This window comes from Tursiops truncatus, chromosome 15 (assembly GCF_011762595.2).
Source record: "Tursiops truncatus isolate mTurTru1 chromosome 15, mTurTru1.mat.Y, whole genome shotgun sequence".
Classification (NCBI taxonomy): Eukaryota; Metazoa; Chordata; class Mammalia; order Artiodactyla; family Delphinidae; genus Tursiops; species Tursiops truncatus.
The window spans coordinates 57,699,956-57,772,044 of NC_047048.1; the positions used below are offsets into that span (position 1 = coordinate 57,699,956).

The following is a 72,089-nucleotide window of genomic DNA, read 5'->3' on the forward strand; positions in this document are numbered from 1 at the left end:
TCCCCCCGGCCTGAGTGAGCCAGAGCCCCCGAATCAGCTCCTTTAACCCCATCCTGTCTGAGTGAAGAACAGACGTCCTCAGGTGACCTACACGCAGAGGCGGGGCCAAATCCAAAGCTGAACCCCAGGAGCTGTGCGAGCAAAGAAGAGAAAGAGAAATTTCTCCCAGCAGCCTCAGGAGCAGTGGATTAAATCTCCACAATCAACTTGATGTACCCTCCATCTGTGGAATACCTGAATAGACAACGAATCATCCTAAAATTCAGGTGGTGGACTTTGGGAGCAACTACAGACTTGGGGTTTGCTTTCTGCATCTAATTTGTTCCTGGCTTTATGTTTATCTTAGTTTAGTATTTAGTTTATTATCATTGGTAGATTTGTTTATTGATTTGGTTGCTCTCTTCCTTTTTTTAAAAAAAAATATATTTTTTTCCTCTTTTGTGAGTGTGTACGTGTATGCTTCTTTGTGTGATTTTGTCTATATAGCTTTGCTTTTACCAGTTGTCCTAGGGTTTTGTCTGTCCATTTTTTGGGTATAGTTTTTAGCACTTGTTATCATTGGTGGATTTGTTTTTTGGTTTGGTTACTCTCTTCTTTTTGTTTTTTACTTTTTTAAAAATTACTTTTTAATGTTTTTTAATTTTAATAACTATTTTTCACTTTAATAACTTTCTCTCTCTTTTTTTTTTGCAGTATGCAGGCCTCTCACTGCTGTGGCCTCTCCCGCTGTGGAGCACAGGCTCCGGACGTGCAGGCTCAGCAGCTGTGGCTCGTGGGCCTAGCTGCTCCACGGCACGTGGGATCTTCCTGGACTGGGGCACGAACCTGTGTCCCCTGCATTGGCAGGCGGACTCTCAACAACTGCACCACCAGGGAAGCCCCCTCTCTTTCTTTCTTTCTTCCTTCCTTTCTTTCTTTCTTTCTTTCTTTCTTTCTTTCTTTCTTTCTTTCTTCCTTCCTTCCTTCCTTCCTTCCTTCCTTCCTTTCCTTCCTTCCTTCCTTCCTTCCTTCCTTCCTTCCTTCCTTCCTTCCTTCCTTCCTTCCTTCCTCCTTCCTTCCTCCCTCCCTCCCTCCCTCCTTTCTTTCTTTCTTTCTTCCTTCCTTTCTTTCTTTCTTTCTTTCTTTTCTCCCTTTTCTTCTGAGCTGTGTGGCCTGACAGGGTCTTGGTGCTCCAGCCAGGTGCCAGGTCTGTGCCTCTGAAGTGGGAGAGCTGAGCTCAGGACACTGGTCCACCAGAGACCTCCCAGCTCCATGTAATATCAAATGGTGAAAGCTCTCCCAGATATCTCCATCTCAACGTTAAGACACAGCTCCACTCAATGACCAGCAAGCTACAGTGCGGTACTCCCTATGCCAAACAACAAGCAAGACAGGAACACAACCTCACCCATTAGCAGAGAGTCTGCCTAAAATCATAATGAGGTCACAAAAACCCCAAAACACACCACTGGACACGGTCTTATCCCACCAAAAGGACAAGATCCAGCCTCATCCACCAGAACACAGGTACTAGTCTCCTCCACCAGGAAGCCTACATAAACCTGAACCAACTTTAGCCACTGGGGGCAGACACCAGAAACAACGGGAACTATGAACCTGCAACCTGTGAAAAGGAGACCCCAAACACAGTAAGTGAAGCAAAATGAGAAGACAGGGAAACACACAGCAGATGAATGAGCAAGGTAAAACCCCACCAGACCAAACAAATGAAGAGAAAATAGGCAGTCCACTGGAAAAATAATTCAGAATAATGATAGGAAAGATGATCCAGAATCTTGTAAACAGAATGGAGAAAATACAAGAAACGTTTAACAAGGACCTAGAAGAACTAAACAGCAAACAAACAATGATGAGCAACACAATAAATGAAATTAAAAATTCTCTAGAAGGAATCAATAGCAGAATAACTGAGGCAGAAGAATGGATAAGTGACCTGGAAGATGAAATAGTGGAAATAATTACCACAGAGAAGAATAAAGACAAAAGAATGAAAGAAGGGAAGAAAGTCTCAAAGACCTCTGGGACAACATAAAATGCACCAACATTCGAATTACAGGAGTCCTGGAAGAAGAAGACAAAAAGAAAGGGACTGAGAAAATATTTGAAGAGATTATAGTTGAAAACTTCCCTAATATGGGAAAGGAAATAGTCAATAAAGTCCAGGAAATGCAGAGAGTCCCATACAGGATAAATCCAAGGAGAAGCATGCCAAGACACATATCAATTAAACTATCAAAAATTAAACACAAAGAAAAAATATTAAAAGCAGCAAGGGAAAAACAACAAATAACATACAAGGGAATCCCCATAAGGTTAACAGCTGATCTTTCAGCAGAAACTCTGCAAGCCAGAAGAGAGTGACAGGACATATTTAAAGTGATGAAAGGGAAAAACCTACAACCAAGATTACTCTACCCAGCAAGGATCTCATTCAGAGATCCTTGACGGAGAAATTAAAACCTTAACAGACAAGCAAAAGCTAAGAGAATTCAGCACCACCAAACCAGCTTTACAACAAATGCCAAAGGAACTTCTCTAGGCAGGAAACACAAGAGAAGGAAAAGACCTAAAATAACAAACCCAAAGCTATTAAGAAAACGGCAATAGGAACATACATATTGATAATTACCTTAAATGTAACTAGATTAAATGCTCCAGCCAAAAGACATAGACTGGCTGAATGGATACAAAAACAAAACACGTATATATGCTGCCTACAAGGCACCCACTTCAGACCTAGGGACACATACAGAATGAAAGTAAGGGAATGGAAAAAGATATTCTATGCAAAGGGAAATCAAAAGAAAGCTGGAGTAGCAATTCTCATATCAGACAAAATAGACTTTAAAATAAAGACTATTACAAGAGACAAAGAAGGACACTACATAATTATCAAGGGATTGATCCAAGAAGAAGATATAACAATTGTAAATATTTATGCACCCAAAATAGGAGCACCTCAATACATAAGGCAAATACTAACAGCCATAAAAGGGGAAATCGACAGTAACACATTCATAGTAAGGGACTTAAACACCCTACTTCCACCCATGGACAGATCATCCAAAATGAAAATAAATAAGGAAACACAAATGATAATGATAAATGATACACTAAACAAGATGGACTTAATTGATATTGATAGGACATTCCATCCAAAAACAACAAAATACACTTTCTTCTCAAGTGCTCATGGAACATTCTCCAGGATAGATCATATCTTGGGTCACAAATCAAGTCTTGGTAAATTTAAGAAAATTGAAATTGTATCAAGTATCTTTTCTAACCGCAATGCTATGAGACTAGATATCAATTACAGGAAAACATCTGTAAAAACCACAAACACATGGAGGCTAAACAATACACTACTTAATAACCAAGAAATCACTAAAGAAATCAAAGAGGAAATAAAAAAATACCTAGAAACAAATGACAATGAAAACAAAACAACCAAAAACCTATGGGATGCAGCAAAAGCAGTTCTAAGGGGGAAGTTTATAGCAATACAATCCTACCTCAAGAAACAAGAAACATCTCAAGTAAACAACCTAAACTTACACCTAAAGCAATTACAGAAAGAAGAACAGACAAACAAAAAAAACCCAAAGTAAGCAGGAGGAAAGAAATCATAAAGATTAGATCAGAAATAAATGAAAAAGAAATAAGGAAACAATAGCAAAGATAAATAAAACTAAAAGCTGGTTCTTTGAGAAGATAAACAAAATTGATAAACCATTAGCCAGACTCATCAAGAAAAAAAGGGAGAAGACTCAAATCAATAGAACTAGAAATGAAAAAGGAGAAGTAACAACTGACACTGCAGAAATACAAAGGAACATGAGAGATTGCTACAAGCAACTGTATGCCAATAAAATGGGCAACCTGAAAGAAATGGACAAATTCTTAGAAAAGCACAACACTCCAAGATTGAACCAGGAAGAAATAGAAAATATAAACAGACCAATCAGAAGTAATGAAATTGAAACTGTGATTAAAAATCTTCCAACAAACAAAAGCCCAGGACCAGATGGCTTCACAGGTGAATCCTATCAAACATTTAGAGAAGAGCTAACACCTATCCTTCTCAAACTCTTCCAAAATATAGCAGAGGGAGGAACACTCCCAAACTCATTCTACGAGACCACCATCACCCTGATACCAAAACCAGACAAAGATGTCACAAAGAAAGAAAACTACAGGATAATATCACTGATGAACATAGATGCAAAAATCCTCAACAAAATATTGCAAACGGAATCCAACAGTACACTGAAAGGATCTTACACCATGATCAAGTGGGGTTTTTCCCAAGAATGCAAGGATTCTTCAATATATGCAAATCAATCAATGTGATAAACCATATTAACAGATTGAAGAAGAAAAACCATATGATCTTCTCAATAGAGGCAGAAAAATCTTTTGACAAAATTCAACACCCATTTATGATAAAAATCCTCCAGAAAGTAGGCATAGAGGGAACTTACCTCAACATGATAAAGGCCATATATGACAAACCTACAGCCAACATCGTTCTCAAAGGTGGAAAACTGAAACCTTTTCCACTAAGATCAGGAACAGGACAAGGTTGTCCACTCTCACGACTGTTATTCAACATTGTTTTGCAAGTTTTAGTCGCAGCAATCAGAGATGAAAAAGAAATAAAAGGAATGCAAATCGGAAAAGAAGTAAAACTGTCACTGTTTGCAGATGACATGACACTATACATAGAGAATCCTAAAGATGCCACCAGAAAGCTACTAGAGCTAATCAATGAATTTGGTAAAGTAGCAGGATACAAAATTAATGCACAGAAATCTCTTGCATTCCTATACACTAAAGATGAAAACTCTGAAAGAGAAATTAAGGAAACACTCCCATTTACCATTGCAACAAAAAGAATATAATACCTAGGAATAAACCTACCGAGGGAGACAAAAGACCTATATGCAGAAAACTATAAGACACTGATGAAAGAAATTAAAGATGATACCAACAGACGGAGAGATATACAATGTTCTTGGATTGGAAGAATCAACATTGTGAAAATGACTCTGCTACCCAAAGCAATCTACAGATTCAATGCAATCCCTATCAAACTACCAATGGCATTTTTCACAAAATAGAACAAAAAATTTTACAATTTGTATGGAAACACAAAAGACCCCAAATAGCCAAAGCAATCTTGAGAAAGAAAAAAGGAGCTGGAGGAATCAGGCTCCCAGACCTCAGACTATACTACAAAGCTATAATAATCTAGACAGTATGGTACTGGCACAAAAACTGAATTATAGATCAACAGAACAGGATAGAATGGCCAGAGTTAAACCCATGCACATATGGTCACCTTATTTTTGATAAAGGAGGCAAGAATATACAATGGAGAAAAGACAGCCTCTTTAATAAGTGGTGCTGGGAAAACTGGACAGCTACATGTAAAAGAATGAAGTTAGAACACTCCCTAACACCATACACAGAAATAAACTCAAAATGGATTAAAAACCTAAAGGTAAGGCCAGACACTATAAAACTCTTAGAGGAAAACAGGCAGGACACTCTATGACATAATTCACAGCAAGATCCTTTTTGAACCACCTCCTAGAGAAAAGGAAATTAAAAAAATAAGCAAAAGGGACATAATGAAACTTAAAAGCTTTTGCACACCTAAGGAAACCATAAACAAGACAAAAGACAACCCTCACAGTGGGAGAAAATACTTGCAAATGAAGTAGCTGACAAAGGACTAACCTCCAAAATTTACAAGCAGTTCATGCAACTCCGTATCAAAAAAAACAAATATTCCAATCCAGAAATGGGCAGAAGACCTAAATAGACATTTCTCCAAAGAAGATATACAGATTGCCAACAAACACATGAAAGAATGCTCAACATCACTAATCATTAGAGAAATGCAAATCAAAACTACAATGAGGTATCACCTCACATGAGTAAGAATGGCCATCATCAAAAAAATCTACAAAACAATAAATGCTGGAGAGGGTGTGGAGAAAAGGGAACCCTCTTGCACTGTTGGTGGGAATGTAAATTGATACAACCACTATGGAGAACAGTATGGAGGTTCCTTTAAAAACTAAAAATAGAACTACTATATGACCCAGCAATCCCACTACTGAGCATATACCCTGAGGAAACCATAATTCAAGAAGAGTCATGTACCAAAATGTTCATTGCAGCTCTATTTACAATAGCCAGGACATGGAAGCAACTTAAGTGTCCATTGACAGATGAGTGGATAAAGAAGATGTGGCACATATATACAATGGAATATTACTCAGCCATAAAAAGAAATGAAATTGAGTTATTTGTAGTGAGATGGATGCACCTAAAGTCTGTCATACAGAGTGAAGTAAGTCAGAAAGAGAAAAACAAATACCGTATGCTAACACATATATATGGAATCTGAAAACAACAACAACAAAATTTCTGAAGAACCTAGGGGCAGGACAGGAATAAAGACGCAGACGTAGAGAATGTCCTCAAGGACAAAGGGAAGGGTAAGGGTAAGCTGGGACAAAGTGAGAGAGTGGCATGGACTTATAAATACTACCAAATGTAAAATAGATAGCTAGTGGGAAGCAGCCACATAGCACAGGGAGATTAGCTCGCTGCTTTGTGACCACCTAGAGGGATGGGATGCGGGGGGCGGGGTGGCGGGGAGAGATGCAGAGTGGGGAGATGTGGGTATTTATGTGTGTGTATGGTTGAATCACTTTGTTGTAGAGCAGAAACTGTCACACCATTATGGAGCAATTGTACTCTGAAAAAGATGTTAAAAAAAAATCTGTGCAACTCAAAAAAAAAAAAAAAGAAATCAATTACTGTAACCAATTACATCAATAGGCTAAAGAAGAAAATCACATGTCACATCAATAGATGCAGAAAAGACATTTGCCAAAATGCAACACTCATTTCAAACCTTCAGTAAACGAGGAATAGGGGGGATTTTTTCAATTTGATAAAGAACATCTACAAAATACCTAGCATCATACTAGAAGGTTTCTCACTAAGAGCAGGAACAAGGCAAGGATGTCTCCTCTCACCACTTTTTTTCAATATTGGATGTTCTAGCTAATACAATAAGAAAAGGAAATGAAAGGTGTACAGATTGTGAAGGAAGAAATAAAGCTATCTTTGTTCATAAATGACATTATTATTTTTGCAGAAAATCTGAAAGAATCAGCCACAACAGCAGCAAACTCCTGGGACTAAGAACCTATTATAGCAAGATTGCAGGATTTAAGGCTAATATAAAAAAAATCAATCATTTTCCTATATACCAACAATGAAAAGTGGAATTTGAAATTTAAAAAACCATACTATTATTTAATTTAACACCCTCCAAAATAAAACAGATAAAATGCTAAGAAAATACATACAAGATCTATACAAGTAAAACTACAAAACTCTAATGAAGAAATCAAAGTACTAAATATAGGACAGATATTCCATGTTTATGGATAAGAAGACTTAATATTGACAAGATGTCAGTTCTTCCTAACTTGATCTGTAGATTCAAAGCAATCCCAATTAAAATCTCATTGAGTCATTTTATGGATATCAACAAAATGATTCTAAAGTTTATATGGAGAGGCAAAAGACCCAGAATAGCCAGCACAGCATTGAAGGAGAAGAACAACATCAAAGGACTGACACTACTCAACTTCAAGATTTGCTATAAAGCTACAGTTATCAACACAATGCGGTATTGGTGAAAGAATAGACAAATAGATCAGTGGAATGGAATAGAGAGCCCAGAAATAGAGCCACATAAATATAGTCAACTGATCTTTGGTGAAGGAGCAAAGACAATACAATGGAGAAAAGATAATCTTTTCAACAAAGGATTCTGAAACAACTGGACATCTACATGCAAAAAAAATGAATCTAGACACAGACTTTATACCATTCACAAAAATTAACTCAAAATGAATCACAGACCTAAATGTAAGATGCAAAACTCTAAAACTCCTAGAAGATAACATAAGGGAAAATCTAGATGACCCTGGGTTTGGCAATGACTTTATTTATTTTTACTTAAAAAAAATTTTTTTTGGCTGCACTGAGCAAGATGCAGGATCTTAGTTTCCCCACCAGAGATTGAACCCAGGCCCCCTGCAGTGCAGCAGTGGAAGCACGGAGTCCTAACCACTGGACCACCAGGGAAGTCCATGGCAATGACTTTTTAAATACAACACCAAAGGCATGATTCATGAAAGAATTAATAAGCTGGACTTCATCAAAATTAATAATTTCTCACCTACCAAAGACACTGTCAAGAGAATGAGAAGACAGCCACAGACTAGTAGAAAATATTTGCAAATGACATATCTAATAAAGGACTGTTATCCAAAATATACAAAGAACTCTTGAAGCTCAACAATAAGAAAACAAATAACCTGATTAAAATAAAGGCTAAATACATTTAGCAGACACCTCACTAGAGAAGATATATAGATGACAAATATGCATATGAAAAGATACTGGACTTCATATGTCATCAGGGAAATGCAAATTAAAACAATGAGATACCATTACATATCTATCAGAATGGCCAAAATCCAGAACACTACCAATACCAAATGCTGATGTGGGTGTGGAGCAATAGGAACTCTCGTTCATTGCTGGTGGAAATGCATAATGCTACTTTGGAAGAGAATTTGGCAGTCTCTTATAAAACTAAGTATACTGTTATTGCATGATCCAGCAATTGGGCTCCTTGATATTTGCTCAAAGGAGTTGAAAACTTATGTCCACACAAAACTCTGCCCATGGATGTTTATAGAAACTCTACTGATAATTGCCATAATTTGGAAGCATCCAAGGTGTCCTTCAGTGGATGAATGGATAAACAAACTGTGGCACATCTAGACAAAGGAACATTACTCAGAAATAAACTATCAAGTCATGAAAAGACTTAGAGGAAACTTAAATGCATATTACTAAGTGAAAGAAGTCTGGCTGACAAAACTACTTACTGTATGATTTCAACTATGTGGCATTCTGGAAGAGGCAAAACTATGGAGACAGGAAGAGGATCAGTGGTTGTCAGGTGTTAGAGGAGAAGGAGGGTACTATAATGGTGGATACATGTTATTATAAAGTTATCCAAACCCATAGAATGTACAACACCAAGAGTGAACCCTAATGTAAAACTATGAACTTTGGGTGATAATGATGTGTCAATATAGGCTCATCAATTGTAACAAATGTACTATAGGCTCATCAATTGTAACAAGTATACTATTCTAGTAGGGATATTGATAATGGGGGAGGCTATGCGTACGTGGGGACAGGGGATATATGAGAAATATCTGTGCCTTCTGTTCAATTTTGCCACGAATCTAAAACTACTCTAAAAAATAAAGTCCATTTATAAAGAAAGTTAAAAGGACAAAAATAAGAATAACAATGATTGCCACTCAAGAATGCTATATAGGATTCAGTAAGATAATGGACATGAAACATTGAGCACGATATCTGGCACATAGTAGGCACTCAATAAATTTTTAAAAATCCTTAGAACAGTGACTTACAGATTTTACACTCTCAACGAATGTTAGATATTATAATTTTTTAGTACTTCCAATTAGTCACTTCATTCATTCATTTGTTTGTTCAACTACAATCTCATTCACCTCTTTGGTCTTTAATGAATATCTATGGGTACTTAATCTACACCAGACACTGCTAAGTGTGGAGGGCTAAGGGAAACCTGGTTCTTGCCCATGACAAGTACATAGTCTAAGATGGGGAGAGGGATGTACAAAGGCCCAGATGACTTTAAGCCAAAGTGGTCTAAAAAGACATGTGCACAGTGAAGGGAATTTTAGATGAAGGAGGGGCCAACTGTGTATGGGTGCAGCAAGGGGAGGAGGGATACGGAGAAGGTTTCTCAGAAGAGGGGACATTTCACTGGAAAGGGCAAGGATGTATGCATGGATATGGAGAAAAATGGTTCCTTTGCTGTATAACAAACCACAGGAAAACATAGTGACAAAACAACCAGCCACTCTGTGGCTTGTTTGGCTTCTGGACAGTTTCTGCTGGTTTTCACTCCAAACTCAATTTCTTTAACAGATATGGGGAATATCTACTTTTCTTGAATGAATTTTGATAGTCTGTGTCTTTCAAGGAATTCATTTTATCTAAGTTGTCTGATTTATTGGCATAACATTGTTCATAATATTCCTTTACTCCCTTTAAATAGCTGCAGGTGCATTCATTCCTGATATTTGTAATTTGTGTATTTTTTATTTTTTCCCAATCAGTTTGGCTAGAGATATATCAGTGTTATTCATTTCAAACAACCCACTTTTAGAGTCATTGGCCAATGGGATGTTTGCAGAAGTGAAATGCATAATTTCAACTTTTGACTTTCAGATTGGGAAGGAGGGTGCCCATCTATTCCCCTTTTCTTTCTTCCTGCTGGATGGCCTGTGGGCTTTTGCCTTGAGCTGGAAGAACCACCTGGAATCGATAGGTGGAAGCTATGTGTGGAGGATGACAGCATTGTAAGACAAGGAAGCCTGTGTCCCTGAGATGCTTCCCTTGGCTCTTATATGAGAGAAATTAATGCCCATTCTGTTTAGGACCCTGGCAGTTTGGGTTTCCCTGCTATGGCTACTGAGCATATATCCTAACAAATAGAGTAAGGTCACCTAATTCTGGGGTTCAGCCAGCAGGCCGACTGCATCTCACACTTTGCTACAACCTCTAACTTCTCTTCTACCAGAAATAAATATGGCGCTGTGGCTTCTGCCTGCTATTTCTTTGTTTTATTGCTAAAATCCTTCAGAACCCAAGTGGGGGGGAGGGGTGTATAGACATAGCTCTAAGACACACGTACTTGGGGTTGGTTACAAACTCCCCATGGATTTTTAATGACACACCTTAGGAGACTCCCTTGAGGATGGAAACCCAAAGGCAGGGATCATGCTCTTGTTGGTTTTTAATCTCTCTGGACAGAGCCTGGCAGAAAGCAGGCACTCGGGAGACGCTTGCTGACAGGGCTGAAGCTTGAAGGATTTAAAGTCTGGGGCAGGCCTCATGTGGATGGGAGGAAATGGAAACCTCTGGATTTCCTTTTTTCTAATAGAAACCAGGGCAGAAGTCTGACTATTTCACCCTGCCCCTGCTCACTGGGGACTGGTGTCTCTCTCCAGGCCAAATCAAGGGGCATTTGAGAGAGTGGCAAGGCTCCAAGAGGAGAGACAAGCTTCCCCCTCCGCAGCTGGGGGCCTGGTGTCCTGCAGAGACTGGGAGGCCCAGCTGCGTTCAGACACCAGAACTGGGCCCTGGTGAGAGCTCCTTGACACCAGGAGCAAGTATGGACACACGTTCTGGTGCTGACTGCCCACCTGGGGCACTTGGAGGTGGGAAGCTGACGCTGGACCAGCTTGAGATGCAGAAGCGGGAGAGGAGGTGGCTGTGGCAGGGCAGTGGAGCCCATGAAAGGGAACTGGGCTCAAACCATCACAATAGGACCACTACTTCCAGAGCAGTTAGCGGTAGGGGAGAACCTCCAGAGGCTGAGTCTGAGGGGCATGTTGGCCACACTGGAGACATGCAACGCAGAAAGCCTGCACTTACATGCCAGCCACGCGGCGGGCTCCTGTGGCCAGGCTGCATCAACACCAGTGAAATAGAACTTTGTCATTTTTCTCCTAATTTCCTCTCTCCCTTCTCCAACTCTGATGGATCAGGCAACAAGGGGGGAAGGAGGAAGGAAGAGGGGGCATGCACAGTGCCTCCTTCTGCAAGCCCAGGTCAGGCCTGAGCTGAGCATAGGGCAGAAGCTTTGAACTGGTTGTGAGGCTGAAGCTTCTGTGTAGGTTGGACTGGTCCCTTATATCCAAACAGGGAGGCATGATTGCCAAAATGGGGTTAGTCAGCACCAGTGACGGAAAGCTCTGGGATCTGCTTCGGGTATTTCAAGGGGCAAAGACTGAGGAACCCTGAGAGCATGTGTGAAAGCAGAGAAGGTTCTGGTGGAGTTAGCAGGGCTCTGGCTGCAAGAGGAGGAGTGTGGCACAAGTTGGGGCGAGTGCAGTGTGAGCAGAGGTTGGGCCACCACCCACACCTGCTCTGTGAAAGGGTTCCAGTGAAGATTTTGAAGTCCCTTCTCACCCTGACGCCTGTAGAGACCCTGGAAGAGTTTGCCTGGCTACACAGAGAGTGCCCGAAGCCTGCCTGGACAAGGCGCTCCCTCCAAGGCGCTCCCTGCCTGCTCCAAGGCAGCCAATCACTTTTTGGACATCATCTTAGAGAGGTTTCCTAAACTGATTTGAAACATCTCCCTAGTTTTGCACTTGGAGCCATACAGAACAAGCCCACTCTTCTTGGACACTGGAACATAGAGAGCACGGCCTCCCCAAGGCCATCTGTTCTCCAGAAGGACATGGCCCCAGCCCCCCTCTCTCCTTCTCCACCACCTGAGTTGAAGCAGCAGTCCTGTAAAGTGAGTGCTGTGTGATCGCGCTCTTTTTAACATTTATTTTGAGGGTGCGGTTGTGAGTGTTACAACAGATGGCTAACCATCATCCCCCCACCTCCATAGTGGCCTAAGAGAGGAGCAGGAATGTGCCAACTGCAGGCTGGGGATCAGCAAACAGTCCAGACCATCTTCTCCTCCTGTATCCATTTGGAGAGCCGCTGGGTCAGGTGTCGCTCCATGCCCACAGCACTGAGGGTATAAGGGCTGAGCAGGGTCATGGAGCTCACAGAGTGGGCGGTGTTGAGGAGAAGCTTGGGGAACGTGCAAAAGTGATCAAGCTGCGGGCCAGGGTGAAACCAGCCCAGCCTGGGAGCAAGGGAGGGGTGTGTGCTGGAGCCTGGAGGTCCGAGTCCAGGCCACCTTGGGGGACGGAGTGAGTTTCCCAGGCTGGACAGTGTGGGTGGGCAGGGGGCTCACTCCACAGGTGAGCCCTGCCTGCTCCCTGTTCCCCAGTTTTTATGGGGCCACCTGGGCCCTTCACTCGACCACTTTGATGGGCAGCATGCCCTTGATCGCGGAGAACTTGTTGCAGGAGAGGTTGACGAGGAGCTGCTTGGTGCCACTCCGGGTGGGCAGGATCTCAAAATCCACTTGGGACTGCTCCCTGGGGCTCAGGTTTGGCATGCTGATGGGGAAAGGCAGGAGTCAGCGTGAGGCCTCAAGTTCTGCTCTGGTCAAGGTCACTGCTCCTTCAGCTCCCTCTAGCTGCCACCCTGGGTCATCAAACCCCTTCAGCTCTGGGACCCCTCAGCAGGGGAAGGGGCAGTGGGTGGATCCCATGATCTCCCAAATATGAGGACCAGCTCCAAGCTCTGGTGACGTGGACTTCCCTTGAGTTCAAGTTTGGTGAACCCCCAAACCAAATGCAAACGTGTATCCCTATGTGCAGATTCCCAGGTTCAGAGGCTAGAGGAGTTCTGTCTGCCCTGCCCCGGGCTCTGGGGAGGGCCCCTCTGCCCCCGCTCCCACCATCCCACACTGGACCCTCAGCCTGGGACTCACTCGATCTCGAGGGTGCCCTGCAGCAGGCCGCTCCCCTCCGCTATCAGCTTGCAGTCCTTCACCAGCTCATCCAGCGGGTTGGAGAAGAGAATCTGCACAGTCACAGGCTTTTGCACGCGGGCCTGGTCCAGCACCTGTGGGGAGAGGGGTTGACAGAGTCAGGGCTGGGCTGTTCATTTCATCTGCCCTTGATGAGAGCCGATGGGGCTGCGCCGGAGGCTTGGTGATGGGGAGGATGTTGCTGAGGACAAAGGTAGGGAGGATAACGATCCTTAGGAGGTTTATTCCTCCTAAGTTCCAGTGACATCCATGCAGGGGGTTCCTAGGAAATTGCTGTCATCCCCAGGATACAGACAGGACACCCAGGCGTGGAAGAGAAGCAGCACATCGCAGTGGCTGAGAGGGCTTGAATTCCCAGCCAGGTTCACGGGCCCTTTCTTAGTTCATCTCAGGAAGGGCAGCCGCCACTTCCGAGGACGTGCCACATGTGGTCTGCACAGGGTCCTTGATCACGGGCTGGAGAAACCTAGGTTTCTGGTCAGAGGAGCACCCTGGACTATTTGCTCCCAAAGATGAAACCTTGTGCTCCTGCTGATAAGCCGCCGAGCCTGGGCAGATACGTCGTCTCCCTGGGCCTTGACTCTCACGCTGATAAAGAGGGCTGATCCCTCCCCTCCTCCCTCCCTGGGCTACAAGGGACCAAATGAGATCATGGATGCAGAAGAAGGCGTTTTGGAAACAGAAACAGAAACTGGGTGACTGGTGGATTTCTTTTCTCTGTTAGAGGCCGCTACTTTTTGTTCATTTGGTTTTTTTTTTTTTTCTTGCCAACAATTCTCACTGCAATCATTTTACAGTGATAAATCTGCAGTTCAGGTTGATTCAATAACCGAGGCCTTTCTGGTTCCAGAGCCATTTGCTCTTCTTGCTAGACCCTGCAATGCCTGCTAATAATTTGTGCATAATTGAAACATTTTAGAGACCATGATCTATACTGTAATTTCTCCCATGGAACTCATTTAAGTGTATGACACGATTTGAAGAGTGAAGCATAATTTTATGCCATTGGGACACAAGGGTACATAAACGATGCCATATCCTTCACGCTGATATTCAATTTGAGATTTTCGTGTATTTGTTTTCTTTTCTTTATTGCTGCTTACCACCCCGTCCTATTGACCTAAATCTCTGCATGCACCCAAAGAAGAGGATAAGAGCCACCAGAAGACTGTGTCTGATTGTCAGTAGGTCATGGGCCAACGTGAAGGACATCACCCTTTGGAACAAAGTTCAGATTGTATGGTCTGGTTCTAAAGTCTTCAATACCTACTCCCGATCAGCGTCAAGTAAGATAATAGGATTTTACCCAAATTATTCTCTTTTCATACAGATCACCCACGTGCCCTGCTCTGAGTGAGCTATGCATTGATTCATTCAATCAAGATGAGATTGTCTTGATTCTCTGAAGGCTGAAGTAAGGAGAGGTTGAGATAAGAGCAAATTCACACCAAGATGCCCCAAAGAAGAAAGAGCAGATGCCCTTTAAAAAGATTAAATAAGAAAGTTTTTGATGGAATATTTCCAGGCTGTGTGTATTCTGATTTCCTTTGAAAAGATGTTACACTCTCTTGAAAGACAAAGCTGATTTGATATGGAAGTCTAAAAGATGTAGAGTAAAAGTACTGCATACAAGAGAAAGCGATAAGCAGGTTTGAGGATATTGGATAAGGGAATATAATGGGGGAAAAACTAACTTCATTTAAACACTGATAATTTTTATGCAGAATGTTTCATTTCGCAGCCTGAGGAGTGGGAAACAACACTTGCTGCCTGTCATTCTACAGGGACGGGGTGCATTTCTTGGAAATGTCCTGGGAAGCAGGAGAAGCTTCTACACTCAGGGGACAATCATGAATTGAGGATGAAAACTCGGCGGGCAGGAAAGAAGGTGAGCCTGGAGCCCAGAAGCTCTGTTCTAGTCCTGCCCAATGTGGGGGGCTGTTTCTGTTTCACAACCAGTGTGATGGGCCCACAACAGGGGTGGCCCTCCCTCCCTGGCCCTGGAGGTGATGGACAACCCCCCTCCCCCCATTCTGAAGAACAGTCTAGACTAACCAGGACAATGAAAGAGCTCTATTGCAGGCTAGCTGCATGGAGCAGGTGCCCTGGGTCCCCCTGCCCTCTGTCTGACATTAGGAACCTCTGAAGCTGGGGTGTAGCTTAGGGAGGGTGGGGCTAGGGCAGCCACAAGTACTCTAGAAATCTGGGGCTAGGGAGGCTAGTGGCACTGCGATGGAAAATAAAAGGCAATCTCTGTCTAGACCGCTGGTGCAGATGGTACAGCAGACTCGGGAGGAGCCTCGGAAGGACCCCTGAAGCTCTCTGTGGGAGCCCACGGGAAGACCCCATCTTCCTGACCCATTCGTCTGCCTGTCCTTCCCTGCCAGGCTCTCACCCCTCAGATGTGTGCTGTCTGGCTCTGGCAGCCTCCACACTGGGCTGGGGTTGGCGTGGTCAGGGACAGGCTTGGAGTCAGCCAAATACTTCCAGCCCCAGTGCTGAGGAAGGAACAGAATGGCCCCAAGTGCCTCACGCCAACCTGCAAGCCCCCAGATGCCTGGGCTCCTGAGAGGGAGCCTGGGAGCAGAGCCTGCAGCCAAAAACTGAGGCATCCTCATTCTCAACCACTGGGAAGATGCTGTTGCTGGCTGTGGGTGTGCTGGGTGCCCTGGAAAGGGCCTGAGGTCTAGCCCTGGCTCTGGCAGTAATTGGAAATTCCCTTCTCCTCTCTGGGCCTCAGTTTACTGATATGTGAAATGGCAGGACATGGGAGCTTGAGACTAGTTCTCCAAGAGTCCACAATTCTGTACCTCTGGGGTCTAGAGTTGGGAGATGCACATGAGTTTTGACCATTGCGGATTTGCTCTACAAGTGTGTCCAGGGGCTGGGCTGTGGGTTTCTTGCAGTCAGGACCCACCCCTTGTGGCCCCCTGTGATTCCCAAGCCTGGCACAGCCCAGGACACAGCAGATGTCCAGAGCAAGTGAGCTGAAGAGCCCCTCTGGCCATCCTCAGCTGGCATCCCCAGTGGGTCTAGAGCTGCAACCAAAGAAGCCACAGGGCAACGTGCCTGTGGAGATTGTCAGACAGGGAGCAAGGAGGCTACTTTTTTTTTTGCCTCATCCCACAGCTTGCAGGATCTTAGTTCCCTGACCAGGGATTGAACCCGTGCCCCCTGCAGTAAAAGCTCTGAGTCCTAACCACTGGACCGCTAGGGAAGTCCCAAGGGCGCTACTCTGATTGGAACTCTTGACTGATCCATTTGGCAGAGGCTGGAGCTGAGCTGGGCCCATCAGCAGGGGAGGGCCTTCTCTGTAGTCTGGGAGGGCTGGGCTGGCTGGAGAGGCACCCCTTCAGCACCCCTTTACCTCCAGGGTCAGGGTGGGGTTTTCCAGGATGATGTCCCTCTCCACCACCACCTCCGTCTCGTCGCTGATCTCGCACACGGCTGTGGCCCGGATCATGTTGTCTGCCTTCAGGTACTTCTCGTACAGTGCATATGCGATCTTTACAGGATGCTGTATTTCTGGAAGGAGAAGCCAGGGAGCAGAGTGAGAGGGAGTGGGGTCGAAACCTTAAAAGCTGATGCCAAGCCAAGTCGATGCGAGCTGGCTGGGATCATCTGCAGCCCAGGCTTGCCTGAGCCCTCCCTGCCAGGCCCTGTGGGAAACATCTGTCTGCTCCATGCAGGCTGCAGAGCAGGGGCCAGGGGTAGCCCAGGACTCTGGCTGGATGGGCTCATAGGGGCTGAAGCCTCCTCCCTGTCCTGGAAAATATCGAAGGGCAAGTTTCCTTCTAAGGGGCAGGGGAAGAATACGAGTACTAACTCATTGCCCAGTGACGAAAACAGTAATGATGACAACACAGTAATAACTAGCAAGGGAAGCCAGGGCTAAATAAGCGCTTGGGTCCTCCCGGTCATCCAGTAGCCTGGGATTCTGTGGCAACAGCATCTGGACCACCTCCCCGCTTCTGGTCTCCCCTGCTTCCAAGACACTCACACACACCGGAAGATAGGCTTTAGAAGCACTTCCACCCCCACCCCCAAATCATGTCACTCTTCTTCCACGTCACTTCAAAAATCTTCCACGGCCCCTCGCTGCCTCAAGAATAAAGTTCAGACCCCTCAGTACGGCCCTTCGTGACTCTCCCCCTCAAAAGAACGTTCCCTCCCATGCTTCTCATTGTCCTTTTGACAAAATAGGTACCTTATCACCTCCAAGCTTTGACTCACAAGGTCCCCTCAGATGGAAAGGCCTTCCCCAGCTTTCCTCCCTTTATCTGGCTCCTCCCTAAGCTTCAAGGCCCCTCTCTGACTCACAGGGCAGGCAGCGAGGGTCCTCCCCTTCCAGCGGGTGCAGGGCACTCCCCCCTCCCTTATGCAGTCATGTTGGGTGGTCTGGGGGGGGCCCCCGCATCCACAGGGTCATACACCCCTTGAGGAAAGTCTGTGAGGAAGGAGCTGTCTCTGCTTTTAGCACTGGAGGGACTTACCTAGCCTGCCCCAAATGTGGAGACGCAGGCCCTTGCATCAGCTGGTCCTGCCCTCTTGGACAGTGAACGCTGAGGCTCAGCAAAAGAGGGGGACTTAACAGTGTCGCCCAGAAAGTAGGTGATGATGTCAGGCCTCCAGAACCACTTCACTTGCCTCCTTCCTCTCCTTCCCATTTCACTCTGCTGCCTCTGGCAGAAGTATGGATTTTTAGAAAGCATTACCTCACGTAAATTATTTTTGCTCTACAGAAATAGCTCTTCCCTTGAGCTTTGAAGGTAAATAAGAGCCAGGCAGTTGCTCTTGGTATGGGGAAGATTTCTGCTACATTCTGCCAGAAGAGAGGTTGCTAGGGATGCTGCCTTCTGACAGGTGTAATACAGAGGTATTGCAGTTTCTCTGCAGACAGAATTCCTTCAAGATGGGCTGTGTAATTAATCAGTTTTTATTAGTTCCTTATGTGAAGCAAATAGCCACCCCACCCTTGTCAATCTGCTTTGTATAAGTCCAGACTTTTCATAACAGCTTGAAGGATTTTGCCACTGTGGGCACACCTGCATTCTAATCCTTCCACAGCCCCAGACTCTCTCTCCTCTACTTTGGTCCCCTCCTGTCTATGCTACCCAGGAGTACAAAGTCATGGTCCCTCCCAGAGGCTCAGACCTCCGAGAAAACCTATCACTGTCGCTGGGAATCAAGAAATTCCACGCACCCATTGGCAACTGTGGGGGAACATTGGAGAGGGTTCAAGACCTTGTGGTATATTGCAACCCTTCTAGGGTCAAACTCAGAAAGTGATTCATTGCGTGGTGGGGAGGGGTGGGGTAGGGTGGCAGCTGGTATGGGAGAGGGGTGGCAGCAATAAAACCTAGGAAATGGGTGGTGGCACTGGATTTAGCATTAGGAAATCTAGGACCAAGACTTGGCATTGCCACCTGCTAGCTATGACACAATCTCTTAAGCGAGTCACAATCTCTCCAAGCCTCAGTTTCCACCTCTGTAAAAGGGAATACTGAAATCTGTCCTTTTAGAAGGTCAAATGTGATAGTACCTACGAATATATAAGGAAGTACTCTGCCCACTGGGCAATGTGGTATGTACCTGTAAGGGGTATTTGCAGTGTGTCTATTAACTGCCAAAGCCTCCCGCCTTCTTCCCCCAGGGCATAAAAGGATTCGGGTTAGCACCACACTGACTTGCACTATTCACCATAATAGCAGCCTCCAAAACTTCAAAACCCCAGGCTTGACCACAGAGGTCACGTGCTGTTCCTTCCTTAATCAATTGACTCGGTTCCAACACGAACTCTCCAATCCCAAGAGAATACCAGCTACCTTGGGTGCATGGTACCCCAGCAACCTACAGGATGAGTTACCTTCATTGGGACCCAGAGACAGGGTGACGGACTCCTTCCACACCTTGTGTACAAGTGTGCCATTGTAGACGATGGTCCAGGCTGTCATGTTCACCGTCACTGTCTTCGAATCACCCGTTAGGTTCCTGAGCACCAGGGCCATGTTGACTTCTTTGCCCACTGTCAGTATGTCAGTGATCTTGAACTTCCCGGAGATGCTGGGCTCCCGTTCCTCTCTACTAAAGACTCTTGCAGATGTTGCGTGAAGTGACATGGAGGGTTGAAGTTTCCCCAAAGCCTTTTCAAACACTTGCCTTTCCTGGCTGGAACCTGTGTGGTGGGAAAAGAGAGAAGCACCTCAGGGATGCGGTGGCAACCTGGACAAAGGACAGCGTCCTGCTTGGAAGGGTGGCCTGGAACTAACACTGGTTCTGCTGCTTGCCCAACGATTCTGATTCAAGCAAGTGTCTGACCTCTGCAGGTCTCCATTTCATCCTCCTTAATACGAGGCTCACATCCCAGCTGTTCCAATCAGCTCTAAATTTCCATGGAGATGTAGGGAAAGGTGCATAAAATTACTCTATGGCTTGATATTTTGCTTAGGCTAATTAGGCTAGATCGCCCCCTTCCTTCTTTCCTCTCTTCCTCTCTTCCTTCCTTCTTTCTTTTGATAAATGGTCCTTTGTGAGACAAAGAAAAAACAGATAATTTAAAAATAACAAAAACTGAGCTAAAAAAGATTACAATAAGTTCATAAGTGAAAAAATGGTTATGATTTAGAGTTAACTTCATTGAAAAAAATTTCAAACCAGTTTACCATGTTATTCTGCTTTGTTTCTAAAGATGCTTTGAGAATTGAAGAGTGGAACTTTTGTCCATGTCAGTTGACGAGAACTTCCCACAGTTGTTGTGGTTCCAGGTTATGACTAGTTTAAATTGTCGCGAGAGTTCAGGTTTCATAAACACAAAGGCTGAACCACAGGTTGGGTTTCTGGTTCTGACCTGGGTCATGGGTGCTGCTGAATGTGATGCTATAAACAGTCCCTGGAGAATGGCCAAGATCATGGCCTAAAAATCACGGCTCCTGGGATGCTAAGAGCCAACTCCAAGTCTCTGAGCCCAGGTAGACCACACAGTGCACATAAGGCTCCCTGCCTGACCTGAAGATAGACCCACTATCAAGGAGAAGGTATTGTCCTTCCAGGAACACAGACAAAGATACACAAAGAATGACCATACTTTTGCCCCCGCCCCCTAACTTCCCCAACCAACCTGTGAAATTTTAAGGCATCAGATGACTTACTTAGAAGCGCTTTACAACCAACCTGTGAAATTTTAAGGCGTCAGATGACTTATTAGAAGCACTTTACAATTTAGTGAGGTCTTTCCCATAAGTTACATGTAACAACTGGCAGAGACCCCAGAGGCCAACTGTTAGAGTTAAGGCCCTAAGAGGAGGAGCGACTGGTCCAAGGGACTGGTAATCTGGGAATTAGGGGCAGAAAGAAGGCCAGTCCCCAGAAATCGAGACCTGAGTCTAGTAGTTCCTCCTGCACAGCTTACTGAAAAGAAGACAGACAGCCCAGTTACCCAGGCTGATGGCTCCTGGTGGGCTGGGTTCCTTTTGGTGCATTCCCATTCTCTAGCTGAGCTGTAAGTCCACACCCAGGTCTGATGGCTGTGCAGGGAGCTGAGCCTCTGTGCCCAGAACCTTGAAGCAGGTGTGTTATGCACAATGAGGCTCAGAGCCTACATAGCTACATAGGTCACCTGCCAGGCTTACCCAAGACCAAGCTTCCTGCTACTGTTTTCTCCCTTGGTGTTGCTGTTGCGCCAATGCTTAGCAGCCCATTTTATGAGCTTTTCCTCCCTGGGGCCATCAGACACAAGCTGGAATCATTAGGTAAGGAGGACTGATCAACAGCAGGCGGTGTGATCAGCCCTGCTGTCACACAGGGGCTAGGTCATCACCAGGGCTCCTGCAGGGATCCCACAACCTGGCCGTGGCCCCTTCCCATTTCTCAGGAGGTTTGGCTGGGACAGCCAGAGCCCCCAAGAAGCAGAATCAAGGTGTGACAGTCAGGTAAGGAACCCCACAGAATCACACAACCGTGTAAACAGTGCACTTCAGAAGTCCCTCTGGGAGGTCATTCCAATGAGGTTGCAGATGTTCAAGTTGACAAAAATCATCACTATTTATTAAGCCCTCACTATGTGCCGGGCACTGCCCTTGGCACTTTCTGTACACTAGCTCATTTAAATCCCACTGAAGATAGGCCTCGCTTTTCTCATTTTACAGGTGAGAAAACGAGGGATCAGAGAGGCTAAGCATCCTGCTTGAGGTTGCACGGTTATGAGGGGTAGGATGGAGTTCACCTCCTGCCCGGGGTTATCTTTTCCTTGGCCCCTACTCTTGTTTCTACATCATGACACTGTTGAGAATTCTTGTCACACACCTGCCTGTCCCCCTGGCCTGTGAGCTCTGCAGGGGCAGGGGCTCATCTGCGGAATGCTTCCTGGCCTCCCAGAGCCAAGCGTGGGTGGGCACTTGGGGAGGTCTCAGTACATGTTTACTGACTGAGAGAAAGGCCATCTGACCCCAGCTGGGGGGAATGGCCTACATAGGTGGACTGGGGTCCAACTTAGGGCACCAATCTCATCACCCTAGAGTCGTGCCTCAAAATGGCCACAAATACCACACCCAGAGGTTCAGCCACCTGGGCTTGGAGCCCACTCCCCTGCTCAGCTTTCCTCTTCTGTAAATGGCACCCAACAACAGCAGTCAGCAGGGTATGGAGCTGTGGGGTTCACGTTGGGGGCACGTGGGCACCTTCATGAGAGCACTTTTCTTGACACCTCAGAACCAACAGTGAGGATCAGCTGAAAGAACTATTTCAAAGTATTTTAGAAAGAGTGACATGTTGACCCCATTAAGGAGTGATTGGCCTGCTAGAGCAAGCATTAATTCACTTTTGCCTCTTTCTAAAAATGAACATCACCTTCAAATGTACAACTTTGGTCACTATTGAGACTCCTCAAAGAGATAAGTCTCTGACTCTGAAAGCAACTTCCTAAATAGAGCAACAAATGTAATTTGTGTTAAAGGTGGCCTCGTAGCAATTAGGCTTCTAGGTGACTTTAGGGAGACCAGCACTCATGTGGATGCTGAAGATTTCAGGGACTCGGACATTGTCCTCATGGTGTAAGCCCACCTCATCTGGCTTTTGGGGAGGCCTCTGAAGCAGACGAAGCAGTGCCCACATCTTGGGGGACTGTCCATTTCTTTTTTCAGAGAATGTTTCCTGCCTGTGTTTCTTAGAGGCTAGGGGAGTGGGCTGACTGAGAGGTCCTCGGGGGGTCTCTCGTGGGGGCCATGTTTCTCCCTGTGATGTTCAATCGTGGGGCTGTCATCCCAGTCGTGTAATTGGCAAAGGGACACAGCTGGAGATGAGCTGGACTGGCAGCTGCCTGAGTCCTATGGCCAATTCCCAGTGGTACAGTGTCTTTTCATGACGGTTCTGTTCCCACGGGAAACAGTCTGGGGAGCTGGGCATTAGATGCCAGGGAGCAGTCCTACCATTCAGGCAGAATTGGCTGACAATGCGGAAGGAGTATGAGCAATTTTTCCTTCTCCACCTCAGAGCTGTCTTCCCACCGTTAAGCCCTGGGTGGCACAGCCCATCCACACCCCCTCCTACCTTCTGGGTACTTGTACTTTTCAGTGACATCCATGCGAGAGTTGCTGCCCACCGCCTTGGTACTGATATTTTTGCCGATGGTGTGAGTGTTTGAGAAATTCTTCTTCAGGGCGCCGGTCCAGGCATCGTAGATCCATGTGATGCGGTCGGCATTAACCTCAGCAAAGATGAAGGGCATGTCGTAGTCCCAGTCCACATTACCCTCTCGGAGAGCGACGACTGAAGCAGGGCCGCACTGGAACACCCCTGGGGGCCAGGGTGCAGAGGTTGGATACATGCCAAACCCAGGCCCATCTGCAACAGTACACCCCATGGCCTGCTCCTCTGGGGGCCACCCATGACCACCCAACTCCCCTGCCTCTACCCCGCCAAACTCCTTCAACCCCAACAGTCTGCCCCCTTCTTGGGGCACTCAGCAGGACACTCCGGGGCTATTGTTATCTTCTGCAATAGCACTCTGGTGAGACTCCACCTCCACAGAAGACGGCCCAATCCTGTATTCTGTGGGTGCATAATTTGTGCTGACCCACTGCCCTCAGTCTGTTTACTAAAGGGGAAAGTCTTGCTGTCTTGTGCTCAGGGCTGCCTCTTTTCTACTCTGCAAATCATTCATCATGGCACATATATGACCCTGAAACAAAAATTCCACAGGACAATTCTTAGTCTTAATGTCCAATGCACCCTGATATTTTCTTTTCCTTTCCTTTTCCCCACCCCTTTCCATGATATTCTATTTCATTTCTTAAAATGATGGTCACAACACATTAACTTGATTTTATAGCTGCTAATGGGTTGCAGTGAAAAGGTTGAATAGTGGCCTAGAAAATATCTGGAAGGTCACCCTCCTCACACCCAAGTTCCCCAAATCTAACGTTCCTTGCTTCTGGTAGAGACGCTGCAGTTGGGGAAGGGAGTAAGACTTCATTTTCATTGTAAGTCCTTTTAGAATGATTTGAATTTTTTTTAAGCCATGTGCCTATATGACATTTATGATTTTTTTTAAGTTTGAAAGAAACAACTGAAAATGAGGGTAACGGACAGGAATGCTCTGGAGGTCAGGGGAGGGAAGGGGAAAGGTTCCTGGAGAGCCTGAGACCCAAGCTCTGATGGGAGAGTGGCCAGAGGTGGGAGCACAGGGATGGGGCCGGGCCAGCCTGCGTGGAGAGCTCGGTCTGGCAGGGGACACGTGTGAAGGTGAGAGAGGTGATGGGGGCCGTGATCACGGAGGTCTGGAGCTGAGCCAGGGAATTTGGGTTAAGTCCCAAGGCAATGGGGACCTGGAAGCTTTCTGTGCTGGGAGGGATGGGCTACCAGAGGTGGTGCAGGAGAATCATGGCTGGCAGGGGACGGCTCCTTTCCCTTGCTGCAGGGCATGTGCCAGGGCCTCTGCAGCAGCCATGTGAGTGCAGGTATGGCAGTCATTTTAATAGCAGCCTGAACCAAGAAAGTTAGGAGGGAAATCTACTTTCCAAATAGTTTTGTTTTAATCCCTCCTTTCCCTCTGGAGGTAGAGAGGATTTGGGTGACCTTGCTGTGCCGCTGTCCACCACTATAAAGAATCGAGAGGTCATGACTTAGAGCCAAACCCAGAGAAGGGGGCCATCAGAGGGTTGGTTACCTTGGCTCCTTTCCTGGGGGGTGGCGTCCAGAACCTGCCATCCACTGTATGATGGGCTTAGGTCAGTCCGTGCAAACCAGCCTTCATTCCAGACGTGGAAATTCCTGCAGACAGAACCACAGACTACAGAGTTTGGCCAAGGCCACACAGCAGAGGAGTGGCAAAACACCACATCTCTGATCTGACAGTGCAGCACCCTGATACTCATCAAGCGAGTTTACTCTGTGCCAGATATTGTGCTAGACCTTGGCAAGCATTGTCGCACTTAAATTCTCACAGCACTGTTAAATGGGACTATTTTTATGCACATCTCTTAAAAGAGGAAACTGAGGCTCAGAGAAGTTAAGCAGCTAACAATGCCAGAGTCAAAGTTTGGACCCAGGTATGCCTAACTCCAAAACCTAGGTCCTTGACCACCATGTTCTACTGCCTTTCTGAGGAGCAGAACAGATCTAGGTTAGAGCCAGAATCCAGCAAGCAAACCCACACAGCTTTCTCCTATGCATCCTGTTGGGGGACACTACTGTATTTCGTGTGGGATGAAAATGAATGGGGCTGCAGCAAGAGTGCCAGGTCTGGCTAAGAGCCACAAAGCCCTTGGGCTGAGGTCCGGATTGAAGAATGACATATACCAGTCTTAAAATGTTCTTCATCCATGGCAGCCCCTTGTCTCCCAATCTATATGTCTCAGTCATTTGTCTTCTCCCTCAGCAGGTATAACCAGTTAACCAAAGCTTTATGCATTCTTGATTCTGCCCTCTACTCTCCCCTTCTCCAATCTCACAGCAACTACATAAACATTGGCTTGGCAGTTTTGAGTCCAACTTAGAAGAAAATGTAAGTAAGTCTGACATAAATTCAAGTTCTATCCAACTTGAAAAAAAATTTTGTTATACTCATGAGTTGGAGAAGATAGTTTTAAGCAGAGAACCAACTTCTGAATGATAAATGTGACTAGGTAAAAATATTAAACTCGCATATACCAAAAAAACAAAGAAACAAACTATAGTTCTGTTTCCAGCATGGGAATAAGCTCATAATAGACAGTCCTTTCTGTAGAAAACAATAAACTGGGGGAAAAAATACAAAAGACAGCTGAGAGTAAAGAAAGCAGGAGGATTTTGAGAGGGTGCCAAAACTTTTAGGAAGGGGCCAGCATGGAGCAAGTTGTACTTTGGCGCCCTAAGGACAGGTTGCAGTTGAGGTAAAGTGCAGGGCAGTAAAAACTCCAACAGACAGCCTACATCTTTCTGACCTGGGGAGATAAGAAACTGAGCCTGGGTTAACCAGGGTTGCTAGAGAGTGAAGGGGAAGTCTTAGAAAGGAAAGAATCAGAAAGGGGGACCCAGATTTGTATATAAACTCTGCCTAAGCTTCTGGGTGACCTCTGAGCTAGGCGTATATGAAGCAAACTATAAGTAGTCCAGCTAAAAATTCAAAAAATGAACTGAAATTTGGGCTGCTGCCCACCATAGGTGAGATAGAATTTGCAGTTTGAGTCTACCTCAGGTAGACTGCTAAGACAAAATGTAGAATCAAGAAGAAGCCAATGTCCAGGAGACAATCCAAATTTACTCAACATACAAAGAACCAGAAAAGTGTAGCTTGTCCTCAAGGTAAAAGACAATCAACAGGGACTAACCCTTAGATAATCCAGGTGTTGGCATTATTGGATAAAGACTTTAAAGCTGTTATGATAACTATTCTCAGTGTAATAAAGGAAAATATGATCATAACAAATGAAAAGAGGGGGCCTCTTAGCAGCAAAATAGAAAATATGAAAAAATGAACCAAATGGAAAATTTTAACTGGGAAAAAGACCAATATCTGGAATTAAATAATTCAATGGATGGCTTACTAGCAGAATAGAGAAAACAGAGGGAAGAGTCAGCAAACTTGAAGACAGATCAGTAGAAATTATCCAATTTGAAGAAGAGAGAAAAAAGCGTTGAAAAAAATCCATTAAGCAGGGAAAATATATGCAACATGTATACTAGACAGAGATTTACTATAATGAATATTATAAAGTACTTACAAATCAATAAGACACAAAAGATCACCTAGAGGGGTGGGATAGGGAGGGTGGGAGGGAGACACAAGAGGGAGGAGATATGGGGATATATGTCCATGTATAGTTGATTCACTTTGTTATAAAGCAGAAACTAAGACACCATTGTAAAGCAGTTATACTCCAATAAAGAGGTTAAAGAAAAAGACAAAAAAGAGGAAGTCAAACATGTCAATAATTGACAATGAGCAGGCAATTTTCATAAGCAACACAAATGATCACTGAACATATGGAAATAGTTTTAACTTCACCACCATTAAAAGAAAATTAAAACGACAAAGAAATACCATTACACTTATTAGACTGACAAAGATGAAAGCATAGGATGATACACATTGTTGTGTGATACTCATCATTGTGTGGGAAAACAAGCAGTGTTATACACTGCTGGTGGGAGTTTAAATTGGTATGACATTTGTCAAGGGCAATTTGGCAATGAGTTTGAAATACCCTTAAAAACCTATATACTCACTGAGCTAGTAGTTCCACTTCTAGGAATTTCTCCTATAAAAACCCTCACATTAGTGCACATAGATGTACATGGAAAGATGTTCACTGAAGCATTGTTTGTAATAGCAAAAATAATGGAGGAAAAATTTATCAATAAGGAATTGGTCAGATAAATTGTGGCACAGCCATGCAGGAGAATATCGTGCAGTTGTCCAAAAGAATGAGGAAAATTAATCTAGCACTGACATGGAAGATGTCTAACTTATATGACCAAGTAAGAAAAAAAATTACAAAATAGTGTGTATATGTAGAAGCTTATAAAAAACATAATAAGATGAAACTATTTCGATTTAGAAAATTATACATTAAAAAAAGCAGTGAAAGTTAGTCCCCCATAATTCTATTATCTTAGATAACCACAGTTTAAATAATGGTTTGGTGTATATATTGTGCACATGGACAGATTTTGGTGCATATGAACTAAGTTGCACATTATTTATTTCTGTAATGTTTTCATATTCTATAATGAAAATTACTTATTACTTCTGTAATTCTATATTTACAAAATAAATAGATATTTAAAAATATGTATATTATATAAACACTAATAGCTAATACAGTTGTGTCAACACAGAATATTATTAAGTTTTCTGTCTTATATAGTAGCTCATTTAATCTTCACAATGCTCATATAAGATAGGAATAATTATTATCTCCTTTTGACAGTTCTAGAAACTGAGGCACAGAGAAGAAGTTAAGTGACTTGTTCAAGGTCTCAAAGTGAGTAAATAGGCAGAGTGGGATTTTAACCCAGGCAGAGGGCTGCAGGGTCCATGCTTTTAACTACTAAACTATACTGTCCTTCTAAATTTTAATTTATTGACAAGAAAGATATTAAAAATTATGAAATAGACTAGTTAACTTGGTCTCATTTGGGTAATTAACACTCAATGCACAAAAACAGAATGAAATGTCTGGAAGGATCTACCTCAAAATGTTGTTAGTGTTTTTCTTTGGGTAGCTATATTACTATTACTCTCACTAATTTATTTTTTTAGTGTTTTATAATCAGGAAAAGATTGTTTTTGTTTTGCATGCTGTAAAATGAAACCTGCAAGGCTTCCTACGGGGACCAGATTGGGAGTTCTACACTATACAGTTGTCAGGAGTTAGAAGTGCTCCCTAAGTACTGATCAGGTGCACTGTGACCCTGCTACATCCTTCAGAGAACAAGGGGAGAGTTACAAAGTCAGCTCCAAAACAAGACAGAAGGAATAAGACCATAAGAGGTAAACAAACAGACAATGATAAATAATACCAACCAATGATATGAGTAGGAAGAGCACATACTGTCAGTACTGTAAAGAAACACAGGTCAAACTCCCTCTTGCCAGAACACCAGAATCACAACTAGCTGCTGGACAATCATTGACAGGAAGACACTGGAACTCACCAAAAAACACACCCCACATCCAAAGACAAAGGAGAAGCCACAATGAAATGGTAGGAGGGTCACAATCAATCACAGTAAAATCAAATCCCATAACTGGTGGGTGGGTGACTCATAGACTGGTGAACACTTATAGCACAGAAGTCCACCCACTGAAGTGAAGGTTCTGAGCCCCACGTCAGGCTTCCCAACCTGGGGGTCCGGCAACGGGAGGAGGAATTCCTAGAGAATCAGACTTTGAAGCCGAGTGGGAATTGATTGCAGGACTTCAACAGGACTGGGGGAAACAGAGACTCCACTCTTGGAGGGCACACACAAAGTAGTGTGCATATCGGGACCCAGGGGAAGGAGCAGTGACCCCGGTGGAGACTGACCCAGACCTACCTGCTAGTGTTGGAGAGTCCCCTGCAGAGGCAGGGGGTGGCTCTGTTTCACCATGGGGACAAGGACACTGGCAGCAGAAATTCTGGGAAGTACTCCTCGGCGTGAGCCCTCTCAGAGTCTGTCATTAGCCCCATCAAAGAGCCCAGGTAGGCTCCAGTGTTGGGTGGCCTCAGGCCAAACAACCAACAGGGAGGGAACCCAGCCCCACCCATCAACAGTCAAGTGGATTAAAGTTTTACTGAGCTCTGCCCACCAGAGCAACAGTCAGCTCTACCCATCACCAGTCCCTCCCATCAAGCCTCTTGATAGCCTCATCCACCATAGGGCAGACAGCAGAAGCAAGAAGAACCACAGTCCTGCAGCCTGTGGAACAAAAACCCCATTCACAGAGAGATAGACAAGATGAAAAAGCAGAGGGCTATATACCAGGTGAAGGAACAAGATAAAACCCCAGAAAAACAACTAAATGAAGTGGAGATAGGCAACCTTCAAGAAAAAGAATTCAGAATAATGATAATGAAGATGATCCAGGACCTTGGAAAAAGAATGGAAGCAAAGATCGAGAAGATGCAAGAAACTGCACAACAAAGATCTAGAAGAATTAAACAACAAACAAACAGAGAGGAACAATACAATAACTGAAATGAAAACTACACTAGAAGGAATCAATAGCAGAATAACTGAGGCAGAAGAACGGATAGGTGACCTGGAAGACAGAATGGTGGAATTCACTGCTGTGGAACAGACTAAAGAAAAAAGAATGAAAAGAAATGAAGACAGCCTAAGAGACCTCTGAGACAATATTAAATGCAGCAACATTCGCATTATAGGAGTCCCAGAAGGAGAAGAGAGAGAGAAAGGACCAGAGAAAATATTTGAAGAGATTATAGTCGAAAACTTCCCTAACATGGGAAAGGAAATAGCCACCCAAGTCAAGGAAGCTCAGCGAGTCCCGTACAGGATAAACCCAAGGAGAAACACACCGAGACACATAGTAATCAAACTGGCAAAAATTAAAGACAAAGAAAAATTATTGAAAGCAACAAGGGAAAAATGACAAATAACATACAAGGGAACTCCCATAAGGTTAACAACTGATTTCTCAGCAGGAACTCTACAAGCCAGAAGGGAGTGGCATGATATACTTAAAGTGATGAAAGGGAAGAACCTACAACCAAGATTACTCCACTGGGCAAGGATCTCATTCAGATTCCATGGAGAAATCAAAAGCTTTACAGACAAGCAAAAGCTAAGAGAATTCAGCACCACCAAACCAGCTCTACAACAAATGCTAAAGGAACTTCTCTAAGTGGGAAACACAAGAGAAGAAAAGGACGTACAAAAACAAACCCAAAACATTAAGAACATGGTCATAGGAACACACATATCGATAATCCCCTTAAATGTGAATGGATTAAATGCTCCAACCAAAAGACACAGGCTTGCTGATTGGATACAAAAACAAGAGATCAAGATAAAAAAAATGAATTACATGGGACTGAGTGAACTGATGAGGATGATTATAATTTTTGTGACTTTCTGTTTGAATAAAAAAAAAATCTCACAAGGACTCAGAGGCAAAAAATGTACAAATCAATTATCACAGCAAAGTAAAGGAGCTGTTACAGTGGAGGATTACTGGACTGAATGTCAATATTATGACATAGTATGAGTGTGTTTCGTGTTTGGTAATTGCAATCATTGTTGCTTTTGTTGTGGTCATCCATTTACAATGCTTGGTGTCAGTTTATTTATCTCTTATAAAAATAAAATACAGTGTGTGTGTGTGAAAAAAAAAGAATGTTTAGTGCATCTTTAGCAGGGCGTGGGGTGGGGGGGATGAATTGGGAGATTGAGATTGACATATATACACTAACATGTATAAAATAGATAACTAATAAGAACTTGCTGTATAAAAAATAAAATAAAATAAAATTCAAAAAAAAAAAAAAAGAAACATAGGTCATTACAAAATTTCTGGAAGGCTACAGCACTAGATGATTTTAAAATGTCCGTTCCCTTTAACCCAGCATATACCATTACTAGGAATCTTTCTTATGGGACTAATCACAGACATGCTCAAGATTTACATATAACAATGCTCGTTACTGTGTTATTTACAGTAGGAAAAAATGGGGATAGGTAACATAGGGAATAGGAGATAGTTTAAAGCAGGAAAAGAGATAATGGTTTAACCATTCAATGGAATATGATACTTTTAAAATCTTATTTTTTGAAGATTATTTAATGACATTGTGAAAATGTTCATAATACCATGTTTAGTCAAAAGCACACGATTTAAAACTATGAAGTGGTTGGTTTCTAGGTGTGGAGAAAAGTGGGATGTGTCTATCATATGCTCCGTCTTTTACCCATGCCTTTGTAAAATGTATGATCCCAATTCTATAAAAACAACAACTAATAAAGAAAAGATTGGATAGAAAACTACTTTACATACTTCCGAGATTTCCTATGACTGTGAAAAAAAAGTCATCATAAAAATTATCTCCAGGCAGCCCCACAAAATGCCTTTTTGATTGGGTCCTTAAGATCAGTTAGAATTCACCCAGGAAAGTAGGAGGAGTGTGGGAAGATGACCCTAGAAGGGTGAAAGGAGAAAGAGAGGATGAGGAAACAGGGAGAACACCACGTTTCACTTTCATCTCATTCCTGGCAGAGAGCCCCAGAGAAGGGCGGGTTGGTTAAGATAGATTGGTAAGTAGCTATGTTTGAATACTTATTTGCAAGGCAGGAATTTAAGACAAAGCAGATAACAAGTTCATCCTGGTCCCTCCATCATTTGAAAGCCAGCACTTTGCTCACAGCTACTTGGGATGTATGTGCCTTTCAAATGCACCATCGGGTTTGTTTCTGCTTGTGTGCCACATACTTTCCCACCTCCCAACCTTGGGCTCTGCTCCTGTCTTGAGTGTTTCAGGAGTAGGAGTTTAGGAAAAGGAGAGACTGAGGCATTTATTTAAAAAGATGCAGATTTCCTGCCCTCCCAGCTCCCTCCACTCAAATCAGTTCTAATGCGACCTTTGAAGTTTATAAACCACCGCCCCTAGAGACAGCAACTGAGTTATGCTAACCTTTGAATTCATGGGGTCAGGAGACCCTCTCTAGAAAGTGACCCAAATCCCTACCCATTCTGCCTATTTGTCCTTCCAAATGCAGTCCAGATACCACCTCCTTCAGAAAATCTTTTCCTAACATACTCAGAGGGTGCCAACCTTACCTCTGTGCTATCTCTGCATCTTGCATGATTCAGTTATTTGACTTCTGCTCAGTAATCACCCAGCTTCTCATGCAGCTAGGAACTCCTCTAGCGAGATTCCTGTATCTCACTCCTCTTGGTGCCCTGTGCCCAGTGCAGGGTCTGGCATGCAGTACGTACACCATGCTCACTGAATTGAATTGTTGTGGAACCTGGACACTCTTGCAGCCTTGGTTTCCTTGCTGTGGGTCTGAGCAAGCTACTCCAGGTACGTTGGGGACTAGCTAAGTATTAGTGGAGGCTGGTGGCCATGGAGAGACACATTAGGAGCCAGGGCTCGAGTGGGGGGTATGGGTTCTGACAGCTCTTCTCCAGAACTGACCGACGCCACCTCCCTGACCACAGGGCCGGGAAATCTCCATCTGCCTTCCACCCCGGAGCTCTATAAAAGGCTACAAATAGAGTCAAGTCTGTGACTCGAGAAACTGGGGAATCAAGTTGAATGAAATAAGAAAATGAGCCAGAAATGCCAAGGTAAAGATAACCTTGGCCGAACTGTTCCAAATCATTTGGTTGCAGGTCTCAGAAACCTCCTTTATAGTGGTGTAGAAGGGAACCATATTAAAGAAGCTTCCCCCAGAGTGTCCTGACTCCGAAGAAGTGAAAACTCCAGAGCCTTGTGCCTTTTAAGCCCAACCACTGTCATGAGCAGAATGGCTTAGAAGAAAATGGACCCCACTGGATCCTGTAATGTGATTCAAAGAAGGATCTAGAAGAAATTTTTTTTTTTTTTTTTTTTTTTGCGGTACACAGGCCTCTCACTGTTGTGGCCTCTCCCGTTGCGGAACACAACGCGCAGGCTCAGCAGTCATGGCTCACGGGCCCAGCCGCTCCGCGGCATGTGGGATCTTCCCGGACCGGGGCACGAACCCGCATCCCCTGCATCGGCAGGCGGACTCTCAACCACTGCGCCACCAGGGAAGCCCAAGAAGAAATTTTTGAGGTCCCCGACCTAGCCCTTCATTTTACAGATGGGAAACAAAGGTACAGAAAAGTTAAGGAATTTATGTAAAGTTAGGCATTTACTTAGAGCGTCCGAATGTCTCCAGCTGTTTACCGGTGCTTCCCCCTGGGCCTCTGTTTTCTCCTTTATGAAATGAGTAGGTCTCTCTCTAAGATCCCTTCCAGCTCTAATGTTCTTTGACTGGGGAGAGTCATGTTGACAGACACCTAGGTCCACCTCCAACTTGGATGCTATTTCAGTTTGACTTTGGGCAAATTGTTTCTCCCCACCGAGCTGCTGAGACAGCATCTAGTATCATAGAAAAGTTGCGTTTGCTGCCTAAGTGTGAACCTAAGAACCCAGCTTTTCCACCTGGTTGGTGTCCAGCCACTCCTTTTCTGGAAAATCTCAAAGTAAGCGGTCTGAATTCTCAAACATCAGTCAGGAGTAGTGATAACATTCTTTGGCATCTCTCTGGTGCTTCGTAGTTTACAAAGCCGCCTGGGTTCAAATCCCAGCTCCACCATTTTCTAGTTACCTGCCCTTGGGTGAATGACTCTGTGTCTCAGGTTCCTCAACTGTAAAATGGGGTGTTCATAATAGTGCCTACTTCATTGTTTCTGAAGAGTACATGCAAGCACTCAGAACATTACCTGGAACACAATCGCTCAGCAAATTATTAGTTGCTGCTGGTATTATTATTAAGCACTTTCAGATGCTTAACCTCACTTGATCCTTACATTCTATTACTTTAAGCAAATCTGGACAAGGTTCTAAAAATTTTTAACATTTACAACATACAAAGATTCAGTTGGAAGGATTTCTGTTCAAACCCAAACTGTCCTTTTAATAATAGGTTAGGAATCCCACTCTATGCAGAAAATGACTCGTGGGATAGCTCCCCCACTACCCCCTGGTGGGAACCATGTTGAAGGGATGCAATAGCTCCCTTGGGAGGGGTAGCTCTTACATAAAAAGTGGGGCAAACTGAAGCTGCAGAGAATAAAATAATTAAAAAGACTTAAGTGAACATCTAGTTTCAGGCCAACCTTTATATTTCACTGCTGGGGAAACTGGGGACCAGAAACATGAAGTGGCTTTCACAAGTTCTAGAGCCAGATGGTAGTGGGGCTGGAACTAGGGCTCAGGATTCCCTGTCTGCACACCACCCAGTGCAGCTTCCCCACCCACAGCTGGTAGGGAGGAGGGTGGGGAGGGACTCACAGCTCTCACTGCTTTCTGAGGACGGTTCTGATGAGGGGGGATGAGACTCCCAGGAAAAATCACAGCTTTAGGGCCCAATACCCTGCAATGAGGCCAAGAGAAATGACAGTGGAGACACCCTGGAATGTCTCCACAGGCCCAGACTTGCCCCAAGGTGATTATATTTGGAATGAATTATGAAGCTAATGTGGAGTGGTAGCATGAACCAGGAACCAAGAGATCTCAGGACTAATTACAAATTCAGCTTAAAGACCCCACCTTCCTGTTCCCAGGAAGTCTTCCTTGATGGCTCCCTCCCTGAGTTCCCACAGTGCTTACAGTCTGAATCACGCACCTGGCATACCCCACACCATCCCACATTGCTAAATAGCTTCTACTAATGGCCTCCCCACTCCTTATCTCCTAGCAGCACCAGATATGCTCTCAGTGGAGGGACTGAGCCTTAAGCATTCTGGTCTCTCTGCAGTTGCTAGTGTGCAGGATGATCACAGAAGGGTTACGCCAAAGGGGACCTCCCCTTCCCCAAATCAGTCATTTGTTGAACCAAGCATCTCCTTTTGTGAAGGAAGCCAAAGTCAGGACTGTCATTGCCCCAAGGATCAGAACAGGTTACAATGGGATTTTGGACACAGTAACAAAAGAAAAAAACAGGCAGAAGAAAAGACCTTCATTTATGAGAAGCTGGGAAAAAAACCTCTCTGTAAGTAGCCGTGCCACTAGAGAGAAACGTTGTGTACGAGCAGGTTAAGAAAGAACCTCTGAAATAAGCTTTCTCTGCCCCATTAAACCCTAGAATCCATGTGACCTTGAGTGAATTCATACTCCTCCCTCCCTTCAGAGGGGAGGGGCTGCTTACACTACCCAGTGCCATTATTGGTGTGGGGTGTTGTTTATTTGTTTTAAAAGCTTTTTCTGTACATTTTACTATTGCTTTGACTTTATTAGTTACCCTGAGTACATTTCAGTAAAGTTGGATCTACTTATTCTGGGAATAATAAGTAATAAAGAATTTTTTTATAGACCATTTCAAAGTTGAACATCTGGAAATAAGATGGCATCTGTTATCAGGTTATCTAGACAAGTATATGCATGTGAGGGATTATGTGTGTGTATAGCCTTTGAAATGGATTCAAACAATGGATTATTGACATATGCATGTAGTACTTTATATACATAGACACCTAGATATCTATGTGTATATACAGATATAGACATAATTATTTTCAGTTGCCATCTGGTAATAACTTGGCATATGGTTTAATCTTAAATAGCTGTAACAATATCTATTTTATGTATATATGCAGCTATACAAAGTTATGAATATATGTCTATAAGTTTTAGATAACTTACTTCCAGTTGGCATTTATTATATATTACATACATATGTGTGTGGATAGATTCGTGTGCACATAGCATATTTATGGTTAGAAATATATATGCCCAGTTACATAGAAAGCTTCTTTTTGTTCAGTTGGAATCCAGAATAAGCTAACATGTTATTCTATCAACCATGATACACAGCAAGTATATATGCATAAGAGAAAATGTGTCGCTTTTCTCTAAGAAAACCCAGAAGTCATATGGGTTGCCTGAAGTGACATAAGTCTATATTTATTACTAGAAAATCAATAGTTTCAGTGTTTATCTTCTAAAGTAGCATAGGGTCTAGTGGGAGCTACAAATTCAGGGAAGAGCCCAGGAATCATATCTTGCACTGGTATAACAGCCTTCATCTGGCGGCGAGATAAAGTAGACCATCAGATTTTGCAGAACTCTGAGAAGAGCTGTTTCGGGTCTTGCTAGATTCTTGCTAGATTCAGCATTTTCATTTTACACTTGATCTTAGCCAAAAGGTCAAGAAGTGATAGCATTTCCACTCTAAACCATATGTTGACATGGTACTTGCCTCCTAACTCCTGTTTGGAGCTGGGTCCCAGGAGGTGGGGAGAGCTGGGGAGAAGCTGCTCAGATGTGGTACTCAGAAAGGGTCAGACACTCACCATACGCTGTCACTGCCTTTGTCCATGGGCCATCCTCTGGGGTCATAGTACACATCCACGCTGAGGTTTTTGTCTGTGTCATGAGCTGAGTTGAAGTTGGTGATAACTCGGGAGGGAATCCCCAAACACCGCAGCGCTGCAAGTCAAGGGCAGTCTGAGGACTTGGGGTGCAGTGGAGATGGTATCTTGGGGTACCCCACTGCTGCCCACCCAGGAAAGGCACATCACACCCAGAGTACCTGTGTTGAGGGTCCCAGCGAAGACCCAGCACTGGCCGTATCGGACTGGCCTGAAGCCAGAACTTTGCCACTGCTTGAGGATCTCCACGCTGCCATTCCAGTTCCTCGGGTCCTGGCCACCTGCGTAGTTACCACTCCAGTTCCCAGAAATCACACCATAGTCATCATTGGCATTGATCTGGGCAGGAAAAAAACCCCAAAGAAATCAGCACAGAGAGTGACGTGCAGAGTTCAGGGGACAAGATAAGGAGACACGGAAGGAAGCCAGGGAGCCTCCTTCAAGAGGATTTTCTGTCTTTCTGGGTGATTTGGATGATAATTGTGACAATGATCCCCCTAGGGGTATCAAGCGGTATATGAATTTAACAGTGCTTTCCTTAACAGGCCATGTTTGCCCCTAATTCACATAGCATCCCCAGCTCACAGGGAAAACTGAGGCTCCGGGGCTTGTCAGTGGTGAGGGACGGGCAAAAAATCAGCCTGCAGGCAATTTCTGGCCAGAACTCATGGGCAGCTGCTGCTGCCTGACTCGAGAGTCCACGGTTTGAAGCTCTCTTTTGGTGTCCTGGTCTTCTAAACAGATCCCCTTAGAACTTCAGCAACTAACTTCTTCTTGGAAAGAATAAAGATGGACTCTTGCTTTTCATTCATTCATTCATTTATTCATTCCCTCAACTTAAGGCATGATTCTTGTATAAGTAACACAACCACGATGCAGTATGAAAAGAGCACTGGACTAGCGATCAAAAGATCTGAGTTTCTTAGTCTTAGTCTTTTATAGACTCATATTGAAATATTTAGGGATGAAATGATATAATGTCTGGGATTTATCAAACAATCTGTGGAGGAAGGGACACAGATGAAACAAGAATGGCCTTGAGTGGGTAATGGCTGAAGCCGGTGATGGGTACGTAAGAGTTCGTTTTACTTTTTCCTCTACTTTAGTGAAAGTCTGAACTGTTCCATGACAAAAAGTTAAAAGAGAATGAAAAAAGGAGAAGCCTGAGAGAAAAACAAATATCGTATATTATCGCTTATATGTGCAATCTAGAAAAATGGTACAGATGAACGTATTTGCAAAGCAGAACTAGACACACAGATGTACAGAACGAATATATGGTTACCAAGGGGGGAAAGGGGGTGGTGGGATGAATTGGGAGATTGGGATTGATATACACACACTACTATGTATAAAACAGATCACTAATAAGAACCCGCTGTATCGCACAGGGTACTCCACTTTGCTGTACAGTAGAAACTAACACAACACTGTAAAACAACTATACCCCAATTTAAAAAAATTTTTTAAATAAAGTAAAATAATAGATAACTAATGAGAACCTACTGTATAGCACAGGGAGATCTACTCAATGCTCTGTGGTGACCTAAATGGGAAGGAAATCTAAAAAAGAGAGGATAGATGTATACGTCTAACTGATTCACTTTGCTTACAGCAGAAACTAACATAACATTGTAAAGCAACCCTACTCCAATAAAAAATAAAAAAAAAAGAAGAAGAAGAAACCCGAGTTGCAAGCCCAGCCTGGCTGCTTGTCAGCTGGGTGACTGCTTGCGCAGGAGTCGATTCCCCTCTCTGGGCCTTCATTCTTCACCTTCCAACACAGGGAACTTTAGAAACAAGTACTTCCTCAGCTGTCTTCCAGCAGCCACGTTTTCAGAGTTTATGAAACTTTGACTAGCATTTATCCCAACCTTACAGTGAGAACGGCTCCCTCTCTCAGTGGGGGCCACAAGGGCAAGGCCTATGAGGACGAACAGTCTGGAAATGGAAGGATCCTTGCCCAGGACAGGCTGACCCAGCCTTCCGCGGTCCCTCCGTGTGGTGGGTGAGCTCCACAGCCCCTCCAGGATGGTCTGGGCTGGAATAGCAGGATGGGGCCAGATGGGGCTCCTTCAAGATGGAAGATTGCATGGCCCATCCCCATCTCCTGAGTCACAGGTGCATCAGCCTCCAAAGTGGTAATCAGCAGGGTCATCTCTGACTGAAAGCTGAGGTTTCAAAGCCCCACACAGGCCATAATTCGCTCGTGGCCCAGCCCAACCAGGAGGGCTGGAGAGAGAGTGGGGAGGTTCCGCTGAGGCACCCAGCTCTGAGATCAAGTGGTTTGTCTGGAGGGCAGGGGTGAGTCAGCAGCTACTGGAGCCAGCTGCCTCCCCTCCCCTCTCCTGAGCTGAGGAGGCTCAACTTCCTAAAGTTGAAACTTCCAGCTTCCCTCGACCTTGGCGTTGGCTTTAATCCACCCCCTCCTGGGCCACTTGGTTTTCCAGGTTGGGCCCAGGCCCCACTCCCTCTCTGCACTCTTCCCGGCTGCCTTGGTCCCCACCATTTCCTCAGCACCTCCACATTGCCTGGGCCTCCCCACAGCTGTCCTGTGAAGTTTGGGTTAAGAAGTGCTGTCTGATGACCCCCGATATCTATCATGCAGTCAGAAGGTCATTCAAATTTCTAACCATGTAACTAGCTTGTTAGCTTGGATATTCTCCCAACTCAAAAGAGACTTGAAATGCCTAGTCCATTAATCAAAAAAAAAAAAAAAAAAAAAAAGGTAAAGACACTCCTGAGTAATCATTTAGTTTCAGAGGGTTAAAGTTCAAGAACTCTCTGACTTTTAGCTTTTTACTTTGTAACTTTTGAGCAGGCTATCCCTTGTTTGGATAATTTCTGATGGAGGTGCTCTCTGCACACTGACTACAGAGCAGTGCATTCCTCCAGCACCCAGCTTATGTGTGCCTCTGAGTGCACGTGCACATGTGTCTGGGCAAGTGGGGACAGGTTTCTCACGTGGAGGGACTGGACAAGTGAAGGAGGCCCTGGGCGGGCAGCTGGAGGCCTTGTTCTGGCCAGACTCACAGGCTGAGGCTGTGAGTGAGTCACTTCAGCCCCCTGGCATCAGTTTCCGCATCTAGACAATGACTGTGTTGGCCTCTGCCCTCCCCACTGGCACTGGAGCCCTCTGTGCTGAGGATGGGATGAGTCAGAGCAAAGGAGGTTAACGCTTCAGGCTCACTCAGGAGCTTACCCCCTTTCCCAGGAGCCCCAGGGATGGAGCAAATTCTCAGCTTTGCCTCCTTCTGGTCCTGGCAGACACCCAAAGACCGAATCCTTCGTCACTGGAGGAAGGCCTCGCAATACAGTGGAAAGGGCTTTGGAGCCAGGCAGCCTGGGTCCAGTTCTGCCTTTGCCACCCACTCGCTGTGTGTCTCAGGAATGTTCTTTAATGTAGGGGCTCCACGCGTGCGAAATGGGATGGTAACAGCCACAACTACATTTTGTGAGATGTCAACCAATGCTATAAGTGGTTGTGCCTAACCCATAGCTGGGTTTGATATACAGGAATAACTAGTTATTATGGTTTTCTCATCACTCACCATTGCACTCAGCACCCGGCCAATATACTGGGGATCGTCTCTGCGGGCCACATCAGTAGCAGGGTCACGGCGAAAATTCAGACTATTATCCAGCAGTGAGAGGCAAATGTTCAGAATGCCTTCTTCAAACTGTTCAAAATGGGACCATATGTTACGATGAAAGAAATGACAAATAGTATCAGCTTATTGAAGGCACGGGGGCTACCCTGGTAAGAACCATGGGCTCTGCCCAGATCCTTCTACTCCACAGCCTCCAGAGCTGAGAGAATCTGAGGAACAACCACCCAACTTGGGCTTTAACCCTGCAAACTCATCCAGAGCTCTCGCTATACACAAGGCCTTGAACTGAGGCCCCTAAAGTTAATGGCACTCCCTCACTGTTATGAACTTGAGAGCAATCACTTGGCCTGTCTGGGCCTCAATTTGTCCATCTTTATAACAGGGGATCAGACTGAGCTCATCTCAAAGTTTCCATCTAGATCTGACATTGATCTTGAGCATATTACTCAGACTTTGGGGGAACTGATTAAAAAGATAAAATGTCTCATTAAATTGGAATTTGAAGCCATTTTCACAAAATAAGACTTATTTTTGTCATTGCTTCTCAAATGGAGAAGGCCAAGCTCTTTCTTGCCTTAGGGTCTTTGCATGTGCAGTTCCTTCGACCTCCAGTGCTCTTCCCCAAGAGATCTATCTGGCTCCTTTGCCTCCTTCAGGTTTCTGATCAAAAGTCCTTTTCTAAGAGAGGCTTACCCAGATCTCGCCCTTCAAAAATATCTTCCCTTCCATCCCCGGGTGCACCTTATGCCCTTACCCACCCCATCCCACTTTCTTTTTGAATGAAATTTAACACAGAACCCAACATATAAAACTCAACATATAAAATATACGGCAGATGTGCTCTGGTTGACTACAGAATGGGGTCTGGACATGGCAGAGAATGCACCTGTCCACCCCCTGCTGGACATGCAAGGTACCCCACCCAAGGCACTTCCTTGTAATGTCTTCATTTGTCTACTGGAGAAAAGAAAAGGTGGAGGGAATCCCTGGATGTTTTTCAGGCTGAGCAAACCTGGGAACTCTGTGGACTCAGATGTCATACTAATGAAGGACCTTTGAAAGGTCAAATGCACACGCCAAGGAAGCTTCCTCACATTCTTACCTAGAATGAATAACAGAAACTACATTATTGTCCCAAGTGTCTCTACTGGGCCTTATCCTCATTTGTGCATCATGGTACCAATAACACTTCATTGCATCAATTTAGTTACGTGTCTGTTTTGCCCACTAGATTGTGACCTCCTCAAAGACAGGAAATCTGTCTTATCCATCTCCTGTATCCATAGTGTGCAGCTTGGGGCCTGGCACATAGTAGGTCATCAGTAAATGCCTTCTGAATGGATGAATGAAGAGAAGGCAGGCGAATGGACAGATTTGGGAACTTCCACCTATCTGTGGGGCCAGCGGCTGAGCTTCTTGGGTATAATAGGGACATTACCACCAGGCTTTATGATCTTTTTACCTGTCCATAGTTCCAGCCAATCTTGCTAATGTAACTTGTTCTTCCCACGAAGATGACGCCAGCATCTTCCTGAACATACTCCTCTCTCTCATCATGGTTACTCATAAAGACACTATCGGCTGTTTGACACAAAAAGCAGATATTAGGGGTTATAGAGAGGACTATAGAGACCAGTCGTCCTCTCAGTCCTGAGTATCCTCCTGGGGGCTGGAGCAAGCCCCACCTGCAACCCTTCACCCAACCTCCACTGAGGAGTGAAGCCTTGGGCTATAATGCTTCCACCTCATATTATGGGAACTATGAGCTTGAAAAAGAAGCTGGGATGACCTGAGAATCTGAAAATGAGACCCTTGGGAATGAAACACTTGCTTCTTCAGGCACAAGCTATCTCCACACTGCAGAATTGCGCTGTGGTCATTACACCGTACTATACAGTTTTCAAAAGCCCATGAGATCCCTGCAATAGCTCCAGAAATAGCAGGATGTCCATTTAATGGTGAGGAATTTGATGCTTGGAAGGGTAGAGTGACTGTCAGACACACAAAGCTGGTTAAGTGGCAGAGCTGGACTCAAACCCCTGGCTTCTGACTTCTAGCTTCTCTGCGGTTTCCATATTCCAGAAACTTTCCCTAATCAAACCTGAGCCCATGAAAATCATTCCCCCCGTCTTCTTTCCATGGGCATCGCTTGGCTGATGGCTGGGAGTGTGGGTGGCTAGGTGCCTACCTTGCAACCAGGGGTTAAAGAGCAGTATGAATGTTCCAACTTCCGTAGTGGAGTCATTGCCCTCATAGGAGATCTCAATGCTCAGCGTGTATCTTCCTATGGGTGCATCGGCAGGACTGAGGATGGAGATGCTCAGAACATTGTTCTTGTTGTTCAGAAGTTGTGCACCCCAGCCAGTGCCACTTATCCTGTTGGAGAGTGGAAACACAGCCTTTGTCTTGGCCGACTCTGAGGGGTAAGGCCCTGTAAAAGAAGACATAGGACAATGGAAACCAAGTAGTGTTGGCCAGACTGTGGGGAGAAACCAGATTCCAATATAACTGCCGGGTCCCTTTGGGAGACATCATACAATGAAGCATTGTGTTATGGCGCTGGAAGCAGCTGGAGAGACCACGTGGGCCAAATCCCTCTTGATATGAAGACCGTGACCCTCAGACTCAGAGACAGGCCGAAACTTGCTCAAGGTCACACCAAGTCAATGGTAGAGCTGGGCTAAAGCCCGGGGCCACCACCACCACCATCCCTCGGATGCACAGCCCCAAGGTCTACTCAGATGTGTGTTGGCTGGGAGAGCAGGGAGCAGGTACCTGTGGAAGCTGTGAATGTCGCACTTCTGTTACAGCCGAGACATCGGTATACGGTCAATGACATGTAGAAGAGTTGGCCTCTCCGCACGACAAGCTCCTGGCTGGAGAACTTGTCTGTGTGATGCGCCTGCTCATTGAGGCTTATCTGCCAGTCGACACTCTGGAGTCCTAAAGCCGTGAGACAGAAAAGAAGACTTGAGATCCTCAGAGGCAAGGGGTGGTGGTGTGGGGGAAAAAGTGTAAGTTACCAAAGAGCCTGCTTTTGGACAGGGCTCGCTGGGGAAGAATATTCTAGGAAGAATCACATGAAAATGCAAGCATAGCAAGCACTTTACAACCTATTCCCATCTGCCTTTTCAGGCTGCTGAAGCTCTGCACACACTAGTCCCACTTCCCCCTCCACCTGGCCAACTGTCACTCAGCTCTCAAAGAAGTAGCTTCACCCAACTGGCCAGGAGAACTGAGTACCCAATTCTGTCCACTTTATCCTCCTTCCTTTGTGGATGCGGGCTCACGTAGAACTGGGAGGAGGCTACTTCTCTCGAATCCACCACCCTGGTTTGGCTTCCTTGCTTTTTCCTTTGTGTCCTCCCAGATACCAGGTGTCTTCTATCACTCCAACACCCAGCAAACATTTAGCTGTGTCATCTGTACTTTATATGTGCAACACCTCGGTGTTGGCCTGAGCATCGGATGCTGAGGAGGACTGTGTAACCCTGACAGCATTTCGAGGCTGGACACTGGGCAATCACTGGCCTGGAAGGTCTTTCAAATGCTCACTGGCAAGAGTGGCCTAAGGCCGTGAGACTCCTGGATAAGACCCTGAGGACTAACACCTCAAAATCCACCCCCAAACTTCTCAGGTGATTGTGGAGGTGAGGGAGCTAAGCTGAGAAGGGTTTCAGAGAAGAAAGATTCCAGGAGATATGAGGAGTTTAGCCAATTTAAACCTTTTGAGATACTTAATTCCTTTGAGCTACATTTGAGATGTTCACCACCCATTCTTCTGCAAATGAAAGTGGTCTCTGTCTTTACGATGTGGCCATGGCTATGATGGGAGTGGAGTAGCCCATCCCAGCACCAGGCACAGCTCTTGTTTATACGTCTGTCTGTGTTCATCAGAATGTGCCTTCTTGAACTTTATCTTCTGATGCCTAGCACATTGCTTGACTGTATTAGGACAGTTAGACAAACAACTGAGGGAATAAATGAGCAAACAAACATAAAACTAATGTCATGCAATGACTATCATGACTAGAGCTCTAAATTTAGTCTATAAGGAAAGGTGTATATGGGGTATTTGTTCAATAAACATATAGAGAATACGTATTATTTATAGAACACTACGTAAAGCACAATGTTGGGGGTGTGAAAATGTATGAAAAGTAGTTTGAATCCTCAAAGAGCTTCAGGAGTGCATAAGACGACATGTCAGAATGAATGGTGGAATGAGGTAAATCCAATCTCCCCCAGAAAAGGTGTCTAGGAGATGTAGGTAAGAATCACTTTCAGTTATAGGGATCAGAAAAAATTCATTGAAAATGCTGGGCCTTGAAGGAAGAGAGAATTTTGTCAGGTGCGTTCCAGGCAACAGGCAGAGAGGCCCAAGGCCCAGGAGAGCAGGTGTCTCATTCAGCTAGAGCAGAGGCTTTGCACAGAGGAGAAAGGGGAGGCAGGGAGGGCGTGGCTCCAGGGCGGGCCTGGGGCTGGGGGCTCCCATCCAAGCAACTCCGGAGATGGGCAGAGGCTCGTAAGAGACACTCTCTTGAGTGGGACACAGACTCGGGTGATGAGCCAAAGGCTGCTGCTGAAGCAGGGCTCAGGAGGTGATCTCACCTCCACTTGGAGTACTAAAGATTCATTCATTCAAATGCCCACTTGTTCATTCATTCATTGAACAAATGGTTATTGAAAGAATAAATTAAGTTTTTTTTACTCAGGGAAACTAAAACATTCATGCAATCAAAAATATCTATTGAATGAAGGGCAAGGCAAATGGAGAGAAGGTGGGACAGAAGTGGATGAACGCTCCTGAATGCAGACATTGAATGGCGACAGCTCAGATCTCAGGCACCCTCTGGCAAACATCAAGCTCTACGTGACTTGCAGAGAGCTGGTTTGCTAAAAGCTAGGACTCTTTAGGGCAACGTCCCCACCTTTTAAACCCCTGCCTCTTACGAACTGTGCTCACTGCCTTCTGTGCATGGGATCCGGTAGAGCTTCACTCACTGTCTCGTTTTAGAAAAAAAGAAGAGCTCTTAGAAATGTGTGGTCTGAGGTCACACAAGCCCCCCTGGAGATTCTTCCCCGCTCCCAAACCCTAAAGGATATGCGCCTTCTCCCCAGGAGAAGCTTATTATTCTTGACCATGGACTCTTGGAGAGCAGCAATTATGTCCCCAGACAGCCCTCAGTCAAGCACAGGGGTGAGGAAAGAGGGGTGGCAGCGACTCCCATCTATAGCCAACTTCTGCCTTCCCTCCAACAGGCCCACCTCCTTCTTTGCTGTGCCGAGGGTTATGCACTGTTTGCTATATGAAAAAAAGATGAATCAACATGCAAAAGTACACACAGCCAGTGTACCTAGGTTTGCTTAAGTCCTGAAAAATAAAACAAGTCTAACTATCAGAAAAATAGTAGCGATGTCTCCCTTTCACGCCAGAACGCAGTGGCTTGTCTGCAGGGAAAATGATGAAGAAGACTGAGCTCCAGGGTGCCTTGGCTGCAGAGACACCGAAAGGAGATGAAGGGCACTTTGCGCAGACTAGGTGAAGTCCTGGGGTGACTGAGATGGTCATCTCTGCCTCTCCCAGCATAAGCCCTGGCATGAAGGAGTCTTGCTCCTTCATGGGGTGCTCGTGGGACATGCAGAGCTTCTCTGAGATGGAGGGTGAGGAAGAGCATGACACATTTGTCATCAGTCTCCTATGTGTCAACTGCTCTTAACAGTACACAGAGCACCCCTTCGGGTGCGGGGAGGAGGGGCACCTGAGCCCTTACTGCCGGAAGGGCATCGTGTGTAACCTTTGTGGCAAACGAGGACACGCCTTTGCCCAGCGTCCCAAAGCGGTTCACAATTCCGTGGCAGCTCAGCTAACCGGCGTGGCCGGGCACTGAACACCCGCCTGCCTGCCAGGGTGAACACACAGCCAGCTTACCCCTCTTAAGTGCCAAACCTTTTTTTTTTAACCATTTTTTATCGTTTTTGAAGATCAATGTTTGTTGAATTGAGAACATTGTTGACCCTGGCTTCTGTCAGGGTGTCTATCTTTTGAAGCTCATCCCATCCCCTTTTAATTTGCTGCTTCTAATCTCCGTGGTCTGAGAATTTGTGAAACCAGTGTTGTTAGAAGTGTATGTAACCTGAGTCAATAGGCTCTGAATGGTGGCCAAGGGCCTCTCTTATGGCATTAAAATGCATGGACTTTGTGACAGCGCTTTCAGTGGCTCAGAAGCCATTCTTCACAGAATCATGGAATCGAATCTGGAATTTTCCTTCTGGAAAGGACCTAAAAATTGGTCTAGACCAATCCACTGGTTTTCCAACAGACGAAACAGGACCAGAGAGGTTAAATGACTGGGTCAAAACTCACATAGCTGTCTGGTGCCAGAGCTAGCCTAGAGTAGAGTTCCCTGACCCCAAGCCTGGTGCTCATTCCACTACCTCTCACACCTCACAACATTTTCCTCAACACTTGAGGGCCCAGAAAGTCTGCTCTTTCCAGAATAATGAGCCCAGGGGAATGCTAAGAAATCATCTGGGGAAGGAAGCAGAAGATTTGGCAGGAGCTTCAGAATACTTGGGAGATACGGAAGGGACAAAGGACCATAATCCAGGGTGTACTCATTGCCCCCTTGGGTACCATATCTGGATTAAAGTGGCCCCACTTCTTTGTGGCCTTCCCCTTCCCCGTTCATTGCCATCAGTGAGAAATAGAGGTGCTCCTGAGTAAAGGTTTGCATTTGCATCTTAGCCTCAATAGCTAGTGTCCCCAGAGAAGCAGCCGACTGGAGCTCATCTGCAACCTCCAGACTCTCAGGAGAAAGATGGAATTCCAAGGGAGCTGTTAACTCTGAAATGTACTTGGGAAATAGGCCAAGCTAGAGGGCATTGGGTCTACTAAGTGTTATCAAGTTCAAGTAGAAAAGACAGTACACTGTTTTTCTTTTAGTTTTTGTCTTTCCTTTATGTTTCGCGATTTCCTCGTGGCTTAGAATGTAAAATCGATTGTTTAAAGTTTTGTTCTGAATAAATATTTACCTTTTGTATTGCTAAAAAAAAAAACCCAAAACAGTACACAGAGCACCTTACACCTGTCATCGATGAAATCTTACAGAAACTGCAAACTGAGGGGGGGATTAGCAGATACACACTACTATATATAAAATAGATAAACAACAAGGTCCTACTGTATAGCACAGGGAACTATATTCAATATCTTGTAATAATCCTATAATGGAAAAGAATATATATATATGTATAACTGAATCACTGTGCTGTATGCCTGAAACTAACAGAACATCGTAGATCAAGTATACTTCAACTAAAAAAAAAAAAAAAAAAGAAAGAAACTGATACCTTATTCGAGGTCATATACCTAATGATTGGCAGAGCCAGGATTCTGAACCCAGGTCTTACTGACCCTCCCTGTTCTCCACCTGGGAGGGGGACCCAGGTGGTGAGAAGCCCTCACTGTGCATTGTCCTCCCTTCTGGCATTTGCATCCTGACACGGAGGAGAGAGTGAGCACCTGGAAGGGGAAATGTGTTCCAAAGGGCATTCTACTGGGAGGTGAGTAGAAGAGGAGCATCCCTGAATCCCGAGGGGGACGGCATGCTGAGTGCACGCTCCCAAAGTCCCCAGGTGGTTCCTGCCTCCCTCGGTCACCGCCCCACATGTGAGCCCTAGGATCGTTTCTGCCAGCCCCAAATCAAGGATCTGATGATCCTGTCTGTGGATTATCCAGGGCCTTTGTTCTCCCACCCACCACCCCTTGGCATAGCACTAATCACAGCCAGAGTGTTCTAGAAAGGGTAGGGCAGGGGGTAGGGGAGGTGCACAGCCATCCAAGTTTCTTCTTGAGTTTACAACTTCATGGATGTTTATGAGCCTCAGAGCTGTTTTTCACACCTGCCTGGATGAAGGGCAGGGATGAAAGGAGAGTGGCTTCACCCTTACAATTGACTCATCAACACAGACTCTCAAAACCATCAGAGGGAGAAGCCTTGGAGACCGAGCATCTCTCCACACCCTTATTCTGGCTGTGAGGACGTGGAGGCCCAGGAGATGGTTTGCCCACAGTGGATTGTTTCTGAACTCTCATCCAGGGCCCGTCTCACAATCCCACACCACCTCCTTGAGTCTCTGCTTAACTCTACCATCAGGCCGGGGGCAATTTCCCCAATATTTTTTTCCTGAGAATATCAGTGTCACCAGCAACACTAATGTGGTAGCAACTGACAAATGTCTATCCCAGGGCTTCCCTGGTGGCGCAGTGGTTGAGAGTCCGCCTGCTGATGCAGGGGACACGGGTTCATGCCCCGGTCTAGGAAGATCCCACGTGCCGCGGAGCGGCTGGGCCCGTGAGCCATGGCCGCTGAGCCTGCGTGTCCGGAGCCTGTGCTCCACAATGGGAGAGGCCACAACAGTGAGAGGCCCGTGTACTGCAAAAAAAAAAAAAAGAGTCTATCCCAGTATTCACTTGCTCCTTCTTTCTTGGTAATAAAATCCCCCATGTTAATGGCCAGGCTCCCCTGCAGCTGGGGGTCATGTGAATGAGTTCTGGGCAATGACTTGTAGGTATAGTGATGTGTATTAACTTCTAGGAAACTCTTTTTCTTAAATTGAGGTGAAATTCACTGTTTTAACCATTTAAAGCATACAATTCGGTGGCATTTAGTATATTCACAATGTTGTACAACCATCACCACTATCTACTTTCAGAACTTTTGCATCAACCCCAAATATATCCCCCCACTCATCTGCAGTCACTCCCCATTCCCCGCTAACTGCAGCCCCTGGCAACCATTAATCTACTTTCTGTTCCCCTGGATTTGCCTATTTTGGTCATTTCATATCAATCGAGTCACACGTGTACTTAGTCTTTGAGTCTGGTTTTTCACTTAGCATAATGTTTTCAAGGTTCATCCATGTGGTAGCATTTATCAGTAGCTCCTTCCTTCTTTATGGCTGAATAATATTCCACTATGTTTATATACTGTATTTTGTTCATCCATTCATCAGTTGAGGGACATTTGGGTTGTTTCTACCTTTGGGCTCTTGTAAATAGTGCTGCTATGAACATTCATTTGCAAGTATTTGTTTGAATACCTGTTTTCAATCCTTCTGAGGAAACCTCTTTTTCAAAAGTTGGCAAATGCCCTTAGCCTGCTCACTTCCATCTTCTTCCACCTGCTGCCCGGGGTGTGGGTGTGATGTAGACTCAACTCTAGACCACGCATGCCCTCAGGACATCAGAGTGGAGAACTGCACAGAGCCCAGGCCCCTGGGGATTGTGCAGCTGTCCTCTCCACCAGAATGGCCTACATCCAGGCCTATTGTGTAGGGAAGAAGTAAACTTCTGTCTTGTTTATTTCTCTAAGCCATTGTTATTTGGGGTTCACTGTCATTCACAGCTAAACCTAATTACATATACCTGATAATGTAACCTCCCCTTCTTCTGTGGTCCACCTTTGGCAGGGGTAACATGAGAAGCACAGAACAGATTCCAGATTGTGAAAGCGGGCTCACTAGGCAACCGTCTCCATCCTTATCAGCTGGGCTCTGTAATCGAGTCACCTGCAGCAGGTGGGGAGGATGACTTGGTTGCAGGTGTGGGACTGGGGTTTTCACTTGCTGTTTCCGGGAGGACCACAGAGAGCTGCTGGCAGGTGCCCATCACATAATGATACTCTAGGGGCTGCATCTTCCCCACCTGCCCAGACCCTATTCCCTAGGTCTCTTCTCTAGACTAAGATTTTTTTTAATCTTACAGATTTCTAGAGTTAATTAGGGCTGAGAGATATATTAAAAGTCATCTAGCCAAGTGTCTTCAAGCTTTTTGTTAGAGACTTCATTAATACAGAAATACATTTTGTACATTGCTTACACACATGGGTCTATGATTGACGTAAAGTTTCACAAAAAAATACTAACCCTTATTATGTACAATGCACTGATATTTTCTGTTTTTTTTTTTCTTTTTATTTGCTGATCACAATCCACTAAACTGATCTCACAACTTGCTAATGGGTGACAACCGGCAGCTTGAAAAACAGTGATGTGATCCAATATTCCCATATGACAGGTAAGAAAGCTGAGGCATTGGAAGGGGAAGCCATCTGCTGAGGTCACAGGGTAGTTTAGAGGCAGAGCTTGGCTCAGAAACCAGGTCTTAGATCTTGGTCACTGGTGGGCTGTGAGTCATTCCCAATGCCCCCCTCAGCTCCAGGCACCGGGATGTTTCCAGCTCCTGGCAGGACCCCCACTCGCTCCAGCCCTTGCCACTCTCTTCTTTCTCTCTCTCTAGCCTGTGCTGCTTCCCTTCATCTTTCCCCCACATTCAGACATTTTCAATCCCTGTGCAGCATGGGTGGTACAATTTCTTGGCACCCAGGTCGTGGGGAAATGGGGGTTCCCTGGGTGGCTGAATGAGGGGCTGCTGAGGATCCCGGGATGAATGAGCCCTGAACGGATGGTCTGAGCAGCCTTGAGCAAGGTTTCAGCATCTCTGTAGAAGGGGACAGTGAAAACAAACATCCTCCCTTGTAGAGCTTTTGTTGGGATCCCACGTGTGCCCATCACTAGGGCCTGGCCCTCTGGTAGGGGCATACAAATGCCTTAGGATCCCACACATAATGGCACCAGCAACACAGGATAGAGGAGGGTTTGAGCTTTCTCATGGGCTGCCATTGAGGGCCTCAGATGTGCAGACACTGCTAAGCATGTGTGAGCATGTGTCCTTTCATAGTTACAAACCCTTCTATGTTGTCATTCTCATTTCACAGATGAGTGATTTGAAAGTCCAGTCAGGTGATGTCACTTGCCAAATATCACTTGCTCAGGCAAAGCCTGGCCTGAGCCCAGACTGGGAGCTGGTGCAGCCTGACCACACGCAATTTCCATGCTGCCACCCTGCAGCCAGCTGAGGTCGTGGTGGTGGCATGACCTGGGCACAGTTCCAGGAAGCTGCCAGAGAGAAAGGGCCACCCACAGCTTCCTCCCCTACGCGACATTATATGGTCAGCATGAGAGGAGAGGAAGGAAGAAGGATTCTGGGCCCCCTTCACTTCCAGAGAGAGTTTAGGATCTCTTAGACCCTCACTGAGTCCAAGGATCATTTGGAGAATTCATATTAGCCTAAGCCCCACCACTGACCCACGAAATCAGGATCTCGATCTCTGCGTTAGGGACAGCGTTGATTTTTTTCCCTTAAACTCTCCTGGTGATTCTAATTCGGAGCCAGAGCCAGGACTGAGAATCACTGCCTTAGGCCTACATAGCATTTACACTAATCAAAGCTCCTTTCAGTGAATTCTCTCCCCTGAGCCACACAGCTGCTCTGGGAGGGAGGCAGATGGGGCAGTCACCATCTCCTGTTTACAAAGGAGGAAAACGGGCTGAGAGAGAGGAGTGCAGACTCCTTCGGAATCCCCCTCAGCCCCTACCAGAGACCTGAGTCCCCGTTCCTTACTTCAGCGATCCAGAGACCTGAGTCCCCGTTCCTTACTTCCTCACTCCAGCTCACACCCCAGGCCAACACGTGGGCCCTGGGGAAGGAACCATTGTTCCAGCTGTGGAGCGCAGCCCAGCAGGGTGGAGGCTAAGCCGAGAAATTATCTGAGGTGAACAGAGCAGCACGGACACAGCGCAGGGGCTTGGAAATGGGGAAAGAGCCGCTGGCATCCCAGCTCCCAGGAAAGGGCTTCTGTGCAGACCCACAGCCCAGAACGGCACGGGTCCTCTGCACACTGGGGCTTGAGGCCAGAGAGGGTAAGTCCTGAAGCCAGCGCTCTGCCCAGCAAAGCGGCTGGCGGGAAAGCGCACCATCCCAGCGGGACAGGGCGTCAGTCCTCAGCACAGAGGTTCTGGCCTCCTGCAGGCAGAGGTCTGCATCCAGGTTGGAACCTTGGGGATCCTGCCTCTGACCCAGGGCCTCCGAGTGGCTTCAAGGATGGGGAACAATGCTTCCCCTCCACACTGGGCCCAGCGTCTGTGTCCACAGCCTGCATTCCTGTCTGTCGTGGGGCTCTGGCCTCGGTGCCGGGCAGGCAGATGGTGCCCGACCACTCTGTGCAGAAGGCTGCCAGGCCTTCCTCCACCACATCATCCCCCACTCCGGGAGGTGGAGTAACCGCACACCCCGGATTCCAACACGAACCTTAACTTGGGAGCTAGACGCAGCCCTCTCAGACCACACACTGCGACCCTGATAGTCCCCTGGGTCACACGTGCTCAACCACCCACGTTTCTTTTCCTGTTCCCTCCGCCCAGAACACTCCTCATTCCACAAAACTACTTTTTTTAAAAAAATTAATTAATTTGTTTTTTTGGCTGCATTGGGTCTTCATTGCTGCGCGCGGGCTTTCTCTCGTTGTGGCGAGCGTGAGCTACTCTTCGTTGCGGTGTGTGGGCTTCTCATTGAGGTGGCTTCTCTTGTTGTGGAGCACGGGCTCTAATACACGGGCTTCAGTAGTTGTGTCACGTGGGCCCAGTAGTTGTGGCTCGTGGGCTCTAGAGCACAGGCTCAGTAGTTGTGGCACACGGGCTTAGTTGCTCCGCGGCATGTGGGATCCTCCCAGACCAGGGCTTGAAGCTGTGTCCCCTGAATTGGCAGGCGCATTCTTAAGCACTGCACCACCAGGGAAGCCCCCACAAAACTACTTCTGACTGAGTCCAACTCATCGTCCATACCAAGTGCCACCTGGGTCCCAGGGTCTTTCCTACCCCAAACCATGGCCAAGATTAATCCCCTCCTCCTCTTGGCCCCCTGGCTCTTGCTTGGATTTGTAACACAGCCTAATGACAATCCACTTCGAGCCCCACGAGGGTAGAGACCGCAGCTCATGATCTCTGTGCTCCACCGCGCCTCGTGGCTCTTTCCCTGGGTGTCCAGTAAGTGAACCCGTTCATTCAGGAACCATTTTCTGAAACCTGCTTGGCTGACTGACCAGGACGGGCCAGGAACTCAGGTGTGAGAGCTTCAAAGGAGTGAAGGTGTTTCCCTGTCTCTCTTTTTAAAAATTTGATTTTCTCTGAACTGACCATCGTCCACATTTCACTGTGACCTTAGAACATCTGGTGGATCCAGAAGTTGAGCCTTAAGAGCTCAATTCCATGAGTCACAGGCACTGACACACTGGGCCCCTCAGGACGTCATGCAGGTCTCCCGGTGGGCAGGCTGCTGTGGGTGCACATGCCCCCAGAGGGTGAGCCTCTGCTGGGGCCCATTGCTCTCTGTCCCGGGTGCCCTTTCATGGTGAGAGAGCTGTCAGTACTGGCAGGAGCCTGGAAGTCTATCCATTTCAAGCCCTTTGTCTTGAATCGGGAGCCTGAGGCTCAGCGGCAGCAGAGGCTCAGGCTCAAATGAGGAACCAGGTTCAGTACTGCTTTCCTGTGTCGCAGACGTCACCCGCACTCATGGATAAGCTCGGCTCTGATAGTAGGACACAGTGGAAAGGGTGCTACTAGAACCGAGTCTGGGCCCTGCTATCAGCTTTCTGTGGGACCCCGGTAAGTGTCTGTACCTTCCTGGGCCACCATCTCCTCCAGAGGGAGGGAGATGGCCTGGCTGACAGCTGGCATCCCCTCTTGCTAAAGTCTACAGGATCCAAAGCTCCCCTTCTTAGCAACCCAGCACTGCTGCATGCTCACGGGAGGAAGCTGGGGATAAGGGAATGGTCCTTTTTGCTGCCACCCTGTCCTGGTCTTTGTGACTTCTGAAGTAACCAGCATTGCCCGTTTGCATCGTGCTCAGCGATTTCTTGGGCAAACCTTCCTGCAGACCTAACCACCATTCACAGTATTTTACCGGTTTGACTCTTGCCTTGTTTGGATTTGGTGTAGCTGCCAAACCACTGGGCAGAGCACCCATGACAGGCAATAATTAGCCTGCTGCTTAGCAGGGGCGCCGTCAAAGCCGAGCCCAGTCCTCAAAGTGACCTCAGAGCCAGAGAACCTGAGCTCCCCAGCAGTGATTTTTCACCCCCTTCCCAGGGGCCGCTGGTAGGAACTGTCCTCGGCACACCTGCTCCCTTCTGCTCCTGGCGGTTCCAGCTCACCAAGTCACTTTTAAAGAGCTTGCTGGTGCTTCTGGATGTGTAGTTTACTTAGGAGAATTCCGGCGCTGCCAGTGGTTTCTTTTAAATCAACTCACATGCTGTCACTCCCTCCCTCCCGTGTAGCCCTGAGATGTACTTTTCTTTGCCAGAGTGACTGACAGCTGGTAAAACTGCACTGAGAAACACAGAAAGCAGGTGCCAGCTGGCTTGAAAAGGCAAAGCTTGTCTGTCTGTCTAAGGGGACGTGACCTCCAGCTGCGTTGAAGACCCTGCCCATTATTCAGGACTCCATCCCAAACACGCTCTATCTCCGGGACCATGCTAGAGGGAATAGGCAGCCACTGAGAAAGAGAACCCTAAAATATCAAGGTCTAGCCTTCAGAGTTCCCAAGGCAGCTGTCCCGAGCTGGACACTCTTGCCTCTCAGTCGGCCCAGAAGCATGGGCATCCAGCGGGGGCTGGCAGAGAAGATTCCATGTACTCACCAGACATGTTTCACCTTCCTTTGCCTCCTCTCTGGGTTCGTCTGGGAATGGCACAGATGGTGTGGGGAGACTGGCCGCTGGGATCACCTTACCATTTATAGAAGCTTCTCCTACACACCCCAGTGAGAGTCCTAATGAGGTGGGTGGGGCACCCACCTCATTACAGGTCCTTCCTGTAGTACCTGTAAGCGTTTCACTAACCACATACTTGTTACCCAATGGAAGGTCATGCTGCTTGTGCAAGACCAGCTTGGGGAGAAGAGGGGAGGTAAGAAAAAACATGCAGAGTTTGAGTTTATGATTTTTTTTTCAAGATGAGCAACTTCCTGGATCGTAGGGTTTAGGAAATGATGTCATGTTTTTCTCTTGTTTTTTTACGGTACGCGGGCCTCTCACTGTTGTGGCCTCTCCCGTTGCGGAGCACAGGCTCCAGACGTGCAGGCTCAGTGGCCATGGCTCATGGACCCAGCCACTCCGTGGCATATGGGATCCTCCCGGACCGGGGCACGAACCCGTGTCCCCTGCATCGGCAGGCGGGCTCTCAACCGCTGCGTCACCAGGGAAGCCCAATGTCATGCTTTTCTTGAAGTAGTTTGTCCAGAGCTGATGCTGAGAAGTCCCTTGGGGAGGTCAAAGAAATGTCTTCCCAGAATGCAAGCAGAAAATTGCCTAGTCCTTTCTCACCATCTGCACACGCTGATGGTCTCCACTTGCATGAGGGGCGTGAGATGCTCATCACGGTTCACTGTTCAGGTTGCAGTGTGCCAGAAAGTGCATTTGATTTGGGGTTAGAAGCACTCAGTTCCGATGCTGGCTGGGTCCTGGGCTATCACTAAACCTTGAAACCTTGGAAGCCTCCTCTGACTAGAGTGGAGGCATGCCCACCCTTCTCAACTCGATAAGTGGGGGAATAATCAAATAGGCGATGTGAGTGGGAAGTGCACGGATGTGCACCATAATGGATTAAATACAGTTGTCACCTGGAATCAAATGTCGGTTTGATTCAGATGTGGGGAGGGGCAGGGGGGGGGACTGTTCTTTTTAATGAGGCAGTGGGGACAGCCCCTGAACCTGTAGCTGTGGCATGCTTTCATTCTGGCTCTGCCATGTACTCTCCGTAACACTGGAGGGTAAGTCACGGACCATCTCTGAGCCTAGCTTCTATACTGGTTACATAAAGGAGAGGGAGACTCTCATTCTACGTATTTTATTTGCTTGTTTGTTGTTTTAAGGGGATATATTTTTCAAAAGATCCTATTGTGGCTGTTTACAAGTTCCAAGGTTTCCTGTGACAGACAAGGGACTGTTAAAACGTGATAGTGCTCCAAGGGTCCATGACAGAGTGGAGATTCCCAAGGCTTCCCCCAGGCTGGAGGGGGAGGGAAGCACCAGGACATGGTTAAGGCGTTAGGGAGAAGGTGGGAATGCTGGATCTTGAGAGAAGTGAGAGTGAATAGACAGGCGGACGGGGAAAGAGGCATCCGCATTGTGTCTCTGTGCTCTGGGCTCCCACAGCACTTGGTACATCTTAGGGCCTCTCTTACCAAATGCATCTCCCTGCACTGGGGCAATCTGGTTAGGTCTGTCCCCATCACTCACTCTCTGAAGGTCCAGGCTGTGTGTTATCCACATCTTCTCAGAACAGAGCATAGGCTTGTCACACGGCAGGAGCACACATATTTTTGAATGAGTGGATCAAACAATCAGTGTAAAGGTGGAAATAATTACCATCAATGTAGAGCCCACCCTGGGCAGGCACTGTCTAAACGCTTCACATGTATTACCTTTTCTTGTCTTCAGATCTGTCCTATGGCATGGGTACCATTACTTTTGCTATCTTACGGGAGGGAGAAATGGGTTAACACAAGTCTGTGTGACCAGGAGATTCACACCCATATGTGAGCGACTCCAGAGCCCATCTGCTTAACCTGGAGGTTGGCCGCCTAAGTGACGTGGGACCTCAGCCTTTCCCAGGCCTCTGGCGGCTCTGCACCCATGGCCCCGTGGACTGTGGCCACTGTTGGCTCTGGCAGATGACTCGGAAGAGAGCAGAGTGTAGAGAGGTAATGGCGGGGAGAGCTGGCCCCAGCAGCAGCTGGGTGTGTGGCATGCATCCTGGCCCCTGCCGTGGCACTGGCTGGCACTCTGGGCAAGGCCCTCACTATGCTGAGTCAGTCCTGCCAGAAACCCCGAGAGCTGCGTGATTCCAAGGGGATGAGTGGATGTGAAGGGCTGCACAAGTCCTCAAGCGAGGGATAAAGAAATGGGGGGAGGGGCTGCTTATTACTACTACTGCTGTTGTTGGCCTGGCAGCCAAGAATTGGACCCTGGGCATCCCTTTCAGTGACCTGGCAGGAAAAACTGACAAGGGAACAGGGAGGCAGTGCTGCCCTTGAAGAATCCTGAAGTCACGCAGACCGGGGTCCAAACTCGGCTGTGCCACCACCTCAACTCTTGGAGCCTCCGTTCCCTCATCAGTAAAGCTGAGATACAAGCCCCACGAGGATCGAAGGAGAGCATGAATACAAGTGCTCGGCATCACTTCTGGCACCACTCAGCATAACACGGTAGCACTGATGCTATTGGTATGCTCATTGCCCGTACAGCACCCCGCAGTAACGAGTGTCATAGATTTCGCGATGGGACCCACAGTGTGGACAGTGGTGCCTGCCCACCGGCCCCTTGGTTTCCCCTTGGAAAGATCTGTAGCTGATCAGTCTTGACCCCAGGGTGGTGTGGTAGAAAGATGCCCAAGTTGGATTCAGAGGAGCCCAACTAAACACCGGGCTCTGGGGCTTGCCCACCGTGTGACTTTGGCAGAATCCTTTTCCTTCTCTGAGCCTCAGTTTCCTCATCAGCCTATGCACACACCTCCCAGTGCTGTTGTGAGGTTCAGAACTCTGAAATCGTAGATATGACACTCCCCTATAGAAGGGTGGTGCCGGCGTCCCTCCGCCCTGCCTGCCGCTCTGGCCCGGCTCCCTGCAGCCTGCTAACTGCCCAGCAGTGGGGCCTTGCCTCCTTGCTCTGAGCTGACTTCACATTAGCTGCTGGAGGATTGTACCACGGCCACAGATGCAGCCACAGCCCCAGCCTGCAGGCGGGGGTAATGCTGTAATTGGCATGCTGTGTCACAATTTCAGCTAATGATTTTCAATTCACAGGTGGAGTCACCCAGCCACACGCATGATGAAATTCCTGCTTGGCCACGCTTTCTGCACCTCAGACTCCATTAGGATGGAACATGCAAATATGGGCTTTAAAAAAAAAGGAGACGCTATTTGATCATTTGCCTTTTTTTCTCCCTCTAATTAAGGGATTTAGAGTTGCTGAAGATTTCACTACACGTGTAAAGGTACAAAACCTTATGAGAAGTCATCTACTCAGCCTTTTTCCCAGTGTAAGAATCCCCTTTCCTGACACATTTCTCTTGAAAACTCCGGTGACAGGGAACTCACAGTCTCAAAGCAGCCCATACACGAACCAGACAGCTCTGGCTATAACATCCATTTCTGGGATGATTCTGTTTAAGGCATATCTTCCCCCATTTCATAGGAGTTCTGTGAAGGCAGGAGCTTTTTTCCAGATCCATCACTGTGCCATCCCCAGTGCATCACTGTGCCCAGAGCACACCGTGGGCTCTCAGGAACTGGGGTTTAAAGTGCATTGAAAGGACCAGAAAGTTCTTCTCCTTTGAACTGAGAATCTGTCTCCTTAGAGCTTCTGCCCATTGATCCTCGCTGCTTCTCCCCACCCCTCACTGATCCCACCTGAGTCCCCCATCCCCCTCTTCACCCAACAACCATCGTGTTCTCCCCCAAGTCTGGCAAACACCCCCATCTCTCCCAATAAGTCTGTTCTTCTCTAGGTTAGACGTCCGTCTCTCCAGCCATTCTTGGTGAGTCATGATTTAGAGGCCTCTCCTCTTGATGAGATCATGTGCTCCCCTCTTCTGAAAGCTTCGATGGCTCCCAGTGGCTCCCCATGGCCTATCACAGCTCAAGTTCCTTAGTCTGGCATTCACTTCAGCGAATGTCCAGCTTAATTCTGTTTTTTTCTACCACTCTTACACGAACTCTCCTATTCAGCAAAGCATGTCTAATCATTTTTCCTGGAACCCCACATGATTGTCCCTGCCTCTATACCTGTTTATAAAATGCCCCTGCCTGGAACACCTTCCCTATTCCTACTGTATCAAGGTCTTATCACTTCCAAGGCCCAAAGCAAGTGTCTCCTCTCCTCCTGGTCATTCCAGTATGTTGTGGAAAAAGGGTTTGTGATGAAACAAGCAAACCTAGGTTTAAGCCCCAGACACATTTCATGAGCACATATCTTTATAATCACATGGACCTTGGGCAGATCACTTAACATCTCTGAGCCTAAGGTTTCTCCTCTGAAAAATGGGTATGATGATGCCAGCACTGCTCACCCTCCAGAGCGTTCTGAGGAATTGTGTGATGATACACGTAAAAGCTCTTTGTAAATGACAAGGTGCATTGACTTCTCTCTGTGTGAGCCTCTGGAACTTGTCCAGTGTCATGCATCAGGCACCTAACGATACACGATCTGACTCTGTTAGTGACGTTTCCTCAGGAGGGGAGTGTGTGAGTCTGCATGGCTGGCCACCGTTTCCTGACACCAGGCCTTGTGCCAAGTGTTTCACATCAGTTGACTTTTAAACCTCGCAACAATCCTCCCAGGGAGATAGTACAATTCCATTTTATAAATAAGAAACCAGAGGCTTAGTTAGAGAAGCTAAGGAACTTGACAAGGGTACACAGCTAACAAGTAGCAAAGCAGGATCTGAACCCGGGTCTGCTGGACAGCAGAGGCCTATCTATGTTACCCTGTCTCTGATGAATCCTCCAGTTCAGTGACACCAGGGTGTCTCTGGGTCTTGCCTTCAGGAGATTGTTGTTACTGATACGGGTGACAATGATGTTAACTCAAGGCTGGACAGAAGGAAGGGCCCCTTCGGAACTAATATCAAAGCCTCGACTTTAATGTGTTAATATCCAAATTTTCCACTCCCACCCAAACAAACAAATAAAGCAAAACCTTGGAGGGAGAGTAGACTTGTAAAAGTCCCTCACAGTTCATGTCAGTGCTCATTTCACGCAATGTCTGTCAGAGGGGTGGGAACTGGTCAGGACTGGAGACTCCAAGCCCTCAGGAAGAGAGGGAGCAGCTTAGGGAGAAGCTGAACTTGCTTTAAAAGCAGAAACTCATAAGAGCTGGAAAGAGCTGCAGAACAAGTGATGGCCTCCGATTGCGGAGATTAAAAAGAGTTAGTTATTGAGGGGGAGGCAGGAAAAGACCAGAGAGAGCCATTCCAGGCAGAGGAGAGCAGGTAGCCTTCTCAGGAAAAGACTGCATGTGAGTTTATGGGAAGCACCAGTGCGAAGACAGTGGGAGAGGGTGGGGGAGGCCAGCTCTGCCCCGAAACAGGCTGAGGACACGATCCTGGGACATGAGGAAGGGACATCAGAAGGCAGCCCCGCTCAGCGCATCCGTGACGCCTCTTGACGGAAGGGTTGGTTCACTCTGTCAAGCTGTCACTCAGCCACCTGTGAGTGTGTGGCTGGAAAACCAAAGAAGGAAGAGAAGAAGCTACCGCCAGAAGGCTGGCGGTGTGCACAAGAGCACAGGCACCAAGAGCATACCAGGGAACAAGAGCACAGAGGGCAGGTCCCGGGGTTTGCCTGCCAGGAAACAAGAGCACAGAGGGCAGGTCCCGGGGTTTGCCTGCCAGGAAACAAGAGCACAGAGGGCAGGTCCCGGGGTTTGCCTGCCAGGAAACAAGAGCACAGAGGGCAGGTCCCGGGGTTTGCCTGCCAGGAAACAAGAGCACAGAGGGCAGGTCCCGGGGTTTGCCTGCCAGGAAACAAGAGCACAGAGGGCAGGTCCCGGGGTTTGCCTGCCAGGAAGCAAGAGCACAGAGGGCAGGTCCCGGGGTTTGTCTGCCAGGAAACAAGAAGGACAGAGGGTAGGCCAACGGGTTGGTCAACAGGAAACAGGAAGGACAGAGGGCAGGTCCCCGGGGAGTTGCATAAGTCCTCAGAAAGGAAGTGGCCCAGAAAGGTCATTCAGCCCAAACCTGCCTTTTACATATGGGAGAACTGAGGCCTTTGGAGAAATGATTTGCCTAAGGTCACAGGATAAACTGGCCTGGGCTCAGAACTAGAAGAGCATTGAAGGTCATTTGTCCCACTTCTTCCTTCCACCAAAGAGAACAGTGAGCCCCAACACCTGGAACTAGGATGCGGGCTTCCCTGCTTGCCACACTCTGCTCTATCTGCTGCCATTTTGGTCCCTTCCTTTTTTTCAGTTAAGAAACCCATCTTAGAAAGGCCTCAAGAGTCGGGTATGCAAGATTAAGGAAATATTTTTCAATCTTATCAATAGCAGCAAATATTATTAACATTGTTAAATATTTGTACAATTATCACAACATTTGCTTTTATATTCACCATCTCCCCTGATCCTTACCAGGCTCCTAGGAGCAGATTTTAGTACAACTGCCATGTTATAAGGAAGAGAATGGAGGCCCAGATAGATTCTGTGTCTTAGCAGAAGCCAGACTCAAATCTAAACCTTTGACTCCTAATTTCATCCTCCTTCTTCTTCACCTCATGTCAAGTGCTAATATGGACAAATTCTTAGAAAGGCACGACCTTCTGAGACTGAACCAGGAAGAAATAGAAAATATAAACAGACCAATCACAAGCACTGAAATTGAAACTGTGATTAAAAATCTTCCAACAAACAAAAGTACAGGACCAGATGGATTCACAGATGAATTCTATCCAACATTTAGAGAAGAGCTAACACTTATCCTTCTCAAACTCTTCCAAAATATAGCAGAGGGAGAACACTCCCAAACTCATTCTACAAGGTCACCATCACCCTGATACCAAAACAAGACAGAGATGTCATAAAAAAAGAAAACTACAGGCCAATATCACTGATGAATATAGATGCAAAAATCCTCAACAAAATACTAGCAAACAGAATCCAACAGCACATTAAAGGATCATACACCATGATCAAGTGGGGTTTATCCCAGAAATGCAAGGATTCTTCAGTATATGCAAATCAATCAATGTGATACACCACATTAACAAATTGAAGGATAAAAACCATACGATAATCTCAGTAGATGCAGAAAAAGCTTTTGACAAAATCCAAAACCCATTTATGATAAAAACTCTCCAGAAAGTAGGCCTAGAGGGAACTTACCTCAACATAATAAAGGCCATATATGACAAACCCACAGCCAACATTGTTCTCAATGTTGAAAAACTGAAACCATTTCCACTAAGATCATGAACAAGGCAAGGTTGCCCACTTTCACCACTATTATTCAACAGAGTTTTGGAAGTTTTAGCCACACCAATCAGAGACAAAAAAGAAATAAAAGGAATCCAAATTGGAAAAGAAGTAAACCTGTCACTCTTTGCAGATGACATGACACTATACATAAAGAATCCTAAAGATGCTACCAGAAAACTATTAGAGCTAATTAATGATTTTGGTAAAGTAGCAGGATACAAAATTAATGCACAGATATCTCTTGCATTCCTATACACTAATGATGAAAACTCTGACAGAAGAATTAAGGAAACACTCCCATTTACCACTGCAACAAAAAGAATATAATACCTAGGAATAAACCTACCTAAGGAGACAAAAGACCTGTATGCAGAAAACTATAAGACACTGATGAAAGAAATTAAAGATGATACCAACAGATGGAGAGATATACCATGTTCCTGGATTGGAAGAGTCAACATTGTGAAAATGACTCTACTACCCAAAGCAATCTACAGATTCAATGCAATCCCTATCAAACTACCACTGGCATTTTTCACAGAATAGAACAAAAAATTTCACAATTTGTATGGAAACACAAAAGACCCCGAATAGCCAAAGCAATCTTGGGAAAGAAAAACAGAGCTGTAGGAACTAGACTCCCTGACTTCAGACTATACTACAAAGCTACAGTAATCAAGACAGTATGGTACTGTCACAAAAAAGGAAATAGAGATCAATGGAACAGCATAGAGAGCCCAGAGGTAAACCCACGCACATATGGTCACCTTATCTTTGATAAAGGAGGCAAGAATATACAATGGAGAAAAGACAGCCTCTTCAATAAGTGGTGCCGGGAAAACTGGACAGCTACATGTAAAAGTATGAAATTAGAATACTCCCTAACACCATACATAAATATAAACGCAAAATGGCTTAAAGACCTAAATGTAAGGTCAGACACTATAATACTCTTAGAGGAAAACATAGGCAGAACACTCTATGACATAAATCACAGCAAGATCCTTTTGGAGCTACCTCCTAGAGAAAAGGAAATAAAAACAAAAATAAACAAGTGGGACCTAGTGAAACTTAAAAGTTTTTGCACAGCAAAGGATACCATAAACAAGACGAAAAGACAACCCTCAGAATGGGGGAAAATATTTGCAAATGAAGCAACTGACAAAGGAGTAATCTCCAAAATTTACAAGCAGCTCATGCAACTTAATATCAAAAATCCAAACAACCCAATCCAAAAATGGGCAGAAGACCTAAATAGACATTTCTCCAAAGAAGACATACAGATTGCCAACAAACACATGAAAGGATGCTCAACATCACTAATCATTAGAGAAATGCAAATCAAAACTACAGTGAGGTATCACCTCACACCAGTCAGAATGGCCATCATCAAAAAATCTAGAAACATTAAATGCTGGAGAGGGTGTGGAGAAAAGGGAACCCTCTTGCACTGTTGGTGGGAATGTAAATTGATACAACCACTATGGAGAACAGTATGGAGGTTCCTTAAAAAACTAAAAATAGAATTACCATATGACTCAGCAATCCCACTACTGGGCATATACCCTGAAAAAACCTGTAATTCAAAAAGAGTCATGTACCACAGTGTTCACTGCAGCACTATTTACAATAGCCAGGACATGGAAGCAACCTAAGTCTCCATCGACAGATGAATGGACAAAGAAGATGTGGCACATATATACAATGGACTATTACTCAGCCATAAAAAGAAACGAAATTGAGTTATTTGTAGTGAGGTAGATGGACCTAGAGTCTGTCCTACAGAGTGAAGTAAGTCAGAAAGAGAAAAACAAATGCTGTATGCTAACACATATATATGGAATCTAAAAAAAAGGTTCTGAAGAACCTAGAGGCAGGACAGGAATAAAGATGCAGACATAAAGAATGGGCTTGAGGACATTGGGAGAGGGAAGGGTAAGCTGGGACAAAGTGAGAGAGTGGCATTGGCATATATACAGTATCAAATGTAAAATAGATAGCTAGTGGGAAGCAGCTGCATAGCACAGGGAGATGAGCTCGGTGCTCTGTGACCACCTAGAGGGGTGGGATAGGGAGGGTCAGAGGGAGGCTTAAGAGGGAGGGGATATGGGGACATATGTATACGTATAGCCGATTCACTTTGTTATACAGCAGCAACTAACACAACAATGTAAAGCAATTATACTCCAGTAAAGATGTTAAAAAAATAATAACAACAATAAATGGAAAAAAAGATGTTTAAGCTCACTCACGTGCTGGATGCTTAGAGTAACTTGTATATACAGCGTTTCACTTTATTTTTACCACCTGACATAACGTAAGTTACTTGACTATAAATGTGATTTACGCAGAATCTAAAGATTTGGGAAGAGGTGAAGAGCTGTCCAGGGGAGTGAAGTGGGGAAGGCATAGGCTGGGCTGGGAGTCCATAGCTTCAGGCGGCTCTGTCTGGCCCCAGCCCTGCTGCTCACCCACAGGCGGGCTCAGAGCCAGATGCCCCCTCTCAGGGCCCATCTCCCCAGCCTCCAAAGTGCTAAGAGAATTGAGGTGTTTAGTTTACACAGGCACTGCCTCTAACCTGGGCCCTTCCCATGGTGCCTGAAGAATCAACAGATCTTCCACAGAGGTCTCGAAAGACAAGAAGAAAGATTAGAGGGTGGGGCAAATATTTTTCTATATTCCATGCATTCATCCACCTCACATTTATTATGTCCACCATGTGCAAGGCTCTCTTTAGACATTTTGGAAAATTCAAACATAAACACATTTCATGAAGGGCAATTTGTACCAAAACCTTTAAAAGTATACATATACAAGTGCATATAACAAAATGATCCATAAATTTGTTAATAAAAGGAAATACTTTGGAAAAAATGTAGATGTTCAATAATAGGAAATTTATTAACTTGTGGCAGATCCATACATTATGCAGGTATTAAAAGGGATGATGTAGATACATGAGAATTTGACACTGAAAGATGTTCATATTTTTAAAAAAAGTATGTAGGGGCTTCCCTGGTGAGCAGTGGTTGAGAGTCCGCCTACAGATGCAGGGGACACAGGTTCATGCCCCGGTCCAGGGGGATCCCACATGCCGCGGAGCAGCTGGGCCCATGAGCCATGGCCGCTGGGCCTGCACGTCCAGAACCTGTGCTCCGCAACAGCGGAGGCAACGTGAGAGACCTGCGTACCCAAAAAGAAAAAAAAAAGTACGTATGAATGAACATATTTAAATAAGTATTAATATATATGAGTGTGATACGTATACACACACTTGCTCTCAGAAGAAAATCTAGTCAAATATATAGAAGGCTACATATGAGAATGTAAACAGTGGTCTATGTGGTATGATTAAAAGATAATCTTGTGTGGCACATATATACAATGGAATATTACTCAGCCATAAAAAGAAATGAAATTGAGTTATTTGTAGTGAGGTGGATGGACCTAGAGTCTGTCATACAGAGTGAAGTCAGAAAGAGAAAAACAAATACCATATGCTAACACACATATATAGAATCAAAAAAAAAATGGTTCTGATGAACCTAGGGTCAGGACAGGAATAAAGATGGAGACGTAGAGAATGAACTTGAGGACATGGGGAGGGGTAAGGGTAAGCTGGGACAAAGTGAGAGTGGCATTGACATATATACAGTATCAAGTGTAAAGTAGATAGCTAGTGGGAAGCAGCCGCATAGCACAGGGAGATGAGCTCAGTGCTTTGTGACCACCTAGAGGGGTGGGATAGGGAGGGTGGGAGGGAGACGCAAGAGGAGGGGATATGGGGACATATGTATACGTATAGCTGATTCACTTTGTTATACAGCAGCAACTAACACAACAATGTAAAGCAATTATACTCCAGTAAAGATGTTAAAAAAAAAGATAATCTTGATACTGTATGCCATTCTGTATTCTTTCAATTTTTATAAATCGTATCACATATTTTTCTAATCAGAAAAACAACATATTCTCATTTTTAAAAAAATCAGAAAAAAACATATTTTCGTTAAAAAAATAACGTCATATTCACTGATGTTAATGATATAGAGTAACATAAAAAAAGATTTAAAAACTTTATAGGGTAAGCCAATTTTGATACACCTATAAAGGTAAGAATTTTAAATGTAGGAATTTTTTCTTTTTTCTTTTTTTGCGGTACGCGGGCCTCTCACTGTTGTGGCCTCTCCTGTTGCAGAGCACAGGCTCCGGATGCACAGGCTCAGCGGCCATGGCTCACAGGTCTAGTGGCTCCGCGGCATGTGGGATCTTCCCGGACCGGGGTACGAACCCGTGTCCCCTGCATCGGCAGGCGGACTCTCAACCACTGCGCCACCAGGGAAGCCCATGTAGGAATTTTTTTAATTCAAGTGTAGCTGAGTTACAATATTGTATAAGTTACAGGTGTACAATATAGTGATTCACAAGTTTTACAGGTTATACTCCATTTATAGTTATTATAAAATATTGGCTATATTCCCTGTGTTGTACAGTATATTCTTTTAGTTTATTTCATACCTAATAGTTTGTACCTCTTAATCCCGTCTCTATATTGCCGCTCCCCCTTCTCTCTCCCCACTGGTATCCACTAGTTTACTCTCTATATCTCTGAGTCTGCTGTTTTGTTATTAAATGTAGGAATTTTAAAAGCTTAGACTGTTGTACAACAAAATGCAAATGATTTGTATTCCCTGATTTTGCTTTGCTGTATTGTCTGCTGTCTAGAATGAATATGCATAAATTATTAACAGGAAAGTAAAATTATGTAACAGGAAATTTTTTATTTTTCTAAAAAAAGTATTAATAAAATAGAATCCCTGCCTCTAAAGAGTTAACTCTAACAGTCTAACAGAGGAGATGAGAAGAGAAAACCTGACAACACTGTGCAGCAGCGTTCTGCAGGCTTACCTGCTATGAGAAGGGAACAATCACAGTGAAAAGGACTCGAGGAGAGATTCATGGAAGACATTTGAGCCACTCCTTAAAAGGTAGATATGAACAAACAAAAATTGGAGGAAAGGGCATTCTTAGCAGGGAAAAGGCAGGGAAGAGGCTTGATCACACATGATCAACTCTTCTCTGTAAGCTGCCCGCCTTTCCCAGCCAAGCATCGTGCTTAGTTATCAAGTTTGTCCACACCTTTTCAAACAGCCCGCTCTGAATGAGTGCAAAGGGTGCACTTTCCATCCTGTTTTGATCTTGTTGTATACTGGATGAGGGAAAGAAACATGGATTTGGCGCTAGGTGACTTATGAGTGAATTATTTTACAGTTTGAATTATTGGTTCTTGGCTGGGTTTGACTGGCAATTTTCGTCTTCACCGAATGTATCTGATACTAAAGTTTCTTCAATTCTCAAGGACAAGTGGGGATTTCCCACGCATCAGATTTAGCTCTTAGTTTCATGCATCTATAAAGAAAGGTATAAACTACAGAGAGCTCAAGCTTGTGCTGGCATAACATGGCCCTTCACAGCAAGGAAGTTACTGACTTTAAACCGGAAGAGTGACTGGCAAACAATGCTAGAACCCTGTCTGCTGGAAGAGAGTCAGGACACTAGAAGTTCTGGGAACGGCTCTGTTCACCGCTCTGGAGCATGAAGTCCTGGAAAGTCCAAGTAGGCTGACTCTCAGAGAGGTGGCAATATTCACAGGACTTGTGCACAGGGAACATGAGAGGAAGTGGAATTTCAAGTCAATCGAGACACAGGACCAATTAAAGAATTTACGAGCCACTAACTGCTTCCAACAGGCCCCACACACTTGGCCTCTCTTCAGCTTTGCCCTGCAGCAAAACAGCCAGGAGGACTTCCTCTGGCTCAGAGTCTCTGTCCTTAATGATTATATTTGGGTGACATTTGAGCAGTTAATTAGATAACTGGAAACTTAGTGCTAGTCCTGGCTCTTCACTAATTTACTTGGAGACCTTGGAAATGTGGGGTTTGGTGTCAGTCAGTAGGTCAGACCTTCTCTTCAGCCCCTACACCATCACACGTTCTACACACTCTCATCCAAAACACCTCTTTGGACACAGTGATGGTCAACAAGTGTGGCCCATTCTCTGACCTTCTCTGAGAATCTCAACAAAATGACCTTTGTATGTTTCACACCCCCAAGTCTTAAGGTTTAGGATTGTAGATTTAAATTATTATCAAAAGAGCACTGAAAAAAATAGACACACACACAATGATGCCTGCATATACTTGTGTGTGCTTAGACAATAACTGAAAAGATTTAAAAGAAGGTGCTAACGGTGGTTTTTCTCTAGGGAAGAGACCTAGAGTCTGGTGGTTAAGGAAACAAAGAGACTGACTTTTCACTGTATCCTCATTGAATTCATTTACCGGATACATATTAAGTTAGGAATGCCAACTGACTGCATATAAAAGAGACCTGAGAAACAGTGACTTAAGCAAACAAGGGATTTTATTATTCTTACTAAATAAGAAGTCTGGGGCAGGCTGTCCAGAGCTGGTACCATGTTATTAAGGACGCAGGCTCCTTCCAGCTCTCTGTTCCCCTTCCTGAGATTCTGGCCTGCATCAGGCGGCAAGCTCACAGACAGCTGCTATACCTCTAGGCACGACCCCTGTGTTTCAGGCAAGAAGGTGAAAGGGCAAAGGGCAGTGCCTGCTGATTATGACCACTTAAAAGAGTTGTCTGGTAACCCTCCTCAGCTTACTTCTACTTACATTTCATTGCTCAGAACTTGTGTGGCTCTGTCACTTCTGACTGCAAGGGAGGCTGGGACATATTGCCACCTCATGTAAAACTGGGGTTCTGTTAGTAAGAATGGAGAGAAAGGATACGAGCTTTGTAATTAGTAGTGTCTGTCATATATGTGTTGTCTTTTTAAAATTAAGACTTTGTCTTTTTAGAGAAGTTTTGGGTTCACAGCAAAATTGAGGGAAAGGTACAGAGATTTTTCATATACCCTCAGCCGCCACACATGTATAGCCTCCCCCACTATTAATATCCCCCAGCAGAGGATACAATTGTTACAACTGATGAACTTACATTGACACATCACAATTAGTGAAAGTCCATAGTTTACATGGGGGTTCACTCCTGGTGTTATATACTCTGTGGGTTTGGACAAATGTATAATGACATGTAGCCATCATTATAGTATCACACGGAATAGCTTCACTGCCCTAAAAATCCGCTGTGCTCTGCCTATTCATCCTACCCCTCCCCAGTCCCTGGTAACCACTGATCTTTTTATTGTCTCCATAGTTTTGTCATTTTCAGAGTGTCATGTAGTTGGAATCATACAGTGTTTAGCCTTTGCAGGTTGCATTAGTAATTAGATTAGTAATTAAATTAAATTGGTGATATGCATTTAAATTTCCTCCATGTCTTTTCATGACTTAATAGCTCGTTTCTTTTTAATGCCAATGATATCCCATTTTCTTCATGTATGGTGTATTTATCCATTTACCTACTGAAGGACATTTGGTTGGTTCCAAGATGTAATTATGAAGAAAGCTGATATAAACAACCGTGTGCAGGTTTTTGTGTGGACATAAATTTTCAGTTCCTCAGTGTAAGAGCATGTTTAGTTTTGTAAGAAATTGCAAAACTGTCTTCCAAAGTGGCTGTGACATCTTGCATTCCCATCAGCAAAGAATAAGAGTTGCCATTGCTCCACAGTCTCTCCAGCCTTTGGTGTTGTCAGTTTTCTAGATCTGGGTCATTCTGATAGATGTGTATTGTCTTAAAATATATATATATATTTATTATATGTTTTATGTAATGTATATATACATGTATATACACATATATACATATGTGTATATACATGTATATATACATATATATTTTATGTATATGTACTTTATACATATACATACCAAAAATCCTTGAAATAAGGGGAGCAAAGAGTCACCATGAGAGAAGTGACTGTGTGACTGGTGGTGTGGGGAACTTAATGGACTCCCCCCAAGCAACACAAACATCTAACTGGTGAAAATTATTAAAAAATCATATAACGTCTCTGGAAATTATTCTACAGCCATACAGCAAATGCATTTACTTAAGAAAAACTCCTAAATCTCAGTAGGAAGACCGAGAGCCTGTGACATTGGGGTCACGTGCCCCTCCCCCCAGCTCCACGTGGTGAAATCTTCATCCAGGCAGGGATTCTTTCTCCAGCGCCCATTCACCTGCGCTATGTAAAAGCCAGGCCTTGACCTGAGAGAGTATGGGTTTTAGAGATATTTCGTCCCAGTGTTTTGGCTTTTGTTTTGTTTTGAACAGCAGAGCTTCTTTTTAAGAACTGCTTTGGTTCTCCTAGGATTGTAAAGCCCAGAGCCCCCATTATGACAGAAAGCAAGAAATAGGACCAAGAATTGAGATATCCAGGTTTAAGTTGTTGCTTTCTTGAGCAAATCACTTCCCCTCTCTGAATTTCCACTTCCTCAAGAGAAAAAACAAAAACAAAAACATTTAGGAAACAGGAAGACAACTCCGGAGAGTCCCAAAGACTCAAGAGCCATGATCTGACTCTGCAGCCCCACAGCCTCCCCCTCGTGAATTCGGCTCCCTCTCCTCCCATCTCCTCTCATGCTCTCTCTGTCTCTTTCTCTCTCATATCCATTAAAACGTTTATCTCCTGCAAAGCGCCGGAGGACGTACTGAACTGTGAGGATTTAGTATAGGTGGTTAGAGCTTCCAATACCTGATTATATCAGAAGACTTAAGGCAAAAATCATGTTCTAGTGGAACAGCTAAGATCTGCATCTGGGAGGAAACAGAGGTAAGGAGGCAATTCCTACATAAAGGGAAACTTGGGAACAAGAAGGGTGGGGCTGAAATAGACATACAAGTCAAGTAGGTCATAAGTAAGTAGGTTTGCTTCCTCCCTCTTTCCTCCTACTTTCCCTACTCTCCTTCATCTCTTGGGAGTAGAAGAGAAAGAAGGAGAAAAGACCTCCAAAGCCTGCCATGTGCCAGCCACTGTGTTCAGTTCTGTACAGCTTCCCACTCCTCAGTCACTCATATAGCACGTTCATGGGTTTTGCCATGTCTACACACCAGCTATACCATTATCTACTTAGTAGTTTTCTTTCTTTTTTTTTTTTACATCTTTATTAGAGTATAATTGCTTTACAATGGTGTGTTAGTTTCTGCTTTATGACAAAATGAATCAGTTATACATATACATATGTTCCCATCTCTTCCCTCTTGCGTCTCCCTCCCTCCCACCCTCCCTATCCCACCCCTCCAGGTGGTCACAAAGCACCGAGCTGATCTCCATGTGCTATGCAGCTGCTTCCCACTAGCTATCTACCTTACGTTTGGTAGTGTACATATGTCCATGCCTCTCTCTCGTTTTCTTTAAATCAACTCTCTTGTTTTCATTAACTTATATACCTACTTTAGCCGTCTACCAATCAATATCTATAGAATGGTTTGGTATGTTAGTTATTTTTCTAATGCATATTTAAATAAACATATAACTATTAGAATTAAAAAAATATTTGTCCCCATGTCATAGTTACTCATGCCGCACTTCAGGGTACATCTAGATTAGCTCATTCAGTCTTTGCCGCTACTCTCAGAGGTAAGGTTAATGGTCCTCATCCTACACATGAGGAAATTAAGGTTCAGAGGGGTTAAGCAACTTGCTCAAGGTTACGAAACTAGCAAAGGCAGAGTAAGACTTGAAGCCACTTCCGTTTCTAAGGCCTACACTATTTCTCCTAACACTGCCCTGCCGTGGGAAGGGAGGAAGAAAGGAGCTCTACAAAAACAGGGTCCTCTGCAGAGTCAATGCATTTGGTCCAGCCAGCCTGTTCAGTTCCTATGAAGAGCCAAGCTCCATGGCCATTCTTGCCTCCCCTGCAAACTCCTGGCTTCCTCCACCACGATCAAGCCCTGTTTCTGGCACAAACCTGGTGCTTGACTCGTTTATCAAGCGGTGGCTCTGCTCCAAGGGCAGATTCTGCTGTGGCTGTCCTGGTGTCAAGGCTCCTAGGAGCCATCCTGAATCCTGCCCT

At 45.4% G+C, this 72,089-nt stretch overlaps 1 protein-coding gene across 1 annotated transcript; it reads right to left on the reverse strand.

Annotated features, from left to right (window-relative positions):
* Positions 1-12,480: 12,480 nt before the first annotated feature.
* On the reverse strand, positions 12,481-54,892 carry TGM3 (transglutaminase 3). The gene is made up of 13 exons (XM_019950731.3): positions 54,759-54,892; positions 42,995-43,162; positions 42,408-42,650; positions 41,682-41,800; positions 40,160-40,288; positions 36,770-36,947; positions 36,531-36,666; positions 24,735-24,838; positions 23,117-23,362; positions 19,440-19,748; positions 16,941-17,098; positions 13,514-13,647; positions 12,481-13,136 (listed from the first exon to the last, which is right to left on the reverse strand). Exons 1-13 carry the CDS (start codon positions 54,763-54,765, stop codon positions 12,989-12,991), a joined length of 2,079 nt encoding a protein of 692 aa, XP_019806290.1. The 5' UTR covers positions 54,766-54,892; the 3' UTR covers positions 12,481-12,988.
* Positions 54,893-72,089: the final 17,197 nt, after the last annotated feature.

Coding starts and splice junctions, on each gene's coding strand:
- TGM3 (XM_019950731.3), bottom strand. Junction 41,801..42,407: donor CTTTAACCCCTGGTTGCAAG/GTAGGCACCTAG, acceptor TGTGTCAAACAG/CCGATAGTGTCTTTATGAGT. Junction 36,948..40,159: donor GCCGGGTGCTGAGTGCAATG/GTGAGTGATGAG, acceptor TTTCCTGCCCAG/ATCAATGCCAATGATGACTA.